The sequence below is a fragment of the Macrotis lagotis genome, chromosome 1 (genome assembly GCF_037893015.1).
Source record: "Macrotis lagotis isolate mMagLag1 chromosome 1, bilby.v1.9.chrom.fasta, whole genome shotgun sequence".
In the NCBI taxonomy this organism is placed as follows: Eukaryota; Metazoa; Chordata; class Mammalia; order Peramelemorphia; family Peramelidae; genus Macrotis; species Macrotis lagotis.
The window spans coordinates 138,930,915-139,003,003 of NC_133658.1; the positions used below are offsets into that span (position 1 = coordinate 138,930,915).

General features: G+C 37.4%; 1 long non-coding RNA gene across 1 annotated transcript; it reads right to left on the reverse strand.

Moving 5' to 3' along the window:
- Positions 1-11,879: 11,879 nt before the first annotated feature.
- On the reverse strand, positions 11,880-50,166 carry LOC141514293 (uncharacterized). The gene is made up of 3 exons (XR_012475984.1): positions 49,752-50,166; positions 48,832-48,869; positions 11,880-12,196 (listed from the first exon to the last, which is right to left on the reverse strand). It is a non-coding gene; the product is annotated as an uncharacterized LOC141514293 (long non-coding RNA).
- Between the last annotated feature and the right edge of the window lie 21,923 nt (positions 50,167-72,089).

The following is a 72,089-nucleotide window of genomic DNA, read 5'->3' on the forward strand; positions in this document are numbered from 1 at the left end:
CTAGACATTTCATTGCACTGAAGATCCCCAAGCACCATCAGCTCCCAATGCCGCCTCACCCCAACTAAATAATAATCAGAGCACTTCACAATTATGTAATCCTTCCATTTTCATTGGCTTATTAACTGTTCCTTGTAAATGACATTCCATCTCTTATCTGCAGGGCTTTGACTTTCTAACAGGCAAACTGCCATGTCTCAGACTTCCTCCTCCAAAGTTGGATCTTTGAATCTCTAGCTTCATTCAAAGCTCAGGGCCCATCCTAATCATGACCTTGTTTATTAAAATCAAATAAAATAGAATGTTTTCAGATTAACAGAGGACTTTCTTCACAATTATCTACTAATCAGTTATTACCTCCATGTCATAGCAAAATAGATGCTAAAGAAGAAGGAGTGACTTTTCCAAGTTCACACAGCTAGTCAATAGCAGAAGCTAAATTGGAACTTGGGTTTCCTGACCCAGAGTTGGATATATTCTCCACTGCCTCTCAAATCAGTATTTGCTAAATACAGACTCAGTTTTTTGAAGGCACATATATCAAGGTGCATGTAGTCTTTCTACAATAGACTCATTTGTAATATGTTCTATCAAAATAGAAGAATTAGATATTGAGTGATGGGAATGAAAATCACAGAGGGGTATATCTGTCACTTCTCCTTTGAAAAATGTCTTTGGAAAGGCTTAATTGTTTGCCCACATTTTAAAAATGTTATTTGCTAATAAAGTAGCCTAATAATGAAAACTTTTTTTCTGATTGAAGCCTAAGTAGACAGATTTTTGAGTATAAAAGAGACAGGCATATGGACCAAAATATTAATGCACCACATAGATATGCAAATTCAGGTCTCCACATCCCCACCCACCCAGCCACCTACCCTACTGTGTTCCACATAACCAAGCATTCAAAAAGTCATTCCAGAGCCCAGGATGGGTTTCCCATAAGGTTAATTGTTGGATCAGAACAGTTCCAAGTCATAGAACTTACTTTCTACTGAACCAAAATGGCCTCTGTCTCTATAAGCAAAGTGGATTTTCTGTTCTAAATCTTTGAGAATAGGACAGACTAGGGGAATGATTGACATTCTGATAATAATAAAAAGCATCATGGTATAATAGAGAGTTGGTCTTGGGGTCAAGAAGTCTTAGGTTCAAGTACCGTTTCTGAAGCTTACTATCTGTATGACTTTGGGCAAAGTCACAAAACCTCCAAGGGTTTCCAGTTATCTGGAGTTGAACTGCAGTTTAATATAACTGGAGATAACTCCAGTTATCAGGTAGAATTAGAGGCAATTTAAAGTATGGAAAAAATGCTAGTTTTGGAGTCAAAGGATTTGGGGTCAAAACTCTCTTCTATCGCTAACCATTTTTTTATCTTAAAGGACATCACTTAATCTCCCTGAGATTAGGTTAGGACCTGGGTTCTTTTACTTCCTTGAGCCTCAGTTTCTTCATCTGCAAAATGATGGTATTGGCTTTTGAAGGGTTTTTTTATATCTCTAGTTCTGTGACTAAATGATCCCATCAGAGATGCCCCATCAGGCTCTTGATCCCATGATTAATGTGCTATTCCTCCAAGGACTTTCTAGAAATAACACTTGTAGCTCAAAGGCAAGAATGCCTAGGCTTGTGGGGAAGATGTTTAGATTAAGGAGATTTTCATGTATTTGTCCAATTCCACATAAACAACAGAGTATTCTTGTTATGTCCTAAGTGCCCCAGAAATCTTATTTCTTGGAGAGAATAATATAGAGAGATGTCCTAGACTGTCAGAGAACCATGAGGACATTGAGTAGCTAGGTTTAGAGAGGGCATGAATGTGCAAGAGAAGCCAATCTTTCCATTCAGTGTTATTCAACCAAGTCTGGAGAAGAGCTGCTTCACCCTTTGAAGATGGATTGAAATCATCCAATACCTAAGTCATAAGATCATTAGAATTTAGAAGAAAGACCTTAAAGAAAAATCTAGTCCAGTCTTTTTCACTTATATATGAGGAAAACTGAGGAGCAAAAAAATGGATAATACTTACCCATATTCACACAACTAGGAAGTGGCAAAGTTGACATTGTAACAACAGTCCTTGATTCAAAATCCCAGTGTTCTTTCTATTATGCCATCCTGCCTCATCTCCTAATTCATGTCTTCTTGTCCTGCCTTTTTCCTAGCAAACCTGAGTCAAGGTGCCATTGTAGAAATAGAGTCAGAGTAGAGTCCAAGGGTTTGAGTTTGGATTCCAACTCAGTCACTTACTAGCTATGACCTTGAGCAAATCACTCAACCCCTATAAAATGAAGGGCTTGGACTAGATACCACTGATATTCCTTCCAGCTCTAAATATATGGTTCTATAATCCTACCATCCCTAAATTACCCCTGTCCCATAAGCCTCTGCTTAATCTGATGCTGGCTATAATCCACCCAACTGCAGTTCTCTAAGGACTGGAGATTGTCACCTCTGTGGCATCTATGCCCGTTAAGCCTGTCTCTCAGACCCTGAACATTCCACAGCTCACTGACTTATGTTTCCAGACCCCACCTATCTATCATTCAGCAATGAACACTTCACCACCAGTGGCAGGGGGAGTCTGAGAATGGAAAGCAATTTCCTTTTAATAAGCAAAATGTTAAAAAAAATTTTAAACCTGAGTCACAGCCCCTCCCTGTGTAAGTGCAAATCTTAATACACTATATAAAGCTTTAGAGATTCATGGAAAAGGGTGGAAAGGGGTAGAAATAAATAGAAACTGTGATCCCTAGGAAAAGGGCAGGTTAAGTTACTTGGAGAAGTGAAAGAATGCCCCCTTCTCTCCTGCCTCCATCCCCACCTGTGGCATGAGTGAATTATGAGCTGTCTCTACTGGTGGGAGGCATGCAGGGCAAAGCTGTTGGCAAGCAGGCGCCCAGGGTCAGCATTGCATATCTCTGTCATCCAGTTCTATGCCTGAAACTGGCACCAGGGATCAGGGATCAGCCCTAAGGGGGGGGGGCAAATACGGGCTCTGTCTCCTCCCCACCCACATAGTCAGGCACGCACATCCCAGTGGGAGGGAGGGACCTCTGCCAGGCACTCATCATTACTCTTTGAATTTCCTGGGGGTTGTGGGTGTGTAGGGCAGAGAGCAGGAGAAAGAAGGGCAGAGGAGAGCTGGGAGGCAATAGGGAGGGGAAGAGAATGCTGATTGTAGTGTCTTTCCAAAGATGAGACATTTCTTGGAAACTGGGCATTGGTTCACCCTGGGTTGGGAAGTATTGTGCTGAGGAAAAGAAGGCTGGGAAGAGAGGCAGTAAAAATGTCCCTGAAGGAACCTTCTGAATTGTTAATAAGGGAAGAGACCATATTATTTCTACCCCCCCCCCATTTGATTTCTGTCTTTTCTGGAAGTCATTCATTCTCGGGGGTGCTCTGTCAAGATCTTATCCTTGTATTCTGTGAATTATAAGATACAATGCAATTCTTCTGGACTGTGTGTATCAGAAAAGGGTCAAAGGATCCTTATGATTCCATGGGAAGATCTTTAAGGAATCCCCTTTCTCTCTACTTCATTGCCATGAAGAAACAGCTGAATAAAAGGGCAACATCACATTTTGTGAACAAAAACAGGGGGAAGAATTTGAAAATGAGAGAAATTGATGGTGAAGAAATAGAGGGATCATTAAGGAAATTCACGAGCTGGCATAGAGGGAGGGGGGATGTTGAAAGCTAACCTGAAGGTCAGCTATATAATACAATTATCAAGAAAAGCAAATATATCGTATACAGGATTTCTGCAGGTATCAGGGCTTTGAAGAAAATTGTCAGTGCAGCCATTATGTCTCAGTCAATACATCTTCAGCCTGGTCTTGTGCAAAAGGTTATACTGGGATCACAAAAAGGGGTTAATTCTTTTCCTCCTACACTCTTCAGGCCATCCTTGTCTCTAAGAGACTCAGTCTCATCTCATCCTGCCTCTGATGCAGTTGGAATGTTGTCTAACTCTGATAATGTCACTGTGTTCTCCTCTCTAAGTCTGCACTTTGGTTTCTGTTCAGTCTGAACCTAGGTATCATTCAAATTTCTCTGCTAGTGTTACATATCTGCTGTTCTCTAGATCTCTCCTGTATCTCCTTGTGAATTTTTTAGACTTGACCTGGGATGCCAGGTTGAATGAGAGGGAGAATAGATCCTTCCCTTTCTCTTTTAGTTAGCTTCCAAAGCTTAGTTTCAGCTCTTTTAGAAAGGTAGAGTTCTCACATACCCAATCATCAGACTAGGAAAAACTTTCACTGCTTTTCCTCTAAAAATCCTAGCATCTGCCAAATCTCAGAATCTTTGTCTCCAAGTTATTTGATTCTTCTTGGTTCTGAGAGGTTTGCATTAGTGGAAGCCTTTTCTGGGACTAGACATCCTAGAAATTAAGAGCCTTAAAGACTCATGAGGCTTCTGGAATACAGAATGGTTTGAGCTTGGTTTAAACTTGCTTCCTTCTAATAGGAGAATCAAAGTCTCTGTCTTACTTAGGGTTAGAAAGTCCTCTTTAACTCCTGTTATTTCCTTTATTAAAAGGAACTTGTATTTTCTCTTAAATCGTTTCAGAGACTATCTTCCAGTAATGGATCTTTGAAATAAAAAAATTTAAAAAATGGACCTCTGAGGAAGCCCAAAAAAGCGAAAGTTCATTGACATCAGGGCACAGAGAAATTAAATGTATGCATGTGTATCTTTTGTTTTATGTCTGTGTGTGTGTGTGTGTGTGTATGAGTGTGTGTGTGTATGTGTGTTTATGCATACAGAAATCAAGGTGCGAAGTTAGGAGAACACAGTGACATTATCAGAGAACATTAGACAACATTCCAACTGCATCAGAGGCAGGATGAGATGGAGCTGAATCCCTTAAACACAAGGATGACCAGAAGAGTGTAGGAGGAAAAGAATTAGTCCCTTTTGTGATCCCAGTATAACCTTTTACACAAGACCAGGCTGAAGATGTATTGACTGAGACATACTGGTTATATTGATACTCATATATAATTTCTTTATGTGTATATACACATGTGTGTATATTTTCTCTGTATGTGTATATAAATATACCTGTATGTATATATATATAATTTATCTGTGTTTATACACACCAAGAGATTATATATGCATGTGTATATATGTATATATACATGCTTAGACACAAATATAATTTCTCTCTGCATATATGTGTATAAATAACTTCCTCCCATGTGTTGATACACACATGCAAGCATATGTACATATAGCAAAACACACATGTTTATATCTATCAGTATATGCACATACATGTATATATTTGTGTGCATGCATGCCTATGTCCATGTATGTGTGTATGGGCATGTGGACATCCATTATATATATTTGCATGTTACCTATACATGTGTTTGTGTCTGTGCATGTGTGTATTTGTACATGTCTACATGAAGACATGTATATGTAAAAATTACACATGCATGTCTAAGTGAGCAGATGATAGACAGATAGATAAGCCAAGAACAAACCTCCCAGACTCCCAGAGATATTCCATATCTCTATCCATCATGAGTTTTATATTGAATTTTCTTAAAATGAGGTATCCTATTTGTAATTGATTTCTCATTTGCATTGACTTTTAGAATGTAGGGTAGAGTTCACTTTATACATGAAGGGAGGTGGGGTCAAAAATATATTAAGTGTCAAAATCATTTGCCCTGAAAAACCACTCTTCTACTCCCAGTGGACTAAGATGGATTTTCTAGGCCCTCAGGCCAGGCTCCTTGAGTGACAAGAAGAACAATAATCTAGATTTCTTTGCAGTCTCCTGCTGATCTCGCTGGTAATTAACCCTGGAACCTCATTCTGGATCTCAAGAACTCCCCAGCTTCAAGTTCAGATTTCCTACATGTCCACTTCTATATTTGGGGGGTGGGTGGAGAAGAGAAGGACTAATTTGTGAATCTGCAGTTCATTTGTAAAAGTTTCAGAGTTGCGAGAGATATTTAGAGGTTCAGTGACTTCCCTAGTGCATTCAAAAGACAAGATCTGAAATCATGTCTTTCTGATTCTAAAACTGATTGATCCTCTAACCATTATTTCATACTTCAAATCTTCAATGGGTATGGAAAACCAAATTCTGGCTGTGGTTACTAGAATATCTTTAGCTACTAAAAATGGAACTAGGAACCATATGAATTTTTAAGGCTCTTAATTTCTAGAATATTCAGTCCCAGAAAAAGACTTTCACCAATGTAACCTCTCAGAACGAAGAGAAAAATTTACAAATTTACAAAAGTCTCTTGAATTCAGGACCTGTTGCCATTGAGTTTAAGAACAAGGTCTAAGTAACTTGAAACCTGGAAGTTTTCTAGCTCCTTCTTTTCCTCATTCCAGTAGTCTCATTCCTTGCTATTCACACACACACACACACACACACACACACACAGACACACAAACACTTCCTTACTGCCTTCTGTTATTTATTTGTGACCTTGGGAAGGAGTTCTGGATTCAGAAACCTGGTTTCAAATCCCCACTCTTAGACATAGTATTTTATGAGATTAAGCAAATAATAAGTTCTCTAGACCTCACTTTCTCTCTTTGTAAAATGATTGAGCTGTAATATTCCTTATGACTTTAGGCCCTAAATCCTCTGGAAAGAACTGTGGGTAGATGGAAGAAGATTTGGGAACCAAACTTACAAGGTCAGTTATATAGAATTCAGCAAATAATATCTTGAGTTTAGTAGATTTCTAAACTAAAAAACAATCCAAAACAAAAAAAAAACTAAGAGTCTTTCTTGAGAAGCAAGAAAGATTAAAAAAAAAGAAGAAGAAAATGTCTATACACACCCTGGGGGCCAAGCAGAGACTGCAGGGTTTAGAAGGTTTTTCTGGCCAACCTTCCACTCCCAAACTGGTTTAGTGGCTGCCTGGGTTTCAGGTTCATCTCCTTGCTCTGGGCCTGCCTCAGCCACCTGGTGCTAATGCATTTCCAGCTTAGCCCTGGAGCCTTCCCCGCATAATCTGTTCATGTAAATGATTTGTCATCTTGACCAGCAAGGTTAAAGCAAGGTACCTGTTATAATGATATGAAGAGCCATGCCGTATCATGAGCAGTTGAAGTACAATTGTTTTATTCTCGAGGTCAAGTTAACCTTGTGTCAGACAGACTCAGGCTAACAGCTACCCATTAATGGGAGACAATGCAGTCCATTTTGTGGGCTTTTTAGCATTTTTTCCCACTCTCCTTTAGGAACCTGAGGACGAAGGGTGCCTTTGCAGGGTTTTTTTTCCCTCTTCTTTGCTACTGAGTAGACACTGATTTCTGTCTGTTCTCTGGCTATGCTGAGCTCTGCATTAGCAGAGGCAGGACTCCTTTCCAGACAGCATCAGAGACTCATCATTTCTTGGACACTTCTCTTTTAGGAGCCAAGGTCTTCGATGGATGCAGTCTGCTGTTGAGTCAGAAGGGGGCGCCCACATGTAGTGAATTTCAATAGGTCGTCTTAAAAAATAATTGCAGTTTGGGGGCCTTTAGTACTGGATGGGGAGAAGTAAGACTGTAGATAAATAAAAACAGTCCACACAATTTTCAGTTGAATCACTGTATTTAAAATCAAATCACCTCATAAATTAATGGCAAGACTGAGGATTTTTTTTAAATGTTTATTATTTATTTCCATTTTAGAAAGGTATTATTGTCTGCTCCTTGCGGATCACTGGGCTCAGCACTAGGGGTTGCCTTAAAGAAGCTTACATTCTACAATGGGAGATGCAATTTGTATAGGCATTAGAATATAAAGTTGCAAAGTAAATCAATCTAAAATGGATTTTCTGGGCCCTTCAGACCAGTCTTCATAAAACTGAAAAGGAGCGATAATTTGCTAATCTCTAGGGATACAAAGAAAGGCAAAAATAATCCCTGCCCTTAAGGAACTTACATTCTAACAGCAAAAAACCATGCAAAAATTATGCCTACAAGATATAAACCTTGTAAATTAATAAACACTAGCATTGGAACTAAGGGGAGATAGGAAATGGCCTCCTATAGAAAGTAGGCTTTTAATTTTGGGGAGGGGGGGCCTCTAGGCAAAGCACACTAAGAAAAATTGAGAAAAGAAACATTAGGCTACAGTTATCAAGGAAAATTTTACAGAAAATGTGACAACTGAGCATTGAAAGAAGAGAAAGATTCAGAAAGACTGAAATGAAGAATCAAGAATAAGGAACAACAGCTGGTACTAATACACAGAGATAGAAAACGAGATGTCAATTTTGCCAGAAATAGACCAAATGAAGGAGAGTATATGAAATAAATCTGGAAAAGCAGGTTGGTGCCTGGTTGTAGATGTATATTGCTTAAAATACCAAAATAAAATATTTGTAATTTTCTCTCGGCAATAGGGAGCCATTGAAAGTTTCAAAACAGGTGACACAGTTGAAGGTCACTAAGAAATTATTAAGGGAATTTGCTATTTTCAGATACCAATGAGAATCTTCAAGAAAGTATATCTGAGAACCATCTCTTTTTGTCCAGGCATGATTCTGAGTTCAAGGAGTTATGTTTTTACTTCAATAATTCAATGAACTGGGGTGGCTAGGTGGTGCAGTGATTGGAGCACTGGCCCTGGAGTCAGGGGTACCTGAGTTCAAATCCGGCCTCAGACACTTAATAATTATCTAGCTGCGTGGCCTTGGGCAAGCCACTTAACCCTACTGCCTTGCACAAAACTAAAAAAAAAAAAATAATAATAAGTCAATGAACCTCTGGACAGGATCTCTGAAAACCTAAGTTCAGATCCCAGTTCTGATATTTACCTAGTTGTGTGGCCTCTTGCTTTTCTAAGCCTCAGTTTCCCTATCTGTAAAAAAGTTTTTACAATATGATCTTCAAAGTTCCTTGCAATGCTAACATTGTGTTTCATTAACATTCTATTACTTATTACATTCCACCATAACATTATATCCTATATTTATAGCTATAGTATATTCCATTACTAAACATTCTACTATTTATGAATAGTATTTATAGTATAGTATTTATGAATAGTATATATATATAGTGTTTATATATAGTATATATAATATGTATAGTATTTATGAATAGAATATTCTACTCTATCATATTCATGTTATATTCTTTGACAACATGTTATTATGCACTGTTAGACCCTAGGTAGACCACTTGGTACCACTGAATATCAGAGTTGGAAAAACTTTAAAGGTCATCTAATCCAATCTGTCATTGAAGCAGTAATTGCATCTGTTGTTTGGCCTTTGTTTTTTAAGAGAACAAATGACACCACAGTGATGTCTTAAATCACTCATGAATTTAAGTAAGGTTGAGTTGCACAAAGTCATAAGCCTCACTCTCTCTCTCTTCCAGAGTCATCAAAGTCCAGTGGCAAGACAAAGGTCAGGATACCTAGCAATGCTCTGAGATGCAACGGTTGATCTTGATGTTTTCAATATCTGACCAAGTTCTAAGTTGTCCACAACACCTGCTTTGGTCAACTTTGTGACCATTGGAACAAATTGTTGTCATCTACTTATTATTTCACATGCTTGGGGTGGGCATCCTCTAATTACTCGTGAGTTTGAAACCTGTTGGTTACCCTCCACCTCATTTAGCCCATCTACCAAAATGGTTTTCCCAAGCTATGATCACTGTTCATGCTAGAGCTTCTTATTGGGTGAGAGTTGGGTGTAAGAGTTGGGTGAGAAGTGGACTTCAAAGGTGGATCAGGTCAGCTAGGTGGTGCAGTGGATAGAACGCTGGCCCTGGAGTCAGGAGTACCTGGGTTCAAATCTGGTCTCAGACACTTAATAATTACCTAGCTGTGTGGCCTTGAGCAAACCACTTAACCCCGTTTGCCTTGAAAAGACCTTTAAAAAAAAAAGGTGGATCAGCAGCCTAGAGATACTAGTCCTTCCTGAACATCCCAAATAATTCCACCTATTCAATTCCTGACAAATAGTTATCCAGCTTTAATGAGGAACTCATACCTCTGAAGACATCCCATTTTATTATAGGGGCAATTCTATGTTAACCATTAAGGGTATCTTTCCTCACTGAGAAAATGAAGATGATGTTTTTACTAAAGGTAGTCAAGTATGAAGCACTATAGAAGTGTGAGCTAATATTACTCTGATTCTATTACAATTGGTTATATTTTCAAAGTCTGAGCAGGGTAATATGAACTTCAGATGAAAAAAGAAAAGGAATTATAAATTAGAAACTTTTATACTTCAACTCCCTATATAGTAGAGCTTTCATATATTCCAGAGTGTAATACTCATCAGAAAGTGTAATACTCATCAGAATGCAATACTCACTCATCATATCATAGAAAGCGACCATGAAGAAAGGAATATCTAGGTTCAAATCACGATATAAGCATTTTCTAGTTATATGTCTCTGGACTTTCTGAGTCTCAGTTTCTTCATTCATAAAACAAAAATAATAATGGCACCTACCTTATAGGGTTGTTGTGAGGATCAAATGAGAAAATGTAGTTAAAGAACTTTCCCAGCCTTCATGTATTATAGAAATGTTAACTAATATTATTATTTAAAGTTAATGAAGCAATTTTGGCCAATTCCCTCTTAATTCCTTTCTTTGTTAAAACTTTCTAAAGAAATTTCATTTCTTTTTTTCAAACTGAACAAGCTTCAAATCTGCCTAGTGTGTGAGATTTGCCAAAGCTGTTAGACTTTTCTATTTTAACATTATTTTATTTTGGTCTGGACCTGTGTTTTTTCCAATGTAGGTTGCTCCCAGCTCAGGAATTCCTTCCAATAATTCAGATTCCCAATTCCTCTAAAATCTACATTCAAAGACTATAGAGTTCAATTTGAAAGAGATCTTAGAAAGTCATCTATTCCAGCCCTCATTTTGAAGATGAGTACACTGAGTCTTACAAAGGTCAGGCTATTTGTCCAAGGTCACACAGATAACAAATGGCAGAGGTAGAAACTGAATGTTGGTTCTTTTGAATTCAAATTAGTTGTTCTTTTCATTATTCTCATGTTCTTGTTGCCTAGGGAAGCAAAAAAGCCAAGTACCTTGCCCAGGGCCAAACAACTAGTATGTATTACAGAAACCTAGAAGTTGCTGAATGATTCCATGCTGCTCTTATAACCATTAGGTAATGCTGCCTCATACTTTCATGTGATATATAATTATACTTTTATATAATACTTGATGTTATAGTTCCTTCTCTTGTCTTGTCTTCCCTGTTAAATTGAAAAAGCTAAAAAAGGCATAGACAAGCCTATAAATGTGTGATCCATAGAACATTCAGCACAGTGCCCTTGATCTGGAAGTTGTTTAGATATTTGTTGAATGATTGCAAGATTGAATAAATAGTTTCATGGGATTTAGAGCTTCAAGGGACCTTTAGAGATCATCTATCTCATTCTTCTCATTTTACAAATAAGGAATCTGAGACTTGGAGAGATTAACTAACGTTCAAAATCACACAGATATTCATTGGAAGAGCCAGGATTCAAACACATGTCCAAAGATTCCAAATCCATTATTTTCCAATACAACCTCTCCTCCAAATTTGGGATCTTTTGGGGATGTGTATGTATGAATGTATGTATGTGTGTGGGTTGTGTGTTTTTTATTACAATGATGATTCTATTTCAATTGAATTTGTAAGGAGGCTGCGGGTTTTATTTTCCCAACGTGAATCACTGATGATCTAACAAATTAATTACCCATCCATCCTGCCTTACCAAGTGAGGTCATGAGAGAACTGATGGGATCAGCTGACCTCCTCTAGATGGTAGTGTCAGGGCTCCCATTTGAGGACTGAAGTTCAATGCCAAAATTGCCAGTTTAGGTTAGAATCAGCCTTAAATGTATCTTATTATACGGAGAGGCACACAAATGCAATATGTCATCTTTAATGGTTCAGAACAAAGCCTAAAAAAATAGTGTCCCAGCACAGATGAATTTTATAACCTTTGATATATGGCTTTCATTATTAACAATAATTTCTGTAACTGCATCCAAATTCGGGAAGACACCCGATGAATATTAATTTTAGTTTTGATTTATTTTCTGTGCCTTGCAACTCCCTCTAGGGCGGACCGCATTCCCAGAGTCCCTAGTGCCCCAAGATCTGACGTCCTGCCTCTCCCGTGAAATTCTCCTCGTTCCAGGAACCGACCAGCTTAGCCTCAGCAAATGCTGCTCTCTGGATTTTGCTGTTCTGTGTCAAAAAAAAAAAATGGGGAAATGAAGGACTTTTTTTCTCCCTTTCCATTGGGTTCCCCCCCTCCTTGGTATTTTACCAAGACTCATGCCCCTCCCTTTTGCCCCCACCCCTTTGTCATTACACTAAAATCTAATTGCAAGACAACTCTCTTCACCTAAGTCATCAACAAAGCCCAATTATTTCTAATGCATGCAGAAAGCAAAAAGAGGGAAAAAAAGAAAAAAGCAAACAATACAAAGGCATGCAGTAACCTAAGCCTTTTTCACAGTCAGGCTTCAAGTTCACATGTGAATTTATGCCAGTTTTGACATTAGCCGAAAAAATTAACAGTTCTCAAAAATGAAACTCTCACAAAAGGGGTTTTGTGTTTCAAGCAGAATAAATTATAGTGTGATGTTATTAAAACACTTAGTTGTTAAGTTGCCAAGAAAATCCAGTATATTCACACAGACTCGAGGACCTGTCTCCATGCAAAGTAATTAAATTAGATTTATGGGCTGCATTACATCAGTGTTTGATAGTTCATTTTTCCTTTCTTCATATTTTGTCCTGCTTTATTAGAGCATGTGACAGATGGTAAAAATAGTGTGAAGTTTCTTGGCCTTGTGCTAAATCCCCTTTCGCTAGTATATCTCTCTTCTGTCAGTTCTCCCCAGCGATGATAAATTAACCTCTCTCTTTGTATCCCAAGTGTGGCAGCAAAGCTCTCTTTGACACAGTACTATCACTTTATCTTAATCTGTGCTGTTCGAGGAGAGAGGGAGATGATGCAATCGCTACCCGGAGTTTAAAGAGAAGATTTATTGTGTCAGAAAAGGGGAGGATGATTAATATAATATGCATCATTATATTTTTCATTTTGTCTCATTTGTCGACTTTTCCTCTTTGGATGTGAGAGGTTAGGTTCATCCCCAGGGAGGGCTACTCTCTTCTCTGCCTCTCTGGCTCCTAGGGTGTGGTGTTCAGTGGACTGGGGCCCACTCTTAGGCAGTGGGGAACTGGGATGGGGGGGGCCCCAGTTGGTGATGTCCCTTACCCAACCTCCTCCTCTGGGCCATGGGCCCCATCAGGGGTGGAGGAGAAGTATTTCAGCTCCTTCCCTTTTCCAGAGAGAGTCTGAGGTCAAAGTGGGAAGGAAAAAGGCATGTTATAAAACCCCTTAGGAAAGAAGTATGAGTTGTGCCCCCATGGAAAACTGGAGGTTGTTGGAAGTGGGGTCTAGATTGCAGCCCATTTTTGTTGTCATTCAATCAAGTGGAATTTATTATCAAAAATACTAGACTAGTATGGCATTTTCTTCTCCAGCTCATTTTATAGGTGAGAAAACTGAGGCATAAAGGATGAAGTGACTTGCCTAGGGTCACACAGCTAATAAATATCTGAGGCCACATTTGAACTCAGGTCTTCCTGACTCCAGATTGATGAAAAAGTTGAAACTCAGAAAAAAGACAGGCATAAGCTCACAAAACTGGTGAGTGGTACTATCCCCAGTCACTAGCACAGCCCATGTCTGGTGCTTAATAAATTATTCATTAATGAATGAAAGAATGAAGCCACCATTTGAACCCAAGAGATTCTGCTCCTCCCAGTTAGTACTACCACAATAGAGGTCATCTAGTTTAATACCATAATTTTATAGATGAGGAAACTGGGGTTTGACAAGGGAAATTACTTACCCAAGGTCATACAGCTTATATGAGTGGGTTAGAGTTATGACTCAAGCCACCAGAATCCATCCTGCTAACACCATCCTGGTGTATCTAATGCTCTTTGAACACAGAAATTTAGTGTTTCACTTACTACGAATTTTGAAAGGAGAAATTGGACACATTATAAATACTAACTCATTCAGACCACTAGGGCAAGATATGCTGAAACTGTGCCTTGTGAAAACTGATACAGATGCAACTTATTTTACCCAATGGCTTTTGTACTGAAATGGGAATAATGAGTTTAAAGTTTCCCAGTACAAACATTAGCTGGCCTCACTTCGCTTTCCTAACCTTATTTTGCGCCAGTCCCTAACATGATGTTCAAAAATCTTGGGTCACCATGGTTCCTAGTATTACCAGTTCAATTATACCCCAAATTATTATGCTCAACAAACATTTATTAAGTGCTCACTATATAAATAAAGCAAAAATATGGTCTCTTCCCCACTCAAAGAAACTGACCTTCTAATGAGAGAGACACCATGTTAGCAGTCTCATACATGAAAGAGGTCATCCCAGACAGAAGATCCTGGGGCAAGAAAAGTCTCTTGCAGATGTAGGATTTGAACTGAGGTATGAAGAAATTCAGGGGAGCCAGGAAGCAAGGATGAGGAGGGGGAGCTTTCCAGGCAGGAGGAACAGTCAATGCAAAAGTATTAAGTTGGGAGATAGAGTATCAAATGTGAAGAATGGTAGAGAGCTCAATTTCTCTGGACCATAGAATGGGTAGAGGGGAATTAGGTGTAAAACATCTAGAAAGGTAGGAATGGGCCTGATTATGAGGGATTTTAAAAGACAAACAGGTTTTATATTTTATTCTGGAGGTCATTGGAAGCCACTGAAGTTTGAGATGGGAAGTGATATGGCCATTAAGAAAGTCATTTTGGACAGATGTCTATGTTGATCATCCCTCTCATATGTGTTTAGTTTTACTATCCAATTGAGAGGCTACAAAGACAAAACAAAAAGTTATCCCTAAATTCAGAAAACTTAAATTCTACTATCATAACAGTTTAGAGAAGCAAATACTAGAATTGAATCATTAAAGATCACCTATTCTCATCCTCTCATGTTATAAGGTACCTGTTACAGGATACCTCTACCCTCACCACAGATTCCCTCATACAAAGCTAACTCAAGAAGAACCTACTCTTTGGGTTTCTATCTATTCAAGACCATAATTCATGAGCCCCTATCAATAGATTTACCTTTAACAATAAAGCAGTGGATGAAATTAGCCTGACACCAATCAATAACTAAATATTTATTAAGCACCTACTTGTGTTAGACACCATGACAAAAGCTGGGGATAAAATAAAGGTAATTTAAAGGCCTCAAGGAGCTCTAACAATCTAACATACAAACAACTATGTACAGGTTATTAAACTATATATATATATATATATATATATATATATATATATATATATGAAATAATTAACAAAATAAAGTAGAAGTAAGAAGAATTGGGGAAAGCTTCCTGTAGAAGCTTTTAGGATTTTAGCTGGGACTTGATGAAAGTTAGGGAAGTCAGGAGGGAAAGGTGAGAAGAGAGAATTTTGGACAGGAGGACCAACTTTGAAAAAATTTGGAGCAGAGAAATAGAGTATGTCCTTCCAGGAACTCCTAGAAGAGAATAAATGGTAAGTTATAAGACTGGAAATATGGGGGGTCAGGGGTATTTGAATGCAAAATAGGGGATTTTTTACTTAATCCTGGAGATGATAGGAAGTCATAGGAGTTTATTAAACAAGTATGAGATGTACCATCCTTTGCCCCAAAAATTTACAGACTTGTGCTTTAGGAAAATTGTTTTGATGACTGAGTGGAGGATAGATTGGAATAGAGAGAGACTTGTAGCAGGAAGATCAACCAACAGGCTATTTCAATATTCCATATTTGGGGAAATGAGAGCCTACACCAGGGTTCTGGCAATATTAATGCAGAGAAAGGGAATATTCAAAAGATGATTCAGGGCATCTAGGTGGTAAAGTGGATAAAGCACCGGCCCTAGAGTCAGGAGAAGTACCTGAGTACAGATTGGGCCTCTGACACTTAATTACCTAGCTGTGTGGCCTTGGGCAAGCCACTTAACCACATTTGCCTTGCAAAAAAAAAAAAACTTAAAAAAAAGATGATCCAAAGGTAAAATGAAAAAGTTTTGACAACAGATTGGATATGTTGGTCAGAGAAAGGGGGCAGGAATGATGGAGGAGTTGGAAAAAGAGAATGAGGAGTCAAAGATAATATAATACTGAGGTTTTGCATTTAGGAAACTTGGAGGATGGTAATACCCTCAACAATAATATAGAAATTCAGAAGTAAGGAGCATTTAGAGGGGAAAAATAATAATTTCAGGTTTGGAAATGTTGAGTTTAAGATGTCTATGGAACTTCCAATTTGAGATGTCCAACAGGTAGCTGGAGATGTGAAGACAGAGGTCAAAAGGGAATTTTAGGGCTGGAGAAGTAGATTTGAGAATCATCCGTACTTGAATCCATGAAAGCTGAGGAGAGCAAATGAACTAGTACAATAAAAGAAGAGGGCCCAGGACAGAGCCCTATGTGATATACATGGTTCATAGGAATGATCTGAATGAAAATACAGCAAAGGAATGATATTATAGGTCGGAGGAGAAGAGAAGAGAATGGTGTCATGAAAAACTAAAATCAAAAGAGTATCAAGGAGAAGAGGGGGATCAACAGAGTAGAGAGCTTTAGAAGAATGAAGATTGAGAAAAAAGACATTTGATTTAGCAATTAAGACATCACTGTTAACTTTCTAGATGGAATGCTTTGAGTTTGAATGATGAAGTTAAAATGAAATAGCATGATCAGAACAGTAGCAATAAAGCATTCCCCATATAAATCTGGAGCATATTCACTCATAAATATAATCACAATCAATGGGAAGAAAAGACACATGTAGAGAACAAAAAATCACTTAGAAAGATATATGCAGGAAAGACATGGGACCAAGGTGCACATACATAAGGAGCACCAGGGACCAAGGTGCCCTCATGGAGAGACTCACACCTCTAATATTAGGCTGCTTACATCATCATCAGTGGGATCTCTCCCTTGATTATCTTGCATGTCATATGAATTTTGCCATACATTTATCTTTCTGTTAGCTACTCAGACTCTCTCCTGGATGCATAGTCTTTGCCTAGTATTTTCAGATTTGCTCTGTGCTGATCTCACATGACTATCAAGGCTCTGAGTCCATTGTCCCTACAGATGGTCATCAGGTGTAGCTCTACCGAAAATGAAGGCGAAGAATTCTTTGCTTTTAGGTTCTGGCTTCACCTGGAGTCCTTGAACTGACTGCTATCTCTTCCTCATAGTAGAGTGGGTTCTATCACTGCACTTCAGACTCATCCTGATACAATTTTTTATATAAAACTTTGAGATATCTAAGTTACTAAATCGGGGGGGAAACTTTCACAGCTTTTTCTTCTGTTTTTCCTATCATAAAGTCTAACTCTTTCTCCAAGTTTTAAATAGAATAGGTATATCCTCTATAGAAGTAGATTCTTTGCCCCTAGGCAGCAATTTCTGGGAAATCAGAATCACCCAATCTAACTACCACACTTGGGCTTAATTCTATATTTTAAATATTTCCTAGTCACTAATAATTCCTTTGCTATCAGAAACTTCTCTCTAGCATAAGGTCAAAAATCTATGTAAAGCCCCAATTTAATTCTACATGCTAAACTACTTTGGTTAGTATCTATTTATTTAATTGTTTTCCAAATTACCAAAGGCTCCCAAAATCTGGGGTTTACAATCTTCTCAGTTTCAAAATTCTCACTCTATCATGATGATAAATTGGAAGGATAGAGGCATTGAAATAACACTATGTCCAGCAGTCTCGCTGATGTCTAGCCAAATTCTTGGCTTTTCATGTGTATCTGTTCTAAGAAATTCCTTCCAAGTTTTGATCTTACCCTACATACAGAAAAAGGAACCAAGAGAGGTTTAAAAAAAAGTTTTCCAAAGCTAGTAAATAGCAGAGCCAGGAATGACAGAACTTGAAAATAAGACCACTAACAATGGACAAAAGCATTAATTTCATATAAGGGTCCTGGACAGGTCATCTAGTCCAATTCCTTATTTTTATAGATGAGGAAAGAGGCCCAAAGAAATATTATGACTGAACCAGGTGACTAATGACAGAGCAAAACCTAAAATCTAACTCTCCTAAGTCCTGGCCCAGAAAATTTTTACCATATCTTTTAGCTTTAGGAATCTGTTTGGTGTATCATTGGATTTCTCAAATGACATGGTACCTGCTACAGTTCAATTTGGGGCTATGGTGGAAGGATGAACCAAGAACCCACCAAACCTACCCCAACCAGATGGGCTCAGATGCCTCTTTGAGACTTTCTTATGGGATCAAACTTAAATAGAAGCAAAGGTCACTGAACTATACATAAGCATCCCTATGTGCTGCCTGTTGACTTAGAAAACCACATGTTAACACTATCTATGTTCTATTATACTTTTATTTATTTTGCTAAATATTTCCCATTATATTTAGTCTGATTCAGGTTGCACTGGGGAATGTTATTGGTTGCCTTCAGGCAGAATATTTGATAACACTGTTCCTAAGGATCACGATTTAAAATTGAGAACTAAAACCATACAACCCACAGGTTTCCTTTTATCTTCCTTTTGGGGTTTTTTTGTTTGATTGGTTGGTTTGGTTTGATTTGGTTTGGTTTTTCTAGGTGAAAAATTGTAAAACAACAGGTAGATAAAGTTCATCTATTCCTAGATTTGAAGGTTAGTTCAGGCTTCCCACTTTCTCAAATATACAACCTACCATTCCTGCTTCCACATTTTCATTCATTTCATGCTGTTTCCCTTGCCTGGAATTTCCTCCCTTCTCACTGGTTCATTTAAATTTTCCCTTCACAATTCTTCCTCATATCTCACTAACTCCATAAAAGTAAAACCTAACTTGAATCAAAAGATTTAGAGCTGGAAGAGATCATAGAGACCACTTAGTCCATTTCTATAATTTTACAGATGAGGAAACTGAGGTAACCTTGCCCAAGGTCACACATGCAATATGTCAAAGGTTCAAGAAGGTCCTCCAGAATCAGTGTTCTTTCTACCATTCCACAGTTTCCTCTCTGCCATAACTAAGAAATCTATTTCTTCTACAATACTTCTAGACTAAGTTACTCAAAGCAACATTTATATATTTATTCTTGTGTTGTCATATGTCATTTGGTCCATGCAGGTATAGGCTACCTCCAAGAAATTGTGAGCCTCTTGAGGGCAGCAACAGACTTTTCATTGTTTCCAAAGGACCTAATGTATTGTTGGTCATAGGTGACATAGAGTCTAGAACTGAATTTAGAGTGAAAACCTATGTCCAGATCCAGATCAGATACTTACTGGCTCATGACATGGGTGAATCCCCTCCACCTGTCTTAGTTTTCTGTTTTGTAAGATAAAAAAAAAATGGAGCAAATGGGTAGTTCAGTGGATAGAGCACCAGGTATGGAATCAGAAAGTCTCATCTTCCTGAGTTCAGATCTGGCCTTAGGCACTTACTATGTCATTTAATCCTGTTTGCCTCAGTTCTCTCATCTATAAAATGAGCTGGATAAGGAAATGGCAAACTGCTACAATTTCTTTGCCGAGGAATTCCCAAATAGGGTCACAAAGAGTCAGACACAACTAAAAACAACAACACCTTTTGGATTTGCTGTGAGGATAAAAGGAGATGATATTTGTAAAATACTTTGTAAACCTTAAAGTAAAACGTAAATGCTTGCTATTAGTTTAATGAATACATGCATCATAGATTTGGATTGAACTAGAACAATAAAAGGGATTGATATATGAAGAGAGGAAGACATAGCCCAAACTCACTTAAATGTTGCTTCAAATCTTCATGGAGGGTTATGAGCTCTAAATAATAATGTCTAGCATTTGTGTAGAGGGTTTTATACACCTCGACTTCATCTTGCCCTCAAAATGTCTCTACAAAGTAAAACTATAGATATCATCTATGTTTTACAGATGGGGAAATTGAGACCTTGAGATGTGATTATATATCTACTAAGTGTTCTGGGTGGAGGATGGGGGGAAATTGGGTTACACAATAAGCAAGTGTTATAGAGAGGATTGGAAGCCAGATTTCATCTGAGTCATTCTACTGAACCACATACATTCACTAAAAATTTTTTCTTTAAAAACCTCAACTGGAAATTCCCCCTTCCTTCTTAACTCTTCTCCCATGTAAACTAACTTTGTCTAATTGAGTCAAGTCAACAGACCTACCATGTGCTCACTCCCCTTCTACCATGAAGCTTAATTCTAATTCTAGTTGAGTGAAGTCCAAAAGTATTTTATTTATTGCCTAATATATGTTAGGATTAATGTTAGGGTCTGGTGATTTAAAAAAAAAAAAAGGTAGAACTGTCCCTGCTCTCAAGGAGATCATAGTCTATCCTGGGAGGCAACAATCAAACAATTATGGATAAACAAGACATATACAATTGGAGATGACCAACAAAAAGAAGGCACTAGCAAAAAACTTCTTCCAAAAGGTGAGATTTGAGCAAAATTTCTCCCCACTCCTCATCTCTAATATCTCCTATAATTCTGCAAATTTGTAGCAAAATGAAAAAGATAGGAAAGTATTAGCCTGGAGGTCTGGGATAGGAGAATTGGAGGCAAGGGGACAGTTGAGTTTGATTCAAAAGGGACTAATTTGTCCCTGAGAGAAACATAGTCAACTTTGGATTATCTGCACTAATGGAGATGAACAGTGATGCTGATAATCCGAAACTCTGGATAACCCAAAAGTCATTTATATTTAGCTTTGGAAGGCTAAATATATGGAATGCATTAGATGATTTTATTTTTGGCAGCAGATTTACCATCCTAATTATGTTTTGCTTGAACGAATTTTAAAATTAGTTTGCATTTCCTAAGCACACATCATCTGGGTGAGAGAGGGGCAGAAGGAGGGGAAGGAGTGGAAGGAGGAAGAGGAGGGTGTTATTTAATGTGGGGAAGCCAGGCTAAGATTAACACTTTATTGACAGTTGCTTCATTAAATGGATAATCAGTATGCAGATAAAGGAGTTAACTATAGTTGAGTCTTTGGGAAAAGCTAGCTCATTGCCATGCAAACACCCACTTGCCCATTGGCCAAGGATAAAATGCTTGGGAAAAAAAAAAAAAAAAAAAAAAAAAGGTCATCATCTGTCTGCATGCTTTCAGAGGTAAGGACCTCATTGCCAAGACAAAAGTTCTGATAATAAATTCCTTCTGCTTATTCACAAGGTAGGATTAATATAGTCTTCTGTACAAATTACATAGGAATCCACCTTTCACCCAAGTGTTTCACAGGTTACATTCCCTTTATCCTGAAACCAAGTTTCAGAAATGGAAAATGGTTGTCTGGAAATATCATTTTCCAGATGGCCCAAACAGGGAAGGGTTCTTCGAGAAAGATCACAGAAGTGGTGCTAGGAATGACGGCCTCTCTCAAATTGCTACCCACTCCCCCAAGGAATATAGAACATGCTTTAAAGAGATCAGGGGGTGGTGGCAGGGGGAACCTTATGCTTCAGAAGTATTAATAATTTGTCATATTTAGAAAATGATTTGCTGGATTCAAAGCTTACAGAAACATGGAACTGTCAAAAATAAGGATAAATGTTTTTTAATGTACTATGCCATTTTAAGAAAAAATAGAATTTTCCAAAGACAATGCTATTGGGGGAAGGGATGAAAGTGGGTTGTCTCTTTAATAATGCACAAAGTACTACAAGAATTAAGAGATACATAGTCAAATTTTCTTCCAGGATATAGAATCTCAGCATTAGAAATAATCTCAGAGGTTTAGTCTAATCTACTATATATACATATATATATATATGCATACATATTTATATAAACAAATATATGTCTAAGTACATACACACACATATACACAAGAATCTCTTCCCCACCCTTCCCAAATTGATCATGTAACCTCTGCTAGAAGATCTCAATTGAGGAAAAACTCACTACTAATACCAGGGGGACATGCCTCACATGTTGTGAGACTCAAATGAGATCATACAGATAAAGTGTTTTGAAAACTTCAATGTTCTATATAAATGTCAGTTATCATTATGATTATTACCTCCCAAGGCAGCCCATTCTGCCTTTGGATAGCTCTAATTGGAAAGAAGTTTTTTTCCCCCTTATATTCAACTGAAATCTGCCTCTCTGCAACTTTTTCCAATTGCTCATTCCTCTGGGGCCAAGAAGTCTAATCTATCTTCCATATGACAGCCCTTCAAATATTTGAAGACAGCTATCATGTCCCCTCCACATCTACGCTTCTCCCAGCTAAACATTTCGAATTTCTCCAACCAATTATCACATAGAATATTCTCTAGTCCTCTAATGGGTAGGACTAGATTGACATCCACTGTTAGGGTTATAAAACTAGTAGAAAGGTGCTGTCCTAAGGTGTGCCCCTCAGGAATAGAGGAAGGACAGTTGTTATTACTTCTCAATCCTTAGCAATATGGTTTCTAAACTTCATCACTCAATTAAAACTACTTTCTCCAAAATTACCAATGATCTCTTAATTGCCATACCTGCCAGCCTTTTCCCAAACCTCATCCTTCTTAACCTCTCTACAGCATTTGACACTGTTGACCGTCATCTACACTTGAATGCTCTCTATTCTCTGTTTTGATTAAATTGATCTCTCTGGTTCTCCTTTTGCTTGCCCAATTGCCTCTTCTCAATCAGTCTTCTTTACCGGATTATCATCCATATCCCACTTTCTACTTGTGGGTCTTCCCCAAGGCTGAGGGTACCACATCCCAGATGATTTCATTGACTCCCATTCAATTTTTATCTCTACAAAGATAATTTATATGTATATACAGATACAGATACATATATACATATGCATTGCCTTTGTATGTACATATATATGTATGTATATATGTATATATATATATATATATATATATATATATATATATATCCCTCTTGAGCTTAATTATTTCACCAGAAGCAGCATAAGGGATATGTCAAAAAAAGGTCAAAAACAAAATTATTATCTTTCTCCAGCAAATAAAAACCCTCTTCTAAACTTCCATATTTCTGTTGACAATACCATCAACTTTTCAGTCTGCTGGGGTCATTCCAGACTCCTCCTTCTCCTTCATCCCTTCCTCTATATCTGATTCGTGACCAAAGCTTACTATTTTTACCTCCACATCTCTTGCATACATATTCCTCTCTCCGGTCACACATTCACAGCCTTAATTCAGACCCTCATCACCTTTTTACCAAGGCTACTGCAACAAAACCTTAATTGGTTTCCCTCCCTTTGGTTTTTCTCCCCCCTCTCCAATCCATCTTCCATATAACTACCAAATGATATTTCCAAAGCAGATCTCATTCCACTAATTAATAGTGGCTCCCTAGTGCTTCTAGGATCAAAAACTAAGTACTCGTTTTGGTATGAAAGGTCCTTTAAAACCTGTCTCCAACCTACTTTTCTAGCCTTATTATATTATTACTATCCATCTCACACTCTATAGTCCTTCACATATCACTTTCCAGAAATTATTTCATGCTTGTCTTTGTATATCCTGATTTGTGAGACTTTATTCTACCTAGTCAATGTACTCCAAAGCTCTTCTTGGGTCTATCCATGTTATTTCTTATACCTAAAATATCTTTCCTCCTCCCTTCCACCTCATAAAATCTCTCACTTTCTTCAAAGCTACCTCAAATGATTCCTCTAACTAGAGGTTTTTTCCCTTTTCCATCCTTAGTGCATCCTCTCTGCCTCACACCACCTCCCAAAGTAAGGTTTAGCTAATGGCATTGAAGGGTCAGTTTTGTGATCTTCCATTATTCCCTTCTTTTCTATAGTCCTCTTTTCTCCACCATTGCTAGAAGATACCTTTGCTTACTATAATTTGGGAGTATATCTCATTTTAGTCATCTAAGGGCAAGCAATTTCTTTCTTCTAGGCCTCAGCTTCATTATTTGTGTATGAGAGAAAGGAATCACCTTATTTTCATTTTCATATATTTTGTATGTATTTCTATATGATCAAGTCTTCTCCTCTGTTAAAAAGTAAGCTCCTAGAGGGGAGGGATTAGTTCATGTTTATCTTTGTATTTTCTGATTGGTGAGAATTTTTCTTACCTAGCTAGTCCCAGGATCTTTCTGTGATGTTGCCAATCACATTCCACCATCCCCTACTCTGAAAACACAAACACTCTTATTCTAGCAATAGTAATTAACACTGCCTGGAAGGAAAGTATCAGTAGAAAGCCCTGATTCCACTCACCATCCCTTTGACTTCCTAAAGCAAAATATCTCTCCTTGGCTATACTGCTTTATATGTGTTGCCTTCTACTTGTATCCCCTCTTGGACTTAGGATAGTGCCTAACACTTAATATTGTTAAAAGAGTGGCTTTATCAGGGCAGCTAGGTGGAGCAATGGATAGAGCACTGGCCCTGGAGTCAGGAGTACCTGAGTTCAAATCCAACCTCAGACATTTAATAATTACCTAGCTGTGTGGCCTTGGGCAAGCCATTTAACCCCATTTGCCTTGCAAAAAAAAAAAAAAAAAAAGAATGACCTTTTTCATTCATTCATTGCCTTGCAAAGTACGTGGCATACAGTAGGGGTTTAATAAATGTTGGTTGATGGATGGATTGAGTGATTGACTGAAGAGTATAGCAGGTTTCCATAAAAGTTCCTACCTCCCATAATAATCCACCATCTAATAATGGCAGAAGGGGAAACTAGAATGGGGCACAGTTATATACTGTCTCTAATTATCTGAAGTCATTTCACTTCCTTGGTACCCACTATTTCTACCTTTGCTCTAGGAGCAGAAAGCTAATGAACTATTATCAGCTATGATAACCTGATCTCATAAAAATGAAGCTATTTATATTTAATAAATGTTTGTTGAATTAACAAATGCCTTGGATGTCAGATGATCTGGTATCAAATAGTGGCTCTCTTTCATATCCATGTGTCCTTATATGATTCACTTAACTAGTCAAGACTTGAGTTTATTCATCTGTAAAATAGAGCTTTATGGTTTCTTCAGGTTCTGACATTCTGTGATTCTATAACTATCTTATTCAACCTCCTCATTGTATAGAAAAACAAATATCCAGTTAGCTATCAAGCAGCTGATGCTGTTTTCTTCAAAACATTTCTTCCATTTGTTCTTTCCCTCTACCATCACTAATTCATCTCTTCTTATCTAGAATATTACATAACTATACTGATTTCCTCCTCTCCTCTCTCCAATTCAGTCTGTAGTATATTGTGAAGTCAATTTTCCCAAAATATTTCTTTCACATGTATTTGGAACCAGGATCTGGGTTTAATCCCAGCTCTTCCACTTATTTACTATCTGAGTGATCTTTAGTACAATCACTTAACTGGCAGGAGTAGCAGAGGTAGGTAGTAATCTGAGGATCAGAGCAGGAAGACATGACTAACCATCTACTACTATCATAGTATCCAGAATTGGAAGGAATTTCTAAGATCATCCAATTAAATTCCCTTAATTTTCAGAGGACAAGACTTTTGTTTGTTTTTCAGCAGTATCCAACTCTTCATGGGCCCAATTGTAGTTTTCTTAGCAAAGATACTGAAGTGATTTGCCATTTCCTTTTCCAGTTCATTTTGTTGATGAGGAAACTGAAGAAGAATTAGGTGACTTGCCCAAGGTCACATAGTTAGTCATTGTCTGAAGCCAGATTTGAACTCGGGAAGTTGAGTCTTGCTGACACTGAGTCTGACACTCTATTCACTGTGCTGCTAGATGCCCCCAAACTTAGGTTGGTGAATTACAATTGTTCTTGTCCAAGACACATTTACACAGTATTAACATATGAGGGAACACACATGCTACATGTGAGAAGCAGCACAACAAAATGGAAAGATCATTTTTACTCAGATCTGAGTGGTAGTCCTGGTTCTATGGCTCAGTGTCTCTGTGACTTTGGACACATCCCTTACTATTCCTAAGCTTCTTTCTTCATAAGTCACATAAAGAGGCTGGACTGAATAACCTATAAGCTAAATGATACTTTTCTGCCCTAAAATGTTATGATCCAGTGATTGACTCCTGGGTCCAGTAAGGCTGGAGAGATATGGCCAGAGATTCCTAAGAAAAGAGTAGTTCTTAAAAATCGTAAAATGCTGGAGTTAGAAGTGACTTTGCTTAAGATTTTCTTAGTCTCATTTACCTCTTTCCTTAAAATGATCTAGAGAAGGAAATAGCAAACTATTTAGTATCTTTGCCAAGAAAATTCCGAAAGAGATCATGACTGAAAAATGACTCAACAACTATGGTTATCTATTACTAACCTGTCTCCACATGAGGCCTTCTTTGCCTGTGTGTGTGTGGAATGAGAAAGGACTGGAAGAAGCTGAAACAAGAGGCAATTACCCTCCTGCCTGTGACAAATACACCTGTGTTTTTTAGTTACAGTCCAGGTGATGGAAGACTTCAATCAATTTCTCAGAGTTGCAACCTGACTGAGCAGGGAAGGGAGATGGGAGGCAGGAGACGATAAATGGTCTCTGGCTGAAAGGCATGGTTTGTTTAGTTGGCACTGCTGAGTGACAGGAAGGAGTAGCCTTGGCATCCTCAGTTTATGCCCTCATGTCCATTGCTTCTTTCCTTTACCATTGATAGAAGAAGCCTTGCTTCCTATAATTACATGAGTATATCGGACCTTAGTCTTCTCTGGACAGTTAACATCATTCCTTCAAACTCATAATTCATAGGATCATACATTTCAGAGCTGAAAGGAATCTTGGAGACCATCTATACAATGGGGAAACCTAAGACCAAGAGAAGGAAGGTGACTTTAACTAGGGTCACACATCTGCTTGGTGATAGAGTCAGGACCCAGGGGTTTCCAGTCTAAGACTTTTTTTTTCTGTCACACCTTACTGGATTAAGGTAGATGTAAGTGGTAAACACCAGAAAGGCCCAGGGAAGGAGACTTTGCCAAGGAGCAAATTCCAAGGGAACTTTCACAAGGTATGCTGACCACAAAGGGCTGCCTGCTCCTGAAACTCCTGGGGTGGCTTGTCATAAATCTACCAAGTAATGAAGCTCAAGCCTCAAGGAGCCCAGCTCTGAACATCTCTGGGTCAGTAGTGGAAGCAGCAGTGATAATATCACAGCCTAGATGTTTACTTAACCGTGAACAAGATGCCTCTTTAGCTCAAATGGAGTCTAAGAATATTGAGCTATAGGTAACTTGTTTGTTTGCTAAGCAACATCCCAATTTTTCCTGAAGACATATGACATACACATACATGCATGTGGATGTGTACATATGTGCATGTGTATGTATGTATGTATGTGAGTATATATACATACATACACATCTGTATATAGGATTATAAGATTTAAACCTGGGAGGGGCAATGGGGGTTAGCTAACCTACTATTCTCATTTTGCAGGTGAGAAAACTGAGGCTCAGAGAGAGAGATGAAGAAAATGACAAGCATGATTTTAACTTGGATCCTCTGATACCAAGTTTAATGATGATTGCATTGTACCATTCTACCTCCATAGAATGGGCAAGTAGTGGTGGCACTCCTGATCTGGAGTCAGGAAAACTCATCCTGCCCCAGATACTAGTTTGTGATCTTGGTAAGTCACTTAATTCTGTTTGCCTCAATTTCCTCAATTGTAAAATGAATTGGAGAAAGAAATAGTGAACTACTCCCAGTCTCTTTGCCAAGAAAACCCCAAATGGACTCACAAAGAGTTGGACATAACAGAAACAATTGAACATTAACACTTCCACAGAACTCTACTATATGGATCAAGTTTCCCATAACCTGATTTTTTTTATAAATCTATGGATTATCATGTCCATCCCACAGAATTAAAGTATATGATGAATGATGGAAAGATCACTAGATTTAGAGTCAAAGAACCTGAGTTCAAATTCACACCTGGTCACTTATTTCTAGGTCTCAGATGTGGAAACTCCCTCCACCAACATAGATGGCAACTCCTTCACCCTAGCAGTAGTTTCTGTAAAAGAAACACCCTTCCATGAGTTTCTGTAAAAAAAAAAAAAGTATCATGTGGTGACCAGCCCTCTACTGCAAAAATTCTTAATCTCAGGTTCATGGACCCTCAAAGGGTGAATGGATAGACTACAGGAAGTTTATGAAACTAAATGGGAAAAAATCCATCTTTTTTTTCACTAACCTTTGGATTCACTTGGATCCTATGTATTATAATTTATGCATATAAGACATTACTCTGAGAAGGGGGTCTATTAGGCTTCACTAGTTTTCTAAAGGGGTCTATTAAGGACCCTGACCCTAATCATACTCTGTATTTACCTTGAAAGATAAGAACTATACTAAAAATCTTTCCAATTTGGTAGGATGAGTCAGAACTTCCTTTTTTCTGATTCAGCTTTCAAAAACCCAGCCAGGTTCTCCCCACCCCTCTATCACAATGATGCATTGAAGGAAGAGAGACCTCAGTGGAGGAATTTTTTCATAACTTGATTAAATACAAGCCTATGGACTTGAGCTAATTTGCAGGTCTGGCCTACAGCAAGCATGTAGATAGAACATATTTCTGGAAAGATTAAAATCCCCCATGAAACTCCCCAGAGTTACTTGCAGTGTCTGGAAACTGTAATAGGTCAATAAGGAGTATTTAGTATTCTTTACTAAAAGATAAGAATCTGCTAATTCTAGTGGGAGACTATCTTTGTTAAACACTACAAGGAAAACCAAATTAAGTCAGTAACAAAATTTTGCAGTTACTCCTAATTCAGGAAGAAGGAGGAGAAATCTGATCTCTTGGGTTTTTTCCTGCTGGAATATATACTAAGCTTTGAAATTCCTCTTCAATTCAGCAAAAGTTTACTTCACACCTACTATATTCAAGGGCCAGTAGGACTACAGAGATAAAAATCAAGCAGTCACTGCCCTCAAGGAGCCTCTATTTATTGGGGGGTGCGGAGATTACAGCATATATACAAATAACTGAGGAGGTAGAGGGCATTGATTATTTGGTGGAGGGAGGAGAAGAGAAGATCAAAGAAGGCTTCATGGAGGAGACGCAACCTGATATGAGTTTAAGGGAACATTTGGATTCAGGGAAGGGATACTGAAGTAGAAATGCATTCCAGTAAAGAGACATGGTTTGTATAAACGTGTGAAAATGGCAAAAGGAATATCTAATTTAAGGAAGAACTTGTAGACCAGTTTGACTAGAACAAAGTCTGCAGGGTGAGTCATGTGAAGTAAGGCTGTCAAGGTAGGTTGAAGCCAGATTGGGGAAGGCCTTCTATGCTTTGATAAGCTATGCCAAAACCCTGTGACTTTTGGCTTACCTATGTGGAGGAAAAATTAGCTTGAGGAAATCCTGGGAGTTCTAATCCCATGAGAAACTGTTTCTTCTGAATTCCTCTCTCTCTCTCTCTCTCTCTCTCTCTCTCTCTCTCTCCATCGGGAAATCTAGTACATTTCATTTCTATCAGAAACCAGGGGAAAGCTAGAGGGAAATCCCTTCCTTTTTTTCCTCCTTCCCTTTAAACCTTGAGAAGGTGATTTTTTCTCCTTGGCCTGAAGGGGAATTTTCTCCAGGCTCTGAAGAAGAGACGGCAGCGAGAATTTTTTTCCATCTAATTTCATTTTTCATCATTTTTACCCTTTTCGGATGGTTCACATCTGAGGGTCTCGGTGGATTAACTGGCCAATCAGATTTCATTATGAGCCCAAGTAGTTCTTATCATTAAACCTGTAATTTATTTCTTCTGTATTTCATAAAATGTGAAATATTACCATTCTCCAGGAGCTCGAAGACAGCAGAGATGCTCCATTAAGCCCAACATTGCTCCTCCATGAGAGGCAGTAATTATATGCAACTTCTCTTTTTTTTTAAACAGCTAAGTTTCTACTTGCAGATGCTAACAAAAGAAATAAGCTTTTAATCCAAACATAATTAATATGAATTACCTCCCCAGTACATCCTGGCTTTGCACCATTAAACTTAATTTTTGTTTTGCATGATAATTGTGTTATCATTACCGTTTATAGGAGAACTCAGAGACCTTCACTTTGTTTTCAGTCAAGACCAAAGGGACTAAAAATGACTCCTCTTTTGCCAGCTTCAGTCTGTCTGGGCCAGCCTTCCTGGCCTATCCTCTCTTGAGCCATGAGGGCTTTAGAGGGGACTGGGACCTTGGGAAGCAATCAAGGTCTCCTTCTCATTGAAATATAGTGAAGTCAGAAGCTGAAGAAATTTCACTCACATTGGAATGGTGTTTGCCATTAGGGAGATAGCAGAGCCTGGGCAGCTATCTAATCATCATCATTATTATCATGGTAATTATTACCATTATTGTTAATATTATTGTTCTTTATAATAAGTGCTGAAGCCATTCATCCATACAGCGGGCCACCATTTTTTCACTGTTTGTTAAACTACCCAAAGAGTCAGGGTGAACATCTCTGGATCATGAACCAAGACTCCTCTACATTTTACATGTATAGGCCAAGAGTTCTGGGTCTCATTTTGTGCTCCAAAGAGGAGACTGACCTTGGTCCTTCTCTTCTGCATCATCTTATGGAAGAAGAGGCTATAGCAAAAAATCTCTGTTTTTGCCTCTACCTTCCAGGGATGTTGTAAAGAGTAGAGTGTGTGTGTGTGTGCGTGTGTGTGTGTGTGTGTGTGTGTGTGTGTGTGTTTTTAAAAGACGTAGAATGAGTGGTGAAAGCATATACAGTAGATAGAGAAATAGCCTTGGAATCAGGTATACTTAGGTTCAAGTACTTCTTTTGACATGTATTAGTACTAAGACACTGGGCATGTCTCTTAATTTGTCCATTCCCCAAGCAATTTCTTAAAACTATACATTATATGGTAGGTGGTGATCAGCATAGGTAGAATAAGTCCCCCCCCGCAATGGAATTGATTTTTTGCTACAGAGCACTTCATCTTCTGTCTCCAGTGCCTTTTCATTTACCATCCTGAATTTTTGGAATGTTAGCCTTCCTTACCTCCACCTACTGACTTCTATGGAAACTCATGTCAAAAACTGTCTTATACAGGTCTTTGTCAGGTTCCCTTCCCCCTTATATAAACACACCTGCTAGTGCATATAAAGTGTATATATCTTATATGTACAATACATTGCATATTTCTTCTTCCATCAGAATGTGAGCTCCTGGAGGCCATATTTTTGCCTTTCTATTCCAGAGCTTAGCACATATTAGGAGCTTGATTGCTGATTAATTGACTATTAGGATTAATCAAAATACTTTCAAGGAAGTCAAAAAATAGTATATTTATTCAACAAATTTAAACTAAATGGGCAAAAATCACATCATTTCAGTGGGAAGAGACCTCATCATTCATCCAGCCTGGTCATTCCTAAAAAAAACCCTTCCTTTTTCAGTGAAGAACTAAGCTCAATGAGGAGAAGTCCACTACCAATCAATAAATATTCAGCTAAGTTCTGGGTGATACAAAAAGTGGCAAAATAACCCCCCAAATCCCGGTTCATGGCATCAAGAATTTACCTCCTAAGAGAACCCATGCGAAATTTTTCCTTTCATTAAGTTTCATAGTCATCTAAGCTCCCAATATAGGTTTCGTTCTAAGCTTTTCACTTTGTTTCACCCCTTCCCCTGTATCCAATTAATTGTTAAATTCTGTCATTTCTACCTTCATAACATCTCATCTTCCCATTCTCTCCTCTCATACTATCACTACCCTGTTCCCTTATAATCTCAGTCATTTTGCCTATATTGCAATATCCTGATGGTTGGTTTCCCTGCTTCAAATCTCTCCTCACTCTAGTCCATTCCCCACTTAGCTATGAAACTGATCTTCCCTAAGAGCAAGATTTACCATGTCATCTTCTTATTCAATCGATAGTTTCCTATTGTCTCCAGAATCAAATATGAAAATTCTATTTGGCTTTTAAAACCTTTATACCTGGTCCCTTCTTTCCTTTCCAGTGGTCTTATACCTTACAACTATTCCCTTTGCCCAGCTCCTTTACACCATCACCTACTCTGTGGGCCAATCCATCTGCTTCCTGGCTCTGGGTACTTCACTAACTGTCACCCCCGTCTGAAGCTTACCCTTTCTTCAACTCTGCCTTCTGGCTTCCCTGTGTTCTTTCAATTCTCAACTAAAATTCCCCACCTTCTCTTTCTACATGAAGTCTTCCTTCATCTTAGTGCCTTCCTTCTGAGATCATCTCCAATTTATCCTGTGCATATCTTTTTTGTATTTTGTAATTGTATGTTTCTTACTCCATTAGTTTGTGAGTTTCCTGAGATCAGAAACTGTCCCTGACCTATTTTTATATTTTCAGAGTGTGGCACATTGTCTGACAGATGAAATCAAGCCTCAATTTGCTTCCTTTCTTCCTTCCCTCATTGGGAAAAAAAGTCCTTCATGATAAGAGGTATGTCAAGGATGAGATATAGCCTGTCTCCTTAAGGAGCTCATAATCATCTTGAAGAGACCAGTTATCTACACAAGACAGATTAATTCAACAATACTTCAAGTTCCCATGATTTCATTGGCTTGGGTTCTTATTCTATTGATGCACAGCACAATTTCTCAATCATTTAGAAACTGATCTATGAAAATTTATTCTCCTGAGCCTCTTCAAATGAATCTAGGCTTACAGAAAGAAAAAGACCACACAAACCAACCAAATGATCGGAGGTTTGAGTATCTAGGCTGGCACTCTAGGCCCATACTTGAAGACTCTTCTCCTTGGTCAAATCTACCAGAGGTTCTAGTTTTTGAGGACCCCAGGTCATTTTCACAGTTCCTTTGGTCATCAGAGGAAGACTACAATCTAACAAGTCTCCAAAAACAACACAAGATGACAATCTAGGACAATCCAGGATGATGTGCTAATAAAAGAAGGACCATTTCAATGTGAACCTTCATGGAGGAAGCATGACTTGAACTTGACTTTTAAAGATGTAAAACATTTGAAATGGAGGAAAAACCAGAGCAATGGAGAGGAGATGAAGTTAAAGCCACAAAAAGAATATATTGAAGGAAAGTGAGAATGACAAGAAAGCACAAAACATATCTAGAGAAGAGCGAGAGAGCAACTCAAATCAATTCAATTCAACAAACATTTATTAAACAAGTTACTATGTATAAGTATTGTTCTAGGTATTAGGGGATATAACGATAAAACCAAAATAAATCTAGGCCTTGATTAATGCAAATAACAATCCCTCCCACCTCTCTACCTGGAAATAGTTGCATTATTAAAATTCCAACTGCATAGGTCACTGAGTTGACTTTAGTAACCATATTTTACGTAATCAAAGTTTCAAATAGTACTTATTTGAATTCATGTGACTATTTCAGAGGATTCATTATGCACAGTAATTACAACCTAGATTAACAGTTATCCCTTTCACATTGCAACTTTCTCCATCATGATTTCAATAAAAAAAATTTCATAAAAAATTAAGTGGGAATTTTTTGGGAGTTTTACCAAAGCCACAGATGACATACAAGTCAGTAGACATGCATAAAATATATCTATAGTATTTTATAATGTAAAGAAAAAAGAGAAGACAATCTGCAAAGTCAGAAGACTACTCTGGAACAAAGAAAGGACCAAAAATTTTAGATGGATTTGCTAGATCATGGGGGCCACTCTGCCCCTAATCCCCACAATGTGGAAGGGATAACTGTAGTATCAACTTTTTAAGGATTTTATATTTTTATTAGTGGCAAACTGTACACATAATGCTATTCCTAATTCTAATTCCAAAGCAGCTAGAGGCACAATAGATACTTACTAGCTGTGTAACCCTGAGTAAACTGCTCAATCTCTATTTGTCTCAGTTTCTTCGATTGTAAAATGGAACTAATAACAGTTATCTCACAGGGTTGTTGTATAAAATGAAACAATATTTATAAAGCACTTATACAGTGAATGGTACCTAATAAGCCCTTTAAAATGCTTATCCCCTACATAGATAATTAAATGCAAGATATATAAAAATAAATATATGTAATTTCAAGCAGATGAACAACTGGAGAAATCAGAAAAAGCCTCTTAAAAGAGATAGTGTTTGAGTTTAGATTTGAAGGGACCAGGAGGCAGACATGAAGAGGAACAGCATTCCAGGCATGGGAGATGACCTTCAAATAACATGTAGAAAAATAGATGGAATGGTATGTACTAAGAAAGCAAGTTAGCCAACTTAGCTAGAAAATAGTATGCATTAGGAGGAGGAATGTGTAATCAGCCTGGAAGGATAGAATGTAAAGGCCTTAAATGTCAAAGGTATTTTATTCAAAAGGAGCCATTGAAATTTGGTGAGAAGAGAAATAACATGTGCAGATCTGGGCTTTAGGAATATAAATTTGGCAACTAGGTTGAGGAAAGATTGCAGAGGAGAGAGGTAGTATTCAGGGAGATCAATTAGGAGACCATCGAGGTGATAAGAGTGAATTAGGGTAGTGGGGAGAAAGGGATATATGTGAGATGTATTATGGACATACAATTGGCAGGTCTTGGCCAATGACTGAATATGTGAAGGAAAGGAAATGATGACTCCTGAAGTTATCATTGACTGAAGAATGACTCCTAGCTTTCAAAGAAGAGTGATTAGAAGAATGAGAGAGCCCTCAACTAATAGAAAAGTTAGGAAGAGGAGTAGGTTTGAGGGAAAAGATAATGAGTTCTATTTTGTACATGCTAGTCTGAGATGTTTCAGGGGCATCTGGGTAGAATTGTCCAGTAAACAATTAGGGATGCAAGACGAGTTCAATAGAGATGAAGACTAGATATGTTGAGTCATCTTCATAGAGATGATAATTGAACCAGGGGAGCTAAAGAGGATCCATAAGAAAGAGTATAGAAAGAGAAAAAAAAAAAGATCCAGAAAAGAATTGTTCTGGGGTACATTCACACATGATGGGGGTGGGGTAAGGGGAGAGGCTATGAATAATGAACAAAAAGTAGCCATGGAACAATAGTAGGTGATATATGATTTATGGCTTTTTTTCCTTTAGTCACTATCAGTGCAACCTTAAGCTTGGTAAATAGGCAGGGTAAATAGGCAGGCTATCATAGGACTAAAACATAAGAACTAGCTGAGAAGGTTGCCACCAAAAAGAAGATAAAGGACTATAGTTTTTATTTCACATAAAAATGGACAGCAAGAAGAATTTTGCAGTGACCTACAGAGCATGCTACGTATGTGTTTCTGACAGTACAAAGAAATACCTATGTATAAACAAAGTGCAAGTTGATTTCTGGCTATAGGGCTATAGGGACATATTTATGGACTCTACATTATCAAGGACAGTGAAGTGTTTCTCAAAAAAAAGTGCTTCAGAGAAAACAAAGAGAAGGAAGGCAAAAGTGTTGAGGTACAGGGAAGATTAATTCTTACCAAGAAGATGGAGGATAAAAGAGCATGATATGAAGAGATCAGACAATTAGTCAACAGGTCAATATGCAGAAGGGAAGGAGGAAGAACGATGAATAAATGTTTGACATTTAAGTAATATAGATGAGGTTCTTCCATTAGAAGGGGTGGGGATAGGCCATCATAGGAAAAAGTAACTTCTTATAATTCAAGAAATGTTTCTGTAGCTCCATAATACCATTAGATAAGAGGTCATCCAAAAAATGGTCAGTGAAAGAAGAGCCAGGTATTAGTGGGTAGGGACAACCAGAGTGATATGCTGTCTTCTTGGAGTCTAGATCTGGGATGTAATGAAAAAACTACCAAGACTTACCAAATCTGATGACTGCTCAGTTTTTGGTGACTCGTATGTGGATAAATTCCTTCCAGAAGGAATATAGAAAGCATTATTAAGGATTATGGAGTCCTGGAAGGAAAATCTGAAGAAATTATTATGGAAATATAGGTGTTGGGTTTTTTTATTATTGTTAACTTGATGGAGTCTGAAAGTGGAATCATATGATTTTCTGAATGATAACTTAAAATATAGAAATGATAAACCAAGGATGAAATGCATCTAATGAAGATTGCTAAAAACTTATCTTATTAGAGTTTTGTGCAGTAAACAAGAGTTTTAAATAGAAACAAGAAAGGACAAGAGAAAACTGTTCATATTGATCTACCAAATATGGTAACATGGAGAGTAGCTTGTACATCACAGAAACATTGAAGAAGGGAAGAAGATGATACTTAAGAGAGCTAGCAATAAAATACATTGCTTCAAATGCCTATGTAAAAATGTAGTAAGTATAAATAATATACAAATAGGGAAGTAGAGATCCTTAACACAAAGAGGCAGATTTGGATTCATAGGTTTCACCAAGACTTAGTAGAATGGAACATATGACAGTGATCTCTTTAATGATAAAGTTCATTCAAAAAGAACAGAATAGATAAAAGTGACAGTGGGATAAAATTGAATATAAAAAGACATTGTTGTATGTGATAATCCAAGAAGAGGAAATATAGTGAGGATCATTTGGATGAAGTTTAACTTGGAAAAATTAAATTATCATGGGAGTATTCTATAGATCACCTAGAAGAAAGAGGGATTGAATGAGCAATTTCAGCAAATAAACTATACCCCTGACAAAGAAGGAAACTGTTATAATGATTATTGATTTCAGTTATCTGGAAATGTGCTTGGAAGCTTTCTTTACCAAAAGCAGAATAGATAAAAATATTTGATTTGCTTTAATGATGATTTCATCTTCCAAAATATGGAGGAAGTGACAAGGAAAACTTCTATTATAGATCAGACTCTCATCAGCAAGAAAGAAATCATTGCTATAGTAAAATGACAGAACTCTATGGATCAACAACTACTCTGTTATGAAGTTCATTATGAAAGAGAGGAAAAGTGAGCATAACCTAACACATACCCTAGAATTGGAGAGAGTAAATTTCAAAGATTTCTGAGTAAAGAAAAATAATATATAGTGACAATATTTTCCCAAGGAAATTACTCAGGAGTGATAAAAAGTTTTTGAGGATGAAATCCTGAAGTCACAAATAAAAGTGACTCTGATGAGGAAGGAAAGGGAAAATGGACTAAAGAGACCAATGTGGCTACCTGGAGAACTCATTACCCAGCTCATGTTTTAAAAGACAGGTATAGAAACGGAAGCAAGGTCAAGTAGCAGGAAAAATAAAAAAGGAATAGTTGAAGAATACTGCCAGAAGTAGTAAAGTTCAGTAAGTGCAAAAGCTGAAAGTGAATACTACAGAATTTTTAAAAAAGGAAGTTTTGAAAAGATTAGTGTCTGTGTGTGTGTGTGTGTGTGTGTATTTATTTACAATCTATGTTCAGAGCAAGAGAATCAAATAAGGAATATTATCCCAACCTGCAGTAGATAGGATGATGATAGCAGACAATGGTAAAACTATTAACTACTCAATACTTATTTTGTTCTATTTTGTCTTCCAAAAATAATGATCTTTGAATTTGGAAAAATAAAACAGAAATGATTATTAGAAAATTAAAAGTTTAGCTAGATTAGCATCTAACTGTCCTCAATGAGTTCAAGTCACAAGGCATCTATAGAGATTATGTTCTACAACACAGAAAAAACTAGCAAAACAGAGCTATGATCAACATTCTTTCAAAGATCTTGAAGAGTGGGAGAAATGTTGCATGATTAGTAAGGACAAGTATCTAATGTTCAAAGATGCAAGATAATAAACAAGTATCCAATGTTCAAAATAGCAAAGTGGGTGGCATCTACAAACTATAAACCAGTGAACTTGACATCTATTCCTGGAAAAATTCTAGGACATATTAAAATGATGGGGTTTTAGCAGCTGGTGTAAGAATCAAAAAAACTCTAGACCAGGAGTCAAAAAGACGAGTTCAAATTTGACCTCAGCCTCTCACTAGCTGTGTGACCTTGGGCAAGTCATTTAACTATCAACTGCCTCATCTATAAAATAGGGATAATAATAATCTCTACTTCCCACAGTTGTTGGAAGGAATAATTGAGATGATATTTGTAAAAGATTTAGCACATTTAGTGATGAACATGATGATAAGGATGAAGATGAATATGACCAAAAGCCTTGATGATTTCATTAACAACAGGTCACAATAGATTGATTTTCTTTTTTAAAAAACAGGATTACTAGATGGGTAGATTGAATGTTATAGATACAGTAGCATTCTTATAGTTCATCAAAACATTTCACAAGTATCTTATGTTATCATGGTAAACAAGATGGACACATGTGGCTTAGGCTATTGTATAGTGGTTAGGAATGAAAACTTTATGAATGACTTTGTCCCAAGAATAGTTTTTATTGGATTAATGTCAATTTATTAAAATCAAAAAACCAATGTACCTCAGAATTACAGATATCAAGTTGAGGGAGGTAACTAAAATATTGACCTAAAGATCAAGGAAGCAAAGAGATACTTACAGATTAGAAAAATGGATCAAATCTTAATAAGATGAAGTTCATTAAAATAAATTTCAATTTCTACATTTGGATTATTTATCACTTCCCAAAAATAGCAAATAGAGAATAGGGGCCAGACAAGAGTTCCTCCCAAAAAGATCTTATATAAATATAAAATAGCATGTCCCTCTCCCCCCCAAAATAATTATAGCCTGAATTGATATACATAAATTCCAGGACAAGGGAGAAAATGAGTCTATCATAATCTACTCTAGAATACTGTGTTCCATTTAAGGCACATTTTAGGAAGGACATCTGATTGAAATTTGAAATTCATTCTCAAAAAAATATGACATCAAGGAGGAGATGCCATGACAATAAAGTGGGCTGGATTGGAGTGAAGGGTGCTGTGCTGAGTCTCACTTTCTTCTCCAGAGCCATCTGGGTTCAGTGGCCAGATATCAATCAGGATGACTGGAGATGGCCCTTGATGCAAGGTAATCAGGGTGAAGTGACTTTTCCAAGGCCACACATCTAAGCTGCTTTGAAGATTCATATTTATTTAGAGGTCTAGTAAGAACCCCAGTCAGATTCATTCTAATTGCAAGTCAGATTTGATCTAATAATCTGGCTCCAAAATGAAGTTGGTCTATCCTTAAATTGAAATCTTTTTCAGTACTGAATTTCAACATATAAATGTATGTATGTACATGCTGATTTCACTTTGTCAGTTAGCTATTATATCTATTATAAACTTCATCAATTCCATTTCATAAACAAAACAGTAAAAGAAGAGTTTTTTTTCAACATTAACACATTTTTTAAAATGACACAGTGCAACATTTGAACCTGAATTTATTTTTCTTGCCCTTTTTTTTTCCAGAAATGTTCATTACAAGACCTCAAATACTACGCCAGCACAGCACAATCTCTGCCAGGTCCAATACTAAAATGAATCAAGTACAGATTCAGCAGTAATAATAGCAGCTGGCATTTATTTATATAGTGTGTTATCTCATTTAAGCAACGGAGAGAATGTGAATCTTGATCAACATAGAACCAGTCTAGCTAAGTACCCAGAGGTTCATTCCCAGAAGGTTGACTACTAAGTGATGAAATTTTTGGCTACAACTACAAATGAGACCATTATTTTTAAAAGGGCAAGGAAAAAGGTACAGAGAGTGCCTTTCTTGATGACATCATAGATCTTTTCAAGTAATGAAGTTTCTCTATAAAATGAATCCTTTCTGAATGAATGTGAAGAAGAACATGACAAGGCTAAAGCATATTTAAAAAGAAAGGAAAGAAAATTAGATTCCATACAAGAATCATTTGAAAGAAAAGAGGAAGGAGGGAGAGAAGGAAGGAAGGAAGGAAGGAAGGAAGGAAGGAAGGAAGGAAGGAAGGAAGGAAGGAAGGAAGGAAGGAAGGAAGGAAGGAAGGAAGGAATTATTTCCATATCACTAGAGTAATAATAAAAACAAAGTGATACTTGTTGGAGAGGCTCTATAATCATGGATTAGGCTTGACAACTTCTGAGGTCCCTTCCAGCTCAAGGCAATGACTGTCCTTTGCCTTTCTATGAATCCCAGGTAGCATCTGACACATAGTAGGGATTTAACAAAAGATTATTGACTTGTGACCTTGGACAAGTTACCTAATCCCATTGCCCTACAAAAATAAACAAAAATAATGTTTATTTACTGTATGACTGAAATTAATTTCAATTCAAACTGTAAATACCTACTATGTCACAGGTTTTTAGTTAGTTATACAAACAATAGCAAAATAGATTGGGCTTTTGTCCCTATTGAGATGATATCACAAGGACATAAATAAATAACAGGAAAGAGATATAGGATACTAGGTGGAGGAAGAAATATACCAGGAAAGAAAATTTCATGAAGACAGAGGCATGTAAACTGAGCTTTGTAGAAAGATAAGGATTGTGAAAGCAGAGATAAGAAAGGAGCATATATCAGACTTGGGAGTGAGGTTGGATTTAGAACATCAAATATAGAGAATATTCTGGTAATTTGAGGGGTAGATGGTTGTAATGAAGAATATATGGGGGGCGGCTAGGTGGCGCAGTGGATAAAGCACCGGCCCTAGAGTCAGGAGTACCTGGGTTCAAATCCAGTCTCAGACAATTAATAATTACGTAGCTGTGTGGCCTTGGGCAAGCCACTTAAACCCATTTGCCTTGCAAAAACCTAAAAATAAAAAAGAATATATGAAGAATAGCAATGTGAAATAATCCTGAACAGGTAAGTTAGAGTCAGATTTTGGAGGGCTGTGAAAACCAGGTTGGTGAATTAGTATTTTAATCTGAGAAATAGAAAGTCAATAGGAGTACATAGTCAAATCTAGCTAAGGGAACTTATTGTGATGGCTGGGTGAAAAATAGAGAGGAGGAAAAAAATAAAGGCATAAAGACTAAACAATAGACCTAGAGATCTCACTGTGATCTCATTGGCTCTCAAGGTAACAACCTCTCAGAGTTCTCTGCAATCAGGAGACAATGGCATTAATCCAAGCCAGGGATGAGGATGGTAGGGCTCTTACCATAGAGAAGTTTAGAAGAATGTTCAGGATAAGAGTAAAAATAAGGAGTTCCATTTTAGCTATGTTGAGTTTGAGATATTCATGGAAAATCCAGATGATTTTCAATAGGCTGGTATGTGACCAAAGTGCGATATAGAGATTAGGTTAGATATTTGGGACTCCTCTGGATAGACAGAATAAATGAACCCAGAGAAGTAAATGAGATCATTAAGAAAAAGAGTACAGAGAGAAAAGACAAATGGGCCAAGAATAGAGTCTTGATGACTGGTGATGAGAAATAGATGAATCAGCAAAGAAAACTGAAATGCATCTCAGCAAAAATCTGAGAGATGGGAACAAAAGAAGAAAACAATGTTGATGAAGCCAAAGTAAAATGTAAGTAGGGACTGCTCAAGTGTCAAAAGCTGCAGAGTGGTCAAAAAGGATGTGGACTGACAAAATTTGGTAGTAAAATAGAGGAGAGATTATAGAATGGTCATATGAGTTGATTGACTAGAGTGTTAGAACTGCAGTCAGTATGATTCAATTTCAAATCTGGTCTCAGACACTTATTAGCCATGTGACCCTGGGCAAATCACCTTTTTTAACCTGAGTTTCCTCATTTATAAGATGAAGAGAATGATAGGAACTATAAATGATATAGCATGTACAGTGCTTTACAAATTTTAAAGTGATATATCAATGCTAATTCATGACTTTCTGTTACTTCCTTTCTATTTCCATTCTACCAGCTGATCTGGGACCTAATCACCTCCTACCTAGATTATTGTAACTACCTCTTATGATACTGCCTTGATTGGATTCATCATCTTACCCAGAAGTTAAGATATAATTGACTAACTCTGGAGATAAAATCAACATTTGGAACTCAGCAGAAGAGCAGGGAATAAAAACTGGTTTGACCTAATTCTCTGGGAAAAAAATTCTCAGTAAAAGACTGGACAGATTGAAAATTCAGGGGATTCCCATCAATTGGGGAAGGGCTGAACAAATTTTAGTATATGACTATGTTGGAACACTATTGTTCTATAAGAACTTCAGAATCACCTGGAAAGGTTTGCATGAATTGATGCTGAATGAAGTGAGTAGAACCAGAAGAACATTATACACAGTAACAGCAGCACTGGGTGATGATCAGCTATGATGGACTTGTTCATTTCAGCTGTACAATAATCAAAGGCAATTCTAAATGACTTGTAATGAAAAATACCAACCACAACCAGAAACGGAACCAAGGATTTTAAATGCAGACCAAAGCTTACCATCATCAGTTTTTAACAAGAATCCTTATTTTTTTTCTTTTTGAATTTGATTCTTCTTTCACAACATGATTAATGTGGATCTATGTTTAGCATGGTTATACATGTATGGTCTATATTAGATTGCTTTCTGTCAGGGGAGGTGAAAGGGAAGGAAGGGAGGGAGGGAGAAAAGATGTAAAACTCAACACCTTGCAAAAAGAATGATTGTTGAAAACTACCATTGCTTGTAATTGGAAAAATAAATAAACAAAATATTTAAATTAAAAAAAGAAAAGATTGGAAAGACCTGCATGAACTGATATTGAATGAAGTGAGTAGAACCAGAACATTGCACACATTAGCAACATTATATAATGATCAACTATGATAGATTTGTTCTTCTCAGAAATGCAACGATCAAAGACAGTTCTAAAGGACTTGTGATGGAAAATATTATCCATACCTAGAGAAGGAACTATGGAATCTAAATGCAAATTTTTAATTTTTAAAATTCATTTTACGCTTTATGGTTTTTCCCTCTCACAATTTTTCCCCCTTTTGATCCTATTCTTCTTTCACAACATGAATGCTATGGAAATATTAACATTGTTATGCATATATAACCTATATTAAATTACTTGCTGTCAAGGGGAAGAGGGAGGGAAGGGAGGGAAGGAGGGAGAAGAATGTGGAACTCAGAACTTTACAAGAAAATGTATGTTGAAAACTACCTTTGCATGTCATTGGCAAAATAAATAAATTTATTTAAAAAAGAAAAAAATACTGGACAGACCGAAGAGAGATAATTCTGCCTTTTGTTACCACTACATCCACATTTCCAAATAATTTCTTTTTAAATCCCTTTAAAAAGACTCAATAAAAATGGTGTATCATTTGAGGGGGATAAGACTTTACTCAGAAGATCTTTGTCCCCTTCAGATTTGTCTCCCTTTCTGAGACTACCTCCAACTGACCCTTATATAATTTATATGATTTGTTTGATGCCTTCCACCTTAGAAGAAGAGCTCCCCAAAGACAGGGACTGTCTTTGCCAATTTTTTATTCCCCAATGGTACCTGAGACATAATAAACATTAAATATTTATTTACTGACAAGTTCAGGATGGGAACTACAATGTAGGAACTACAAGCTAATAATGGATAACAGTGAACCAAAGTTGAGGCCAAGGATAAGAGAATAAGACCATACCAGCTCCAATCTCTCCATAACTCTCTAGAGTATCCAAGAATCCTCAAAATAGTCTTATAAGGGTTATCCATCCTCTGTTTCTAGGATTAACTATTGCAGACAAGTTCCATTCACACCACTTCCTGTTACAATAGTTGCCTTTTCCCCTCTCCCTCTAAGATTGATCTCTACTACTTCACCACTAGTCAGGGAGGTCAAGAAATGGATAGAATTAGTCGAATTTGCCCAAATCCCCAAATAGGATAAGCAAGAGTGAAAAATGAGCCAAACAGAAGGGGAAGGTAGAACAGACAATGGGAGGAAACAGAAAGGAGTCAAAATAGGAAGTCAGGAACAACCAAATTGGAAAGAGTAGTCAGTTTCTTTTAAGAGTAAACTCTGGTCCATTTTTCTAAATTGATATTTTATTTTTCCAAATACATGTTATGAAAGTTTTTCAACATACATCCATATGCTTATGTATATTTTTGAGTTACAAAATTTCCTTCTACCCTCCCTTCCCACCCTCCTCCCCTCAGTGGTGAACAGTCAGGTTAATATTGTATATTCATGTTTGTATTAAACAAGCTTACAGGTTAGTCATTTTTGGAATGATGAATTTGGAATTAAGGAAAAGAAATACATGAGAAATATTTTTTAAAAAGTGAATGTATTCCTAAAATTCTGAAGAAGTTTTTTTGTTTTGTTTTGTTTTGTTTTTTCTTCCTCTCAATGGGGATAGCATTGTGCATAGCCAGTCTAATAGGGTTGTCCTAGCTCTCTGAACTGCTGAAAGGAGCTGCTTCTATCAAGGTTGATCATCTCACAATGCTGTTGTTACTATATGCATTGTTGTCTTGGTTATGCTCCCTTTGCACAGAGTCAGATCCTTTAAGTCATTCCATGCATCTCTAGAGTCTGACCATTTATGGTTTCTTATAGAACAATAGTATTCTATAATATTCACATACTATAACTTGTTCAACTTTTCCCCAATTGATGGACATCCTCTCAATTTCCAATTATTAGCTACTATAAAAAGAACCACTGTGAATATTTTGGAACATGTGAGACTTTTCCCATTTTTCATGATTTCTTCTGGATATAGGCCTCGAATTGGAATTGCTGGTTCAAAGGATATGAACAGTTTTATTGCTCCAGAATGGTGGATCAGTTCACAACTCCACCAGCAAAGCATTAATGTCCCAATCTTCCCACAACCTCTCCAATATCTATCATTTTCCTTTTTTGTCATCTTAGCCAATCTGATAGGTGTGAGGTGATACCTCAGAGTTGTTTTTAATTTTCATTTCTCTAATCAATAATGATTTGGAGCATTTTTCATATGATTATATATAGCTTTAATTTTTTTCATTTGAAGATCGTCTATTCATAGTTTTTGACTTCTGGTCCTTTTTAAGGTTCCAATTCTACCACATTTTTATCTCCCAGATGATATCTGTCTCACCACATCTACCCTTGTGTAACATTTAAGATTTAAATATGAACCCTATCCAATGTTAGAGATTTTATGGTTACTCATTCCTGTTTTTCTAAGTTCTTTTTGAATTTCTAAGGCCTCTCTTTACAAAATAAAGGGTTAGGGGGCTCCAAAACTTCCATTTTGATATGTATACAGTAAAGAATATGATCATAGGTACCCACATACTGGTTATTACCACATAGGAGTACAGAGAGGGTAGGAGTTAACTAAGACCCAAAATAGCAAAAATCTATATGCATATACACTTAACCAAACTGATCTAAGTATCTTCTGGGGTTGAGAATCTCAATATTAACCCATTCGTGTGGAATCTCTCTGTCTCTGTTTGTCTCTATTTGTCTCATTTTTGTGTATGTGTCTCTTTCTGCTCTATACTCCCCTCACTTCATACTCACATGCAAATTGTTATAGCTCCCATATGCTGAGCTCACTCTCATTCAAGGAACTCTTCTCTCTTTCCTTCACACTAATGTGTTTTACATGGACTCAAACACTCTTACTACAATGTTGGCTCTCAGTCCCCATCTCCTCAGTCCTTCCCACCCCCAATGACCATACTCATGGTCTACTTTTTACTATCAGTGCAAGACAGGATGGTTAGATTACCCCTTCATGCAGAAAAGGACCAATTATATATAGACAACCAAAAAAAAAAAGTCCCCAGATTCCAAAGGAATTCTATAGACCCCTGTGTTTAGTCTTATCTGTCTTACTCAAGATTGATGTATTCAAAAGGTTTTTTTACCCTAAGAATTCTCAATTTGAAATTGTCTGTAAGTCCCTCTGTCTTTCTCAGTATAAAATCAAGCAACCCTTAAAAACTGAAACATTCCTTGGTTGGACTATTATTATCTGTTTAGAGTTGACCTCATTTCCCCAAGGCATACAATGAAGGGGAACCTGTGGTGACTGTGGCAGACCAAAGAACACCTTTGTCTTCTTTGAAGATGGGTAAATTTCCATGTAATTAAGGTATTAGTTTAAGGTAGATATTTATGTTTCTATTCTTGGGTAATACATAATATCTTTTTTAACCACCAGTGATATGAGTATGTCCTAACACATTTTATAAAAGCGCTGGGTATAAGTTAAAATTGCAAGCAGCTATGTCCTCCCACTTGTACCCCCTCCTTCACAAACACACCTATATATCTGGGTGCAAACCTGTAGCATTCTTTTTCTAGCATTATCAGACTTTATTACCTAATGACCTTTATGTATAGCTTAGGCATGTGCTAGGTGACTTCTCAAAGTCTTTGTCAGGATCTGCCTTTGATGGCTCTCCCATTATTCTCCCTTTCTATCCAGGAACTACTCTCAACTAGTCTCTGCACTATTATCAGTTCTCATGCTCTGGAATTGATTCCTTTGTAATAGATACTAGACCGGGCTAGAACCTTAACTCAGTTTCAAGTCTCATGGTTTGTCGAGTCTCCTCATGTTGAAGGCTCTAGCACTTCTCAGGTGGACATCAAAAGTCCCCAGAGTTTAAGCCAAACTCATATTCAAAACATACTCAAGCCCTACTCTTTCACAAGATTCAATGGAATAAGCATAAACAATATTTCAAGGGAGGTACCAGGATCAGTCCAAAATTCATTAACCAAGCTGTAAAATGAAGATTCCAATCCTTGGTCAGACACACACACACACACACACACACACACACAGACATACACAACTAGGACATACAAACTTCAAACTTCAACAATGAGCTTGATTTTCTCACTCAAAGGCTCCAAGTTTTATAGCAGTCTTCATTCTACACCCTCAAGCACTGGCACATGGATTTCTTTGCCTTCCTGTTGTGGGAGGTGAACCCCTCCCTGTCTGTCTCTCTGGATTCCAGACTCTAACATCTATTGACTGCAAGCTCCTTAAACCCTGTTTTATGTCTTGTTTAGTCTACCTGGTTTCCTCTTCCATTATTCCACTCTAAGTGCAGATAAGCATGTGCTTCATACATATGTTTGTTCATCCAAACCTTTAGCAATCAGGAGACCATGATATTACCTTGGAAGTGAAGCAAGGTTTTAATTCAATCTAGATTCTTCTCACCACAAGAGCCTCCAATCACTGGTTTGATCTTTGAGAATTCTTGGATACTCTAGAGAGTTTAGGAAAGATTGGAACTGACATGGTATTATTCTCTTACCCTTGGTGTCAACTTTGGTTCACTGGCCTCAACTTTGGTATTCCTTCTTAGTTTGTGGTTCCTACCAGCTCTCCATCCTGAACTTAGTAAATAAATATTTATTTAATCTTAATTATGTATCGAGTACCTTTGAGGAATAATAAAAAAATGGCAAAGACAGTCCCTGCCTTTGGAGAGCTCCTCTTCTAAGGGGGAAGGCACCAAACAAATAATAATGTACAAATAAATTATATACAGGATCAATTAGAGTTAGTCTCCGAAAGATAGACCAATCTGAAGAAAGAGACAAAGGTCTTTAAAAAATCATTTGGTGATGTGTGTGTAGTGATAACAAATAAAAGGCAGAATTTCTGAGGCTTATATCTCTCTTTGGTCTGTCCAGTTTTTTTCTTTTTTAAATATTTATTTATTTATTTATTTTGACAACAACATGCAAAGGTAGTTTTCAACATTCATTTTTTTGTAAAGCTTTGAGTTCCACATTTTTCTCCCTACCTCCCTTCCCACTTCCCTGTTCTTTGATTTTGCCCTTCAAAACACCATTCCCTAGTCTTATTTGTCTATGCAAGTTCACCATGTTTATCCCACACACAAGGTTGAGAAACAGATGATCCTTGGGAGTCTTTGAGTGAGCTAAGCATTATTCTGCTGCTTTCACGTCTCAGAGAATCCATCCTAGCCTCAGTGATTTCCTGGACCCTCTCTCAGCTTCACAATTGGTGCTTTTGATGTGATTCTTTCTTGGCCCTTTCCACCAGGGTTTTTTCTCCCAAGCTATGTAGGCTGATTATTGATGAAACACCATGGCTTGAATGTGGCAAATACAGTGTGCTGCTCATTCCTTACTCTTGTTCTCACTATAGCTATTACAGATGGACTTTCAAGCCTGACTGTGATTCAGACCATTGTTGCTGTTTGTCTGTCATTCTTGAAAAATACATGACATCAGGGAGAAGATACCATGACAAGCTCAAGAATTGGATTTGGGGGGGGCTGCCATTTTTGTCCTCCAGGGCCATCTGGGTCCAGTGGCCACATGGATCAGGATGACTAGAGATAGCCCTGTAGGTGAGGCAATAAGGGTTAAGTGACTTGCTCAAGATGACACAGCTAGTAAATGTTAAATATCATATCAGATTTGAACTCAAGTCCTCCAGACTCCAGGTCTGATGATCTCTCCACTATACCATTTAGCTGCTCTTAATTCATACTGTGGACATCAGTGGGCAGCAGGGATTCCATTAGGTCAAGACATGGTATTGTTTTATACAAGGTTCATGGTTTTCAAGTACCAATAATTTACCAGCAGGTAACCAGAAGGGTCAGTCAAAAAGGTTAAATTCAAAGTACCTAAGTCATTTAAAATAAAGTTAGCCCAAATATTATTTTAAATTTTTTCTGCTGATAACTTGAATTTACCTAATTAAGGAGATCTATGATGCCCTAGCTCTAACTTACCTGGCTATTCAATCTTGCATTCTCTCATATGTTACATAATGAATTTCACAAAAAGGGGGTTCAGATGTAATATCTATACAAAACTAAATAAAGCACAAGTCTATTTCAAATACCTTATCATTCCAATCCAAGTAATAAACCATTTTAGTTGTGCAAAAGTTCAGTGTCCAGAACTGTGAACATTTGAGGGGGGCAAATTATCTAAAACATTAGCAGCAGTAAAACAGAATGTGTTAGCTGATACACAGGTTTTCTCACCCTACTAAATTGGTCCAAAAAACCAAACAGAATTAGAGGGTTGCCATACTAAATCAGTCAACAAGCAAAATATATAAATGGATTAAATGTGTAAATGTGCAATACTTGCCTTTTTGATACCCATCTGTTTCATCTCCAGTGCTGGACCTTGGAGAAGAACACAATGGGGAGGACTGAGGGTAGGGGAGGATAAAGGTTCTACAACTATCCTAGCTTTATAGGTCTGGTCTGAGGCAAGAAAGGATTCCTTTCTAGAGTGGGCTAGGTTTGGATTTAGGAATCCCTTAACTTGCCTGGTACTGTATTTATCAAGAGTGTGTTTCCTCTGATTATGAGCACATCACTTGTTGTTCAGTTGTTTCAAACTCTTCATGACTCCATTTGGAATTTTCTTGGCAAAAATATGGAGTGGTTTTCCATTTCCTTCTCCAGATCATTTTACATGTGGAAACTCAGGCAAACAGGGTACAGTGACTTTCCCAAGATTACATAGTAAGTGTCTGAGTTCAGATTTGAATTCAGATCTCCTGACTCCAGGTCTGGCACTCTATCCACTGGGGCACTTATCTTGGTAATAACATGTAAAATCAGTCACAACCCTCTCCCTACACTTCAGCTGCTAAGACATTATTAACTCAAGTTCAACCAGGGTCCTACTAGAAGCCTACCTTTCACCCTGATACCAACCCCCAGCACCCTTCTCTACACCTCGTAGCCCATCTGACATGGTGATGAGGCCACAGCAACTCCCAGCTCAACTCATTCCCCTCTTCCCTAGATAAATAAATCCCAGGACCCCCTCCCCCCAATCCAATTTCAGCTTCTTGGCAACCTCACCTAACACAGGTCTCTGAAACAATGTCAGAGAGCAGTCATCACAGATTAAAACTGACCATAAGCAATAAGCCTGAGACAATCAATTGCCCCCATCTTAAACTAAATTCGGGACCCCCTTCTTGGGGACTCAGACCTCAACCCCACAGATTACATGGGACATCAGACTTCAATGGTCATCAGTATTATACCTACCCTGCTGGAAACCTATCGAATCCCTTCTCCCCATGCATCTACTCTCAATTCAGGGTCCCATCTGAGCCCCCTTGTAACCTTGCCCACCTGCTAACAATGACCCTGGGATTTCATCATAGAAGCTAGGAGCCTCACTACCTTATAAGAGGGATCACCTAGCAGCAGCTTCCAGCTCCATCCACCCCAAACTCACCACATAAAAGGAGCATCATTCACCTACTCACAGAGAAGACCCTCCTTTACTTACCTAAGCAAATTAGGAATTAGGAAATTTCCTCTCCCGCATCAATCACTTGGGAAATCATCTACCTAAGTGTGGTCCCCCACCAGTTTCAACAAGTGGCTTCTCCTAGCAAGCAGGTTAGTTTCTCAGAGCCCTGATGACCCAGATTCCTATACCTCAATTCCCAATTGTGTCCACAGTACATGCTTAGTACATGTGTATCAGGAATGGATTATATGTGCATCACATCTGAGTGCATCACTGAACTAAGCACTAAAGAGATAATAAAAAAGGCACAAATGGGATTCCTGTTCTCTAGCATCCTACATTCTAAGGACAGAACCTACCAAAAACTTGAGAACAGAGATATTCATTTTTGCAAATGTGTGGGCCCTTTACCAAGAATAATAAACAAAATCTCACAAAGAGCCTCTAAGATGGGGAAGGTCTCAAGTCTGAACAAGAATGCAGTGTTCATTCATTAATTCAATCAATATTAAATATCTCTTTCATGCAAAGCCCTCTGCTTGGGCCTGAGGGAGAATAAGGCACAGTCCCTCTGCTTATTGTGTATATCAGCTAGCTGAGGAGATAAGACTGGTACATAAATCATTTGATATTAAACTTCTTCAGGACAAAGACCCTTTTCCTTACTGTAAAATAAGCACCTTGAATTGATGTTCTAGGTAGTTCTAGGTTCATGACTCTCTCTATTTCAGGAACATTCATTGAAGAAATGTCATCTCTCCATGCAAAATGGTCACTGTTCTAGTCACAGAGAACACTTAAAAAGTTGAATGATGTTCTCTATCTTACTTAGGGAGCTCTCTCAGAGTAGGCAGGTACCTCTGCTCCTTTAAAATGCTCAGCCACTCAAGACTACATGAGACCTTTTCTAATCATCCCAATTGCTAATGCCCTGCCTCCCCTACAACCCTACAGTTTTAAACTCAAATAGTTTACATAGGTATTATTTTAGTTATGTAATAAATCTAGTCTGTTGTTAATAAATGTTGGTGGGGGACAGTAGTTAGTATAGTAGATAGGACACTGAGCCTGGAATCAGGAGAGACCTGAATTCAAATCCAGGCTCAGACACTCAATAGCTGTCTGATCCTAGCTAGTCACTTCATTCTGTTTGCCTCAGTTTCCTCCTCTGTAAAACAAAGTAGAGAAGGAAATAGAAAGCACTCCCTTATCTTTGCCAAGATTAACCCCAAATTGGGTCACAAAGAGTCAGTCACAACTGAACAACAAAGCTGTTATTTTAGCTATGTAATGAACTAATTCTAATAATTTTATATTTATACTGTATATATGTGCAGTCCTTGTTAGCTCCCCACTATAATATCATCCCTCTCCCTCTCCCTCTCCTCTCCTCTCCTCCCCTCCCCTCCCCTCCCCTCCTTTCCCTTCCTTATAGTATTAAAGGATTCAAGCAAGTATTGTTTATTTCGGTCTTTTTACTACATCCCTAGTGTCTATCATAGAGCCTAGCATAGAGTAAGATACCATAAAGGTTTGTCAATTGACTGATTGTCATATGGGACTTGAACTGTCTTAAGCTCCTTGAGTTCACAGCCAGTTTGCCATGCATTATTCTATACCAAATCTCTACACACAGAAGGCATTTAACAAATATTTGTCAAATTGAAATAAATTACAATAAAAACTTTAGAAGTAGGAGAGAGTGCTGCCTCTGGAGTAATGATATTGGCTATTATTTTAAAAGCACTTTAAGGTTTGCAAAGTGGTTTTCAAATATTATCTCATGGTAGGTGCTCTTATTTACTCATCTAATAGAGAATAAAACTGAGGTTGAGAGAAGTTAAATAACTTGCCCACAGTCACAAAGCTAGGAAGCACCTCAGGCTGGATTTGAACTCAGATTTTCCTGATTCCTAGTCAGGCACTCTTTCCAAGTACACTAGCTATCTAACTCAAGCAAGGAAAGACTATCCAGGTTCAAGACTTTCCTCTATTCTATACCATCTGTATGTATCAGTGCTCATGGGTCAGTCAGATAGATAACTCCCTAAAACTAAGGTACAGATAAGTTGCCAATTTGCATTTTACAGTGGTAAAATAATAGATGTTTCCATACCCAAAGATCCCCTATACTAATGAAGCCACTGGTTCAAGTCAAAAGACCACAGACTCCTTAGGTTTGTATCTAAGGCTCTCTAAATCTGATTCAGGCTATCTAATTTCACATTACTTCCCTTAGTACTTTCTATGTTGTGGTTTTTTGTTGTTCAGTTGTGTCTAACTTTTCATAACCTCATTTGGGATTTTCTTTTTTTTTAGGTTTTTGCAAGGCAAATGGGGTCAAGTGGCTTGCCCAAGGCCACATAGCAAGGTAATTCTTAAGTGTCCGAGACCGGATTTGAACCCAGGTACTCCTGACTCCAGGGCCGGTGCTTTATCCACTGTGCCACCTAGCCGCCCCTTGGGATTTTCTTGACAAAGAAACTGGATCAGTTTGACATTTCCTTCTCCAGTTCATTTTACAGAGGAGGAAACTGAGACAAAAAAGGTTAAGTGACTTACCCAGGATCACATAGTCTTTTAAGTGCCTAAGGTCTTAAAGAAAGATTTGACCTCAGGAAGATTATTCTTCCTGACTCTAGGTCTGGCACTCCATGCACTGAGCTACTTAGTTTCCCTGTGTTTTAGCTTACCTGGACTATTTTAGGTTTTCCCCAAATTAACATTATATCTATTGCCTTCTTGAGTTCACACATGATTGTACCTCGAATTTTCTGTCAAGAGTTAGCTCAGGTGCTATTTCCTCATTAGGGCTTTCTCTGGCCTCAAATTATTTTGTATTTATTTTTCTGTGTGCATGTTGTAATTCCCCAGTAGAGTTTAGGCTCCCTTACAATAGAGACTTTTATTTTTGCTGATTTGTATCCACAGCTCCTAGCCATTTAATAAATGTTGTTGAACTGAATTGGATTGGATTGAATAATGCAACCATAGAATGTAAATAGACAAGAAAGGAGGCACAAAGGACTAAGTGAATTCAATGGAACTTTCAGGAAAGCTCTCACACAGTCATTGGTATTTGATTATTTCTGGGTGGTAGTAGTGGAGGAGCAAAAAGGGTCAGGCAATCATGGAAGCCTTCTTGGAGAAGATGGCACTTGAGTCCAGACTTAAAGCTAGCATGGTACAGTAGACTAGAAATTAGGAAATCTGAGTCCTATTCCTCATGCTTTCACCAACTAGCTGTGAAACTTTAATTAAGCAAGTTAACTCTCCTGTCTAGGTCAGAGATTTCTCATTTGTAAAGTGATGGGGAGGGGGGAGGGAAGGTATGCATTAAGTACAGAAAACCTAAGGTTACTCCCAGCTCAATTATTCTAAATGGCACCAATAATAAATTACTAGTGTTAGGCAGACATTGGATAAGCAAAGCTGCAGGAACATATGAACCATCCCACCCCTACTCCCATGTTATAACAACATTAAGAAAGTAGGTGACTAACAGGTAAGATACAGCTTAATTTCAAGTTGTCATTTACTTTTCAGTTTATTCTCATCTGCTTTTGTCTCCTCCCCTGACATCGCTGAGGCCTTTGGCCTGCTTATTTATTCACCACCCTTCACTATAATGTTCCTATTCCTATTGGTGACTTTCTGGTACCAGTGATCTACTACCAGTGTCCCACCCTTGACCCTAACATTTGACCTTCTGACTTCACTTAGTTCATTCACCCTTACCTTTGAGGTCTCTTGACACCATTCTACATACTTCTGACTTAACCAGCACAAACCACCTAGTACCTTTGGTAGAGGGAGTGCTAAATGACCTTTTAGGAAGCATACATAATAGGGAAGAGCTTATTCTAGGCATAAAGACCTATAAGTTTAATATGGGGCACAGGATCAAAAGAAGGGAGACCTTAGAAGTGAATCATTTCCCCCTATTTCCCAATTCCTGCCTCCGCAATGTTTTGTCTTGTTTTTCCTGGGATATATACCTTTTTAGACATCATAAACTTGGGATAATTGGGGGAAGAACACCCTAAGCAAAATAAGCAATAAATCATAAAGAAACTCTAACTCTCACAGATTTCCAAATAGTAGAATTGGATCAAGTTGTTCATTCCTTTAGTTTTGCAAACTAGTTAATTCAGTTCACAGATGGGAAATACCTCATCCAAGAACACACTACTTCTAACTGAACCCAGTCTTTAACCTAGGTTTTTTTACTCATTTAAATGTCTACCCTCCCATAACCTCACCCTGTCAGCCTTCTTCCGACTCCTTTTCAACCCTTTCCAGCTCTTCTCACCTCCCTGTTCCTTCATTCCTTTCATATTTCTCCTTGTCTTTCCATAATTCTAAACCTTGTCTTTTGCTCCACCGAGATGAGTCTAGAGAAGCTAAGGTTTGGATTATCAGTCTAGTGGCCATGCTCTCTCAGCCATGAGATTGAGACTGCAAACCAGACTTCTTGCCACCTTGGTTTTTATTCATACAGAGGGCTTTCCTATCATCCAGTGTTAGTTAAGTAAAAGTTGCCCCTTTGTTCCTACCTAAGAGACTTGATCAGAAGTTCAGCTCTCCCAGTGCTGCAACTCCAATCAGAGGCATATGCTTCCCAGAAGCCTCCAGAAGCATAATAAAAAAAGTTTCCTGATTGCAGGAAAAAGTCTGCAGCACCTCTCCTTCTGGCCCACCCCTCAGCCCCTGCCTTCTGCACCACCACCCCAGCCCAGTTTTCAAAGGCCACCCTTAGACAAAGCAAGTGACACTGAAAACAGCCATCTCCCCCCTGCCTGCCCACTGATAATAATGGGCCAAGACACTTTTATTATCATTATTAATTAGCACTTTCAAGCAATGGAATTAAATCAATATGGTGGACTGAAACTAATTTTAACAAGCCATTGAGATCAATCATTGGGACTTTTATCTACATAAATGCCACTAAACTCAGCTCGTTAGTGTAACATTAGCTGGAAAGAAAAAGAAGGGAGACTGGCGGGGTTTTAATTAGGAAGACATAAACCGAGCCACAATTTTTCTTCTTTGATTTGCTTTTAATCTCGTCTGCATAGCTCTTCTAGTGCTGCCCAGTCTGATTATCAGTCCCAGACCTCTTCAGTGGGAAGGGGAGGAGACTAAAGAGGAGAAAAGAAGGGCAAGTGTGGAGAGGTTCTTGCCACCCCACTCCATTCTCCCTACAAAAGGACTGCTCTTCCCTGTTCCCAAATCTCTGTGATTGCCATACAGGGTGTCTAAGCCAGGAAACCAAGGACAACCTGGACACCATTCCCAGTTTTCTCGACCAAGAGTGACTACTGGGAACTCAGAGTGTCTTGATAAGCATTTAGATATGCCACTTCCTAAGTGCCCCCATTTTTCATGGAAAGTATCAAATTTAAAGCCAGAAAAATCTAGGTCCAAGTCCCAGTTCCATTTCTTGCAGAAGGATCTTAGGATAGTTTTCCCTCCACACCTAGCAAATGGTAGGCTTTCAGATATTTATGGATTGACTAAGTCTCAGCCCTGCCCTACTAACTCTGTCAATCTGTCATGCTTCCAATTAACTAATTAGCAGCTTCCATAGATGGGCCAGTGCTAGACTGAAAAGGTGCAATGACCTTCTCAGCTCCATCAAGAAACAAACCTCCTTAACTGTGTCTTTATTTGAGCTGTTTCCTGTACCTACTGTTGATTACTCTTCTCTCTGCCTATCCAATCCGACACAACCTTAAGAGCCTACTTGCTGCCTTTCACAAAGTCTTCTCTGCTCCCATTCATTCACATTGATCTCTGTCTTTTCTGAACTCTTAATGCACTTATATAGTCTTGAAACTCCTAATTCCCTCATTGTAATTACCATTTATTTTGGTAATTAACCATATACAGATTTGCCTCATTCATCTAACTTTTTCATGGAATAAGACATTTTTGATGAGTCAATTTTGCAGATAAGTGAAAGTCTACTCCTTTAAACACCAAAAAAAGCATCCTTTCTGTTTTTAATGGAAATCCTTCTAAAGTATGTTATATATGTCCATTCTTTAGTAAAGAAAGTCCCTTTGATATTTCATTAGTGTGGATTCTCCTTCTAGCAACCCATGTGATAATATTTCTATTTAATGATCTTTATGTTTGCTCTTGCTGCAATAGTTCATTACTTGGTAACCAACTTTCAGATAATAACTTAGGCTAATCATTGAACAACAGACAATGTTTATTAATAAGTCTGTATTTACTCAAAAATCTTTCTAGCCTGCTATTAAATGTCAGGCTACTCCACTGGTAGTATAGTTTTTAACAACATAGAGTCATCTCTATACCATGCTGAGAATTTTAGTGAAAGGACTAAACTTAGTATGCAGAATACAATTCAATTCAATTCAACATTTGTTAATATTTTCTGAATGATTCCGATTCCTTATTATGAATGACTGTCATTATATTGCTCATGTCAGCAACATACTAGTTTCTCTACTCTTAGATATCTGTGTGTGTATATATAGACATGAAATTCCCTCAAGGGTTATTGAGAAGAGAGCTATAGAGACAACTAGATGGTACAGGAGATGAAGCATATCACTTGGAGCCAGGAAGATCTGGATTCAAATCCTAACTCATGTATTGACTAGTTTTGTGATCCTGACCAAGTGTCATTTAACCTGAATCAGTTTTTTCACCTGTCAAAGGAAGATAATAACAATGCCTACTTTCCAGGATTCTTGTGAGGATCAAATGAGATAACATATGTAAAGAGCTTTGCAAATGGAAACCATAATTATTTTTATCCCTCTACTGACTTGTTCCAAAATACTGTGGTTTTCTAATTGGTCGTTTTTCTTGTCTCTCTCCCTGCTGTCAGTTTCCACTGCTTTTGATTGTCAGGGAAAGCCATATAACCAATTTAGTTAAATCAGTAACCTTGTATTCATACACAATACTCGGTCGTTAATTAGACTCAGAAGTGCTAAGTGTGAATCTATTCTTCCTGATATCTGTCTTCTTAGATGTCCAATGGTCTTCCCCCCTTACCTAGGCTTTCCAAATTGTGGTCAAGATGATTACTGGAAGCTTGACTCCTAAGAAGTGAGATGTTACTATACTATCATATATTTGAGCTCTCATTTCTCTTCCAATTTCTCAAAATTCTATAATCCTAACAATAATCATATGTATAAAATTCCTGTCTTTCCAACTAAATTGTAATTTTCATGAAGGGAAGCATCATATCTTTTGCACATTTCCTATCCCCAAAGTGCTTCGGAGAAGACTAACATATAATGAATACTCTAAATATTTGCTGAATGATGATGTTTGTCCTTCATTCTCAAAGAAGACCATGATATTAGGGAGGTGATGCCATGACAAGCATATGAATTGGATTTGAGCAAGGGTGTGCTGTGCTAAGTCACCATTCTCACTTTCTCCTCTGGATCTATCTGAGTCAGTAACCATATATGAATCAGGATGACTGAAGATGGTCCTAGATATGAGGCAATCAGGTATAAATGACTTGTTTGAAGGATACTGTCTATGATTTCCTAGTCTTAAATTCTTCTCAACATCAGCAGACTGAGATTCAGCCATTTTGTCTCCTTAGAATTCATTAGCATTGAATTTTTAAAAAAGGTCTGGTCGCCCCACTGTTCATCTTGAGATAGTAGCTTAGATTCACCTCAAATGACCTTAACCTGGACCTGGCCTGTGGGTGAATCCCCCACTTTGTATTCCTAACACTTATCAAAATGTCCAATGAGCACTTCATAAATGTTTATTGACTACTCCTTATCCTTTCTGTACCTTGTTTCATATACCAGAAAAAATATCATTCCAGTTCCCTGAATAGGACAGAATTGAAAAAAGACACACATTTATTTCTAAGGACCAATATGTTTTTATGGTGTTAATAATGACTTTTTTTAACTTTCTGTTCTATGTCCTTTGGTCTTTCTAGTTCCATTGGTCATCCATCCCAACCTACTATACTTCCAAATTCTCAGACATCTCACCTATAAAATTGGGGGTGGGGGATTGGAGGGATAATGTTAGCCCTTTTGGCTATAAAATTCATCATTCACATTTCCATGGTTCTCTGTGGCTTACTTCTATACTTTTCTTGCATAATTATATGAGGTAAGCAACATAAGTATTATTTTATCCATTTTACAGATAAGGAACTGAGACCTATTTAGCTAACAAGTTTCAGAGGTAGGACTTGATGTCCCTGTCCTTTCTTTCTTTCCATTGTACTCAGAGATGTGCTGAAGTTAGTTCAAACCAGTTTCCAAAACCAATTAAATTTTCTGAGAATATTTATAACTTGGAAATCAGCAAACACTACAAATTAGGGTTGGATTGGCTGTTTTGTTGATCATCTCATTCTAAACTTTTAAAAATGATGGAGAAAATGTTAATCATGCTATTTTAAAGGTGTGTCATGTACATTGTTTTCAGAGCTGATTGTTAAACATTTACTAGCTCACCCCTGACAGAACCACACTTATACAAAACACATACACACACACACACACACACACACACACACACTTCAATATGAACCTACATTCAAGATTCTTCTATTTTATTCATATACATGTATGCTAAAAAAAATCTAAGGTCTTTCCTTTACCTCCCATTCTCAGATTTTTAGCATTCTAGTTTCCTCTACATTGATTATCTTATATATCATTCACTGTCCCCATTACAAGGATGAACTATCAGCCTTCAAAGCCTGAATTAAACATCAATCATACTTGCTATATAACTGCCAAATGTGAGCAATACAGGTTACTGATGTCTACATAAGGATTCCTATGAGAAGGAAGAGGTTTTCCCTAGCATCTAAGCTACTTCTTGAAGGGGAAAATGCCCTCAAGGATCTTTAACAGAGCCATTCACCCTAAGGAAGAGATCTGATAGCATCACCCCACATGTAGGAGAACTGGGTTATGTTGAGGCAGGCTTCTGAAACCTTTAAAGTGCAAAGCCACATTTTATCTTAATACTTGCTTGACAGTTCTTGTAATTTGAGGCAGGTGTCTAAGCTAGAGAACAATTGGGAAAACTAAATCCCATAGCTATACATTGGCTATCCATTTGGGCTATCTTTTGGAACACTACTTGTCAATGCTTTGGACAAAATGTTTGTACAAATATTTTGGATGGAAGGACTTCTAAATTTCCTTCTAACCTCTGAGATTTTATGATTCTAGAATTTTCTGAACATCTCTGATCTCTCTTTATTAATAATAAGGAAGAGTTAATGTTACTGGCTGTCCCTAAAGAAAAAAGAAAGCTCTTATTATGTGCCAGGTGCTTTACAAATTTTATCTTAGGTGATTATCATAACTATCCTATGAGACAAGTACTATTATTATTATACTCTTTTCTTTTTTTACAGTTGAGGAAATTGAAAGAGATAGAGGTTAAATGATTGTCCAGAGTCACACAGTTAGTAAGTATCTGAGAGCAGATTTGCACTGTGGTCTTCAAGACTCTAGATCCAGTGTTTTATCTGTTATATCATGTAGCTGCCGTTAAATCTAAGGAAAAACAGGGTCCATGGTGCATGGCAGTGGAAGCTGGTATACTGATAGCCCTGTAATATTTCCAGCTAAAATCCTTCATGGTGTCTTTCAATCATAAGTTCATCAATTCAATTCTTAAAGTCACTCCAATACCCTCATTTTACAGATAAAGAAACAAAAGGTCCAAAGGAGTTAAATGATTTGTCATGAAACTATATGGGCAGGGGCAGCTAGGTGGCATAGTGGATAAAGCACCAGCCTTGGAGTCAAGAGTACCTGGGTTCAAATCCAGTCTCAGACACTTAATAATTACCTAGCTGTATGGCCTTGGGCAAGCTACTTAACCCCATTTGCCTTGCAAAAACCTAAAAAAAAAAACTATATGGGAAGAAAGCTGAAATTTGAATCCAATTCCCCCGAATTCAAATTGTTTCCACTCCTCTATGATGTTAAGCTGATGATTCCTACTTGTATATCTCTATCTATGGGTGTTCTCAACCTTCTAATGCTATTATTTCCTGTGGTATAGGACTATCTCTATTTGGATGCTTAAGGATTTCCACATATTTAGAATGCCTTATCACAATTACCTTTCCTTCCTAGAACTTTCTCACATTTCCACTATTCTCCAAATATCCCAAATTCAATTTAATTCTCTACCTTCTTTCATCCATCATTAGGAGTTTAGATAATAAAGATTGAATATAAAGTTATTTTCAAATCAGTCACCTGCTTCTTGCAAATCTTCATTCACAATGATTCTTGGATTTACAATTTCCTTTCTATTTCCACCATTCCATACCCTCTTCATGGCATATCCTCAATACAATAAGAATGTCCTTGCTTTTAATTTCTTTCCCCTTCAATCTTTTCTTTACTCTGATACTTGATATGTCATCTTCTCTCCTGGATCAAATCCAAACACATTAGCCTAGCACTAACTTTTCAATCACCTAACCCCACCTTGTTTTTTTTCAATCTTATCTCCTCAATTTAGGGGGCATATGAACAACAAGAATGTGTTTCGATCACTTTTCTGTCATGTTTGAATTATTACGATACAATTTGGGGTTTTCTTAGCCAAGACATTTCAATGGTTTGCTATTTCTTTCTTCAGCTCATTTAACAGATGAGGAAATTGAGGCAAACAGTTAAGTGACTTGCCCAAGGTCACACAGCTAAATGTGTCTGAGGCCAAATTTGAATAAGTCTTCCTTGTGCCAAGGCACAAAAAAATCCAGTGCATCCCAAGCAAGGGTTTAGACTAGATATTTTCTCCAACCTATGTTCAAATCCACTTCAGATACTTAAAAGTCATGTAATCCTAAACAAGTCACTGAATCTCAAACTCAATTTTCTGATTTGTAAAATGGGGATAAATAGTACCTAATTTACAATTGTTGTAAAGGTCAAATAAGGTAATATGTATTAAGTGTTTTTGCAAAGTTTAAGACCCCATATAAATTTAGCTATTCTTATAACTCCCCAACAAGGACTCTGCTCTAGTCAGGATAATCAATGATTACAATCATTACACCTGTGATTTCTAAAGTGACCCAGAGCTTCAGAACATCACCACATCAGAAATGCTATCTGACCTGTGGTTGAATGAACATACTACTACACCCTTACCCCTTAGCATAAGAACAAACAACCAATAACCAGTGAAAGCACTATGAAGACAATCCTGTAAACAAAATGTTAATATAACAAGGTACTTCCCCAATTGCCTATTCCCTCATCAATACATTAGAAAAAAATAGCAATATATCTATACCAGGAAAACTTTCTAGAAAAGTCACCTGTTACAACATTGCCATCTTCAAACTACCAGAGGTTGCCAGGGCTTGACTGATCTTCACTCTCAAGCAAGCAAATCTACCAAAAGTCAACATAGATTGACTTAATTATTGACCATCCATGATATCAACTCATTCTTTTTCTTAAATTCCCTTGCCAGTATTTCTTCCACCCACCTCTGTAAGAGTAACCAGAGCACTCCTAATATATTGTATCTGGTCCCACTAGTGCTTAAGATTTCTCTTAATGTTATAGTACCAACAATCAAATGAGCTGCTAAGTCTCAAAACCCCCAAAAGTAGCTATAAAACAATTTATTACTGTGTAAAAAATAGAGAGGTTAATCAGTAGAAAAGATTAGATTCACTGTATACAGAAACAAATGAACACAATAGTCTAGTATTTGATAAGATCCCAGTTATTGAGGCAAAATCTCTATCTGACTAAAACTAATAGGAAAATTGGAAAATGGTCTAGGATAAAGTAGGTACACACAAAAATCTCAAATGTTATACTAAAATAATCCCAAAACATATATGATTTGGGAGCAGCTAGGTAGCATAGTGGATAAAGAACCAGCCTTGGAGTCAGGAGTACCTGGGTTCAAATCCAGTCTCAGACACTTAATAATTACCTAGCTGTGTGGCCTTGGGCAAGCCACTTAACCCCATTTGCCTTGCAAAAAAAAACCTAAAAAAAAGAAAGAAAAAACATATATCATATATGATTTAGACAAAAAGGGTAACATCATAAGAAAATTAGAAGACCATGGATAGGGAAAAACTTCATGACCAAACAAGAAATAGTTGTTCACAAGAAGTAAAGTATATAATTTTGACTGCATAAAATTTTAAAGTTTTTAAACAAGTAAAATCAATGCTGCTAAAATTAAGGAGGAAAGCAGGAAACAGAAAAAAATCTTTGTAGAAAATTTCCCTGATATAGCTCTATTTCTCAAATATATAGGAAACTAAGTCAAATTTACAAGAATAGGAGCCATTCCTCAAATAATAAATGGTCAAAGTACATAGATAGATAGATAGATAGATAGATAGATAGATAGATAGATAGATAGATATAGATATGACAATTTTCAAAGGAAGAAATCAAAGTTATCAATAGCCATTCAAAAATGTTCTAGATCACTAATAATTAGAGAAATATGATTTAAAAAATCCCCAAGGTCCCACCTCACATCCATCTATCAGATTGGCCAAGATGACAAATAACAAATACTAGAGGGGATATGAGAATATATAAGTATACTAATGTACAGTTGGTAGAACTATGAACTAGTCCAACCATTCTAGAAAGGAATTTGAAGCTAGCTCAAAAACCTATTAAACTATTCATGCTCTTTTGACCCAGAGATACCTCTCCTAGGTCTCTCCCTCAAAGGGATCAACAAAAGAGGAAAAGGTCCCATTTGCACACATTGTTTATAGCTTTTCTTTTTTATTCTAGTAAAGAATTGGAAACTGAGATGATGCCCATTAATTGGGGAATGGTTGAACAAGTTATGATCTATAAATGTAATGGAATACTATTGTGCTGTGAATGAAAGAGGGGCGGCTAGGTGGCGTAGTGGATAAAGCACAGGCCTTGGAGTCAGGAGTACTTGGGTTCAAATCCGGTCTTGGACACTTAATAATTACCTAGCTGTGTGGCCTTAGGCAAGCCACTTAACCCCGTTTGCCTTACAAAAAAAAAACCTAAAACACAAAGTGAAGCCGTGTGTGTGTGTAAAAGAACAATATTATAAAGACAAATAACTTTGGAAGACTTGAGAACTTTGACCATCACAATGACCAACCACAATCCCAAAAGATTCATGATAAAACATGCTATCTACCTCCCAAAAGGGACATAGAGTGCAGATTGAAGAATATTTTCTTCTATTTCTTTATTTTTTCTTGCTTTTTAATTCTTCGAACATAGCTAATGTGGAATTTATTTTGTATGTCTGTAGATATTTGTAAGGGTTTTTATCTTTCTTGATTTTCTCAATGTGTGAGGGATGGTAAAGGGAGAAGGAATTTGTAACTAAAAATAAAATTGAATTGAATAAACTTTAATTAAATTTAATTTAAAAGAACAGCAGCTCGATTCCCAAATTACTGATCCTGCTTTTAGCCTCTCATCTTACCTTCAGTTATGGTCCAGGAAAAAATCTTTTGTGGAGTTCAAATCTGACAGCTGTCAGCAATCCCTATAAAAATCTGGAAAGAAAGCTTTCAATTATAAAATCATGGCAAATACTAAGCATTTAACATCAGAGAGGATATTCTGCTATTAATGGAAATTATGCTAAAAAATACATTATAATATATCTGCCTTGTTCCTATTCCAAAAGGATCATTGGGTCTTTTCAACTGGATATACAGTTGAAACCTTCATATAGATAGATAGACATATAGATATAGATTCAGATTCAGATCGAGATCAAGATCAAGATCGAGATAGAGACAGAGACAGAGACAGAGATAGAGACAGACAGAGACAGAGACAGAGACAGAGATAGAGATAGAGATAGAGATAGAGATAGAGATAGAGATAGAGATAGAGATAGAGATAGAGATAGAGGAGATAGAGATGATATAGATGGACTTGGGGTTGAAACTCCATTAGAATGCAAGCTCTTTAATAAGTCAATCTTATTTCTCTTCCTGCATTCCTGGAACTCAGCAGATTTCTCTATCCATACTAAGTTATTTAAATTTTTTCTCATGCATTCACTTATTAATTCAGTCCAACTTTTTCTTTCCATGGTCATTCCTTCTCCATCTTCTAAAATGTTTTCCCCCTTCTTCATCAGTTCAAATTCTCCACTAAATATTCCCTCTTACTTGAAGTCTTTCCAGAACAACCCCAGTCTACAATTTGAATCTATTTACACTAAATTCCTGGTTTGTGCAGTCCTATGTACCAATTTATATTTGCTTACATGTCATTTTAGTATTTCTTTCTCAGCTATTGAATAGACTTAATCTAATCTCCTGAATTATACTGTAAGTAACTTGAGGAAAGAAGCTATACTTTAATAATTAGGATCATACCTCTAGATTTTGAAAGAACCTTATAAGTAATCTAGTCCAATCCCTTTATTTTATAGATAAGGAAATGGAAACCCAAAGATGTAAAGTATCTCAGTCACACAGGTATCAAGAAGCAAAGTCAATATTTGGATCTTGGATTCTCGGTGGTTTTCTTCCAGTGATACAGATAATAATCAATCAATGACTGTCCATCCTATGTGATTCTCATTTGTATCTATCCACAAATTCAACCCAAGGACCCTCCATCCTGGATTTTTATTAATTTTTATCCTGATATTGTGAGGATACCAATGGAATACTACCCAAGTCTTCCAGCCCATCATCTTTTTAAATTATGCATTTCCTTGATAGCATCTTTCACTCCTGTTTGTCAAAGCTCCTCATTAGCTGTATGTTTTAACCTGCTTTTGTCCACTGCATGCCTCTCCAACATCCACATATTCTACAATACATACTATTCCCCATGAGGTTGAGAACATCGGATAGATAGATAGATAGATGATAGATAGATAGATAGATAGATAGATAGATAGATAGATAGATAGATAGATAGATAATTAACCAAAAAGTGAGGATGGCATGGCAAGTACTCAGAAAGGTCTCTATTATACCTATATAGCCCATCAGCCAGTCTTTTCTCTCAGGTAACCTGTTCTTACCTGACACCACAAGCTCCCAAATGTGAGGTCCCAAATTTTTGTTAGGGTTTAAAGGGATTTTAGAAATCTTCTGGTCCAAGCCTCATCTTTTATAGATGAAGAAAGCAAAGGCTGAGAGAAGCAATTATTTGCCCAAAGTCATGAAGCCTATATTAGCAGAATCAGGATTAGAATCCAGTTCTCTACTATTCCAGTCCAGAATTCTTTCTACATACTATATATCTACTGTTTTTAAGTTTATTTATTTTATATTATTACAATAATCTTGTTGTGAGAGTAGTCATAAACCCACCTGCCCCCCAAAAATATGAGAAACCTCAAGAATAGTAAGAGAGGGGAAACAAAAGTGTACTTCAGTCTGTGTTCAGATTCCAGTGGCTCTGTCCCTGGGAGGAGTTATCTTCACCATCATAGCCAGCAGAGAAGTTGCTTCATTATTTTTCCTCAGTAGCTATCACTAGCTACATTTCCCTCCACTCTATTCCTCCCCACTCACATCTATTACACTCTCTCTCTGTCTCTCTCTCCTTTCATCCTGTGCCTGTTCAGAAGTGTTGCATCTGAGTACCCTCTCCTACAATCTTCTCTATTTTCTATCACCTACTCCCCCCTTCCCTCCCCCTGTTCCCCCTTATCCCATTCCTTTCCTCTCACTTTTCTCTAGGGTAAGATAGATTTTTATACTAATTAAGTGTGTATGTTATTTCCTCTCTGATCCATTTCTGATGAGAATGAAGGTTCACTCATTCCCCCTTGCCTTCCCCATTCCACTCCATTGTAAAAGTTTTCTATTTACTCTTATGTGTAATATCTTAGGCCCTTCTTTCTCTCCTTACTCTTCCTCCAAGTACTTTCCTTTATCAGCCATTGACTCCATCTTTTTACTATATTATACCATTATATTCAGCTCCTTCCTGTGTCTTTTCTATAGATGGCTCCTTCTAACAGCTCTTATAAATGAGAAAGTTCATATGAGTTATTGGTATCTTCTTCCTATGCAGGAATACAAGTAGTTCAGCATCATTAAGTTCCTCATAATTAGTGCTTCTTATCCACACCCTCAATGGTTCACCCGAGTCCTGTGCTTGGAGATCAAACTTTCTGTTCAGCTCTGGTTGTTTCAATAGGAAATTTTGAAAGTCCCCTGTTTCATTAAAAGTCCATCTTTTCCCCTGAAAGAGGATGGACAGTTTTACTGGGTAGTTGATTCTTGGTTGTAAACCAAGATCTTTTGCTCTCTGGGATATCATATTTCAAGCCCTACAAGCCCTCAATGTGGATGCTGCCAGATCCTGTGTAATCCTAAACTGTAGAGCCAAGGTAGCTCAATTCTGTAGTTCAATTCCTTATTTCTGGCAGATTTTAGTATTTTCTCTTTGACATGGGAATTTGGGAGTTTAGTAGTTTGGCTATCATATTCCTGGAAGTTTTTTTCTTTTGAGATCTCTTTCAGGAGATGATCAATGAATTCCTTCAATTTCTGTTTTATCCTCTGCTTCTAGGATCTCAGGGCAATTTTGCTGTATTATTTCTAGAAAAAATGAAATATAGGCTCCTTTCCTGTTCATGACTTTCAGGTAGCCCAATAATTTTTAAATTATCTCTTCTGAATCTGTTTTCAAATCAATTGATTTTCCAATTTTCCACATTTTATTCTAATATGGGGGGGGGTCTTCCTGAGTTCTTGCAAAGTTATTGGCTTCCTTTAGTTTCATTTGGTATTTGAAGGAATAATTTTCTTCAGAGAGCTTTTTTATCTCCTTTTCCAGCTGGCCAATTCTGCTTTTTAAGATTCTCATCTCTTCATTTGCCTTGTGGGTTGCTTTTTCCATTTGGCCTAAACTGATCTTTAATATTTTTTTTCTTCAGTATTTTTTTGTATTTCTTTCTCCAAGCTGCTGACTTGATTTTCATGATTTATCCACCTTGCTCTCATTTCTCCTCCCAATTTTTCCTCTACTCCCTTAAATTGCTTTTCAAGATCTTTTTTGATCTCATCCATAGCCTGAGCCCATTTTCTATTTCTCTTGGATGTTTTAGATACAGGAGCTTCTATTTTGTCATCTTCTGAATCTTCCTTGGGACTAAAGTAATTTTCTATGGTCAGATTCTTCTTTTTCTGTTGTTTACTCATTTCTTCAGCCTATGACTGATTTACTGCACTTCCAAGGCTTTGTAGGGTTTTTGGGACAACCTACAGGGACCTTAATTCCTGCAAGGTTGTATAAGAGGCTCTGACTCTTCTCTTGCCTGTGTTCAGGCCCTCCCCTTGCCCTGGAGCTATGAGGATGGTCTCTGCTCTGCTATGGTGGTGTTGTGGGGGCCCAGACTGCAACCTGGATCTGAGTGTGGGAAAACAGCTGAATCCTGCCCCAGGGAGAGCAGAGAGAGACCTCTTCAGTCTCCCCAGACCCCTTACCATCTATGGACTGAGAGCTCTGGACATGCAGGGTGACTCTGCCAACTCCCGCTGTAAGTTCTCACCACAGGGCTGCTATGAGGCCAGAGCACACTCCCCCTGATTTGGTATAGTTTTCTCACCACCCCTTCTGGCTGTCCCCAAAGGTCCCTTGGTCAAGAGGTCTGGAACCCTTCCCCTCCACCATGGCTGCACTGTGCTGCAGCTGCCACTGTGCTGCAGCTTTTTCCAATCCCTGGTCCTGGTGCAACAGACCTTTCCTGTAGAATTTCTAAGTTGTCTTGGACTTGGAAATTGTATCAATCTTTCTGTGAGTTCTGCCCCCTCTAAATTTTGGTTGGAGTCATAATTTGATGGCTTTTGGAGCTTTGGGGGGAATAAGATTCCAGGAATTCCTGCCTTCATGCTGCTATCTTGGCTCTGCCCCCTACATATCTACTGTTATCACAGTATAGAGGGTCCTGGCATTTATTTCTCTTTACAAGTTGTCAAATAAGATGATACAATCTAAAACAGATCAGGTAGAACAGGAGCCACAACTCAGTGGAAAATGAGAAGTGGAAAGATAAGGTGGATAGGGTAAAGAATGAATTCTCCATTTCTTTGAAGGAGAATAATAAAATCTCACATTTATATGGTACTTTTAAGTTTGGAGAGCACTTGTCCATAAGAATTCTATAAAGTAATCTATTATTCTCTTTTCATCAATTAGGGAACATAACCCCAGTTGGTGAAAGGAGTTGCTCATAGTCATAATGAGGTATTGCTAAAACTGGAATTCAAATTTAGATCATCTAGCTCTAAATTCCAGGTTCATTCTGTTACACTGCACTTCTCTCCAAGAATTGTCTCTAACTGTACCATCCTGACAAGCAGTCCCCTTTGCTAATAGGCATCTCCTGGTTGTGTGATGATCAAAGCAGCTCAAGAATGTCAGCAGAAAGGGAAGAGGTGAGCTTGCAAAGAGCGCTGCCAGCAACTCTCTAGATTACTCCTGGATCACACTCCTGTGCCTGTCCCTTTGAAGCCAAAGGATAACAGAGATAGAATGGTCTGAACCTACAAAGAAGTAAGGAAGGTAAAGGAGCAGGCAGAGGGTGGCATCAGCAAGCTGCTAATCTTACCTATTCCCAAGGGGCAGGGGTAGGAGGGGCCCACTGGATCCTGCAGCCTAGACTTCAGTCCCAAGGCCTAGGGCTGCTGTGAATACAGCTCTCTTTTATAGAAAAGAATCTTAACTCTGGCAAAGAAATTAAGTGACCCTCTTTGTGAAACCTTGACTATGTTAATGGTTTTGCCTGAATCCTTAGGTTTTTAAATCAGGAACAAGGAGTTTGGAGTGGAGAGAAAGGGAAGGAGAGGAAAGAAGGTATTCTAATTCAGTGCTAGTAACTTTCCCCATATAGAGAACAAGAATGGATAGAGTTCCAGATAACTCCTTATGACATCACAGAGTACACAGAGTCTAATCTTCCCTCCAGAAGTCAGTTTGGTCCTATAAGCAGTGTCTACTGTATGCAGGTAAACTCATGTCACTGGGAATCAATCCCTGCTGCAGTTCTACTTTGACTTGGCCTCCTCACCAATTTACCCAACACCAGCTGGCCCTATGCTACTCCACAACCTGTTTTTTTTTTCTTTTTCTCATAAAGACACTTCAGGAAATATATAATCCAAGACTTTCATTTCATAGATGATGAAACTAAGTCCTTGAAAGTATATGAATTTTCCCCAAGGTCATGTAGATAGTAAGAAGCAGATTCAGGAGTCAAATACAAGTCATCTATTTGTCAACCAAATCCAATGTTTTCTACTCTATTATGTTATCTCTCCAATTTCCTCTTTCTCTTGCCAGCTTGTACATCACTTAGCCTGTCTCGTGAAACTTATAGCTACCCTAGAGAATAGCATCCTTAGATTAAAGAGAATACTAATGCATAACTTAGTAAATATGCTAAAAAGTACTCTTTATAGAGGAGTTAGATGACATAATTCATAGGTTGTTAGACTTGGAAACAAAGAGGTCTGAGTTTGAATCCTGTCTCATATGCATACTAACTATGTGAGCAAGTCATTTCATTTCTCTCTACCTTATCTGTTGACTTGTCTGTACAATTGGAATAATAAGAGCAACTACCTCACAGGGTTGTTATGAGGATCAAATAAAATAGCACACATAAAATGCTTTGTGTAGCTTAAAATACTATATAAATGCTAGCTAGCATTATTCATCATCTGAAAAAAGTATAGCTCCAATAGGTCCTAAACTTATTCAAGTAGGCAGCTTATGATACTGCTTCAATATTTCAAAATTTCTGTTTAATCACAACGGAAGTATATCCTCAACTATCATTGAATAGATAGCCCCCATGTGTTACTGTGGTCAAAATAACTCATTATCTAGTGATCAACTTCCTGTATAAAGTCTAATCCAAACTCAGATTGGCCCTCTGGTTATAGATATGCTTAATTATTCAAATAGATCTAGAATTTCAGTGATCTCTCTCCAATGATGGAGATATCAATTTATCCAGGTTTGCCTATCCTATATGACTTTTTTTCATATCTGTCCATAAATTCAACCCAATGTTCATCTTTTTTTGACTTTTATTCATTTTCTCCTAATATAGTATGAGGTTACCAGTGGAATGCCACTTATTATCCCTCATCTTTGGCAAGTGATCAGCCCGTATTCTTTTTCTGTCCCGCATTTCCTTGAGGGCATCTTTCACTTCTGTTCTTCAAAGTGCCTTATGAGTTATATGTTTTAACCTGCTCATACCCACTGTGCACCCTTCCATTGTCCTTTGTTCTTTAGAGACTATTGTGTTTCATGATTGAGAGCAATATAGGCTCATTTGTAAACACCTTACAGAAAAGGGTGAGAAAACAATGACCCTATGTTGAACAGGTTATGAATAGTTTAATTTCATAAAGCAGTGAGCAGCAATAGAGAGTTGCAACCTTTTAAAGAAAGTTTAGTGAGAAGTTCAATTAATTAAAGTTATCCCAAAGGTAATTTTAAAAAGAGGACAACAAGGGAAAGAAAAATGGAAAAGATCTGTAGAGATTTTTTTTATATATTTTTTACCATTAAGGATAAAAGATTTACCTCATTTGAACTCTGACATCAGAGTTCCAGATATGTTTATAGAAGAGGCAGAAATAACAATAAAGAGAACAAGATGAAAAAAAAATCTGCTAGATCAGAACAAATATAAATAAAGGAGATCTGTCCTGAGATGACAACATAGTAAACCACTTAAAGAATCAATATACAGTATATCTGAAGGGGAAAATAATACCAAAAGCATAAGGAAAAATGAACTACATTAATGTTCAAAAAAGCAACTGCAAAACATCAATGATTACTGATTATATGCCTACTTTCTTATTGTAAAACATTTTATGAGACAAACACCTGGTTTGCTTATTATATTGCAAGACTTTAATAGACCCATAATTTCATTGATGTAGATTAGTCCCTCAGTGTCAAATCACAATCCATCCATACTTTTCATCCTGTGAAATCTTTCTTAGAATATTGCCCAAAGACTTCCTCTGTATCTTTTTAGGATTCAGTGAATATAACTGTAAACTTAGCCTGTTCATCTGCTGTCCCACACCCTTGATACATGATTGGTATACTACCTTTTTCAATCATACATTTCCTGTATAATATTTATATTACTTCTTGCACATCATTGGTAATATGCCATAGCTTCCTTATGCCCACCATAAATAGCCTTACTACCTTTTGGCAGAGAGAAGAGGGGAAGATATTTGAGGCAAGAAAATAAAGAATGTATAAATCAACTGCTGAAAAGTAAAATAAATTAGTGGTAACATATTAAACTGATCACATTTTACTTTTTGATGTTGTATCTAGCTATGAAACCTCTTTGGGTGCATTTTTCCCAGAAGAGGATCACATTCTTTCCTATAGAAAGTCATTGTGAAGAGAAAAATTCAGGATGTATTCCCTTCCAATTATCTACAACATAACCATAGACAGCATTTTAAAGACACTCCTAATCCTAATAGGGTCTTAATAAAGAACACAGAAATGATAGTTAATAGGAGTAACAACAACAATAATTCATGAGGATAATAGTGGCAGGGTCTCTGAGGTTTTTAAAGAACTTCTCCTGCATTAATATTTTGTATCATTTTATTGGTAAGGAATCTGAATTTCAGATATTTGAAGTGATTGCCCAGATTCTACATATTACAATGGGAAAAATAAAATTGGAAACAGAAGATTGCTGTTAATATATCTGGGTTTTCCATTTATTGATTATGTTACCTTACCAAGATACATTCTCTTGACCTCAGTTTCCACACCTGAAAAATTTGGGGTTGGACAACATAGCTTTAACAAGAGTACTGATAAGATGTAGTGACCAGCAAAGGGTAATTAGATCATAGATTTAGAGTGGAAAAACATGTATTAAGTGCCTACTATGTACTAGGAACTATCTTAAGGGATATGGATACAAACAAAAAGACAATCCCTATTCTCAAGAACCTCAAATTCTAATGGGGGAAACAACGTGAATATAACAATATACAAACAAGATATATTCAGGATAAATTAGAGATGGTTAATAAAAGGAAAGAACTGGTATTAAGGGGGATCAGGAAATGTTCCTCAAAAAAA